A 72,089-nucleotide genomic window follows, 5' to 3' on the forward strand; every position below is an offset into this window, starting at 1 on the left:
ATGGAAATAAAAGAGGAAACTAAAGCTAAGGCTATGTGAAAGTGCAGAATCGTTCTCCACAGTCCAAAATTGAGACACCTCCACTCTCAACTGTAAACTCATTAGGGTCCTACATTTTAAAGTAAAATTTGCTTCTAGTTGGTAGGTCTTCTGATTTTCAATAAATTACTAGCATTATTAAAGTGTGTTATTTTTTTTCTCTTTTCCCATCTCTTGGTACTAATCTACTTCCACACATTCAGCCATGCTTCTTGCAAATACTACTGTTATAGTTACTTTTCTAAAATAATCAAATGCAATAGATCATGCGAAAATGCAGAGCTAGTCGGAAGTCATTTCTACCATATGTTGTACAACTTTGAGTAAGGCCATTCTTTTCTTTGAACATTGTTTCAGTTGTAAAGCAGAAATTAATAACATCAGTCCTTTGTGGATAACCATCATATTCAATTCAGTGTGTGTATATGGGTGGATGGTATGAACATGAGAGTGCAGGTGTCTTTCTTGTGAATATGTGTTGAGGTTAATCTCAATGTCACCTCCACTCCTCTCCATATTTTATTTTTTTAAAAAAGTTTCCTTATAAATCCTGATCTCACTGTTTTAGATAAGTTGCCTTATCACTGATCTTCCAGACTGTAATCCCTTCAGTTCAGAGGCTACCTGTGTGATCCCCCTTTTCTCTCTTTTAGTATATACTGGGAATCAAATCTCAGGTGCTCATTTTTGCATAGTAAACACTTTTACAGTGAGGTCCATTCCCAGCCGACCAGTTTATTTTTGTGTTTTCATTTTGATTTATTTTCACAAATATTATATATCTATGAATATTCAGCCATTTATGGATTCTATAATATTTTGTTCTTACTATCTTAAATAACTGATCATTTTTTTAAAATGTGAGCCTATTATTATCTAAAAAAACTGTGAAATACTATTAACATACCTCACACTATGGTTTTGACATTGAAAAGAGGGAGGCTTCTTATTTCTTCTCATTATTGATATTTTCACTCTCACAAATCACACAGTAGACAAAAGGAAAAAGTTCAAAAAATAATAAAAAGGCAGTGCATCTGATTTTAGGAATGATCACTGAGGTTTAATTTTGAAATAGGAAGATGCACAAATTTCAAACTTTCAGGTCAAGGGGAACAGTAACTCTCAGTGTACTGCCACCATCACAACCACACTCTAGAACATGCCCTTCTCTGAAAATTTTCATATCCTAGCTAATCCACTTATCTCCCAACAATACAATTTTTCTTTGTAATGTTTGCATGTTTTATTTTACTTTCTCCAGTATTTCTCTCAAAAGCATACTTCATTTAGCATAATATTTTCCGGTCCCAGGTCTTTTCCCATTCATTTCATCATTTCATCAATATCTGGCAATATATAATCACTGATGAGTTCATTCAACCATTCTAGCATTGTGGTTATTTCTTTTATCATTTAGTTATATTTTGTCTGTCTTCTTCAAGTCTCTTAATTGTCAGTTTAAGGCAAGCATGATACTGGGTACCAAAGTTAAGTCAGGATCATATTAATGATCTAAACAGTCCCATATCCTTTAAAGAAATAGAAACAGTCATTAATAGTCTCCCAACCAAAAATAACCCAGGACCTGTAGGGTTTAGTGCAGAGTTTTATCTGACCTTCAAAGAGGATCTAATTCCAATACTCCTCAAACTATTCCACAAAGTAGATACAGAAGGGACTCTACCCAGTTAATTCTATGAATCCACAATTACTCTGATACCTAAACCACACAAAGACCCAAAAAAGAAAGAGAATATCAGACCAATTTTCCTTATGAATATCGATGCAAAAATACTCAATATAATTCTCACAAACCAAATCTAAGAACACATCAAAACAATCATCTATCATGATCAAGTCGGCTTCATGCCAGGGATGCAGGGATGGTTCAATATACAGAAATCCATTAACCATAATCCACCATATAAACAAACTCAAAAACAAAACCACATGATCATCTCATTAGATGCTGAGAAAGCATTTGATAAAAATCCAAACCCATTCATGATAAAAGTCTTGGAAAGATCAGGAATTCAAGGCCCATATTTAAACATAATAAAGACAATATACAGCAAACCAGTACAGCCAACACCAAACTAAATGGAGACAAACTTCAATCAATCCCACTAAAGTTAGGGACTAGACAAGGCTTCCCACTCTCTCCCTACCTATTCAATATAGTACTTGAAGTCCTAGCCAGAGCAATTGGACAAGAAAAGGAGATCAAAGGAATACAAATTGGAACGGAAGAAGTCAAAATATCACTCTTTGCAGATGATATGATCACATACTTAAATGACCCCAAAAATTCCACCAGAGTACTCCTAAACCTAATAAACAACTTCAGTGAAGTAGCTGGATATAAAATTAACTCAAACAAATCAATGGCCTTTTTCTACACTAAGGATAAATGGAATGAGAAAGAAATTGGGGAAACAACACCCTTCAAAATAACCACAAATAATATAAAATACCTTGGTCTGACTCTAACTAAGGAAGTGAAAGATCTGTATGACAAGAACTTCAAGTTTCTGAAGAAAGAAATCCAAGAAGATCTCAGAACATGGAAAGATCTCCCGTGCTCATGGATTCCCAGGATTAATACAGTCAAAATTGCTTCCTTGCCGAAAGCAATATACAGATTCAATGCAATCCCCATCACCAATCCAATTCAATTCTTTACTGAGTTAGAAAGGGATATTTGCAAATTCATCTGGAATAACAAAAAATCTAGGATAGCAAAAACTATTCTCAATAATAAAAGACCCTTTTGGAATCACTATTCCCGACCTCAAGCTGTACTACAGAGCAATTGTGATAAAAGCTGCATTGTACTGGTACAGTGACAGGCAAGTAGATCAATGGAATAGCATTGAATAGATGTGGAGAAAGACAAACAATCCTCCATTGCTGGTGGTACTTCAATCTGATACAACCACTCTGAAAATCAGCTTGGTGGTTCCTCTGAAAGTTTGACATAGTACTTCCCAAAAATCCAGCAATACCACTCCTGGGCATATACCCAGAAGATTCTCCAAATTGTAATAAGGATCCATGCTTCACTATGTTCATAGCAGCCTTATTTATAATAGCCAGAAGCTGGAAAGCACCCAGATGTCCCTCAACTGAGAAATGGATACAAAACATGTGGTACATTTACACAATGGAGTACTTCTCAGTTTTTAAAAACAATGAATTCATGAAATTCTTAGACAAATGAATGGATCTGGAGGATACCATCCTGTATGAGGTAGCCCAATCACAGAACACACATGATATGCACTGATAAGAGGATATTAGCCCAGAAGCTCAGAATATCTAAGATAAAATTTGCAAAACACATGAAACTCAAGTAGAAGGAAAACCAAAGTATGGACACATTGATCCTTCTTAGAAGGGGCAACAAAATACCCAAGGAAGGAAGTACAAAGTTCGTAGCAGAGACTGAAGGCATGACCATCTAGAAACTGCCCCAGCTGGGTATTCACCCCATGAATAACCACGAAACCCAGACATTATTGCAGATGCCAACAAGAGCTTGCTGACAAGAGACTGATATAGCTGTCTCTTGAGAGGCTCTGACAGTGCCTAATACATAAGTGGATGATCACATTCGTCCATTAGAGGGAGCACAGAGTCCCCAATGAAGGAGTTAGAGAAATTACCCAAGGAGCTGAAGGGGTTTGCAGTCTTCTGGGAGGAACAATAATATAAACTAAACGGTAACCCTAGACCTCCCTGGGACTAAACCACCAATCAAAGAAAACACAGGGAGAGACTCATGGTTCTAGCTGCATATGTAGCTGAGGATGGCCTAGTTGGTCATCAATGGGAGGAGAGGCCCTTGGTCCTGTGAAGGTTCTATGCCCCAGTATAGGGGAATGCCTGGGCCAGGAAGTAGGAATTGGTGGGTTGGGGGACAGGGGGGAGGGGGAGAGGATAGGGGGTTTTTGGAGGGGAAACTAGGAAAGGGGATAACATTTGAAATGTAAACAAAGAACATATCAAATTAAAACAATAAATAAAAAAGAATAATAAATAAATAAAGTATTATATTAATTAAATAAAAGAGTAGATATTTAGAATGGGAAAATTTGAACATAGGAAGGAGGTAGATGCATGAGCCCTAAATATTGTCACCCATGAAAACAACTGGATCCTCAAATTTCAAGTCCAGCTGCATGAGAAAGTACCCATTTGTGGTTTAGCTGCCTTCTATCTGTTCCTTTTTATTGTTGATCTAGCAAGATGTTATAATGACTTCCTTTATGGATTTTCTAAGAAATCTTTCTCAAAGACTTAAAGGTGTTATCTAATGTCTTTTCCCTTTCAATTTAAAGGTCATTTTTACTGTTTGGATGTATAGGGATCTACTTTTCTGTATTTAAAAATATTTCAATTTCATTTGTAATTATGTGTCTCTTTCCCTTCCTTTTTTCAGTGCCCCACTGTTTGTGCATGTGTGCATGCTTCTGTGTGTGCATGTGTGTGTGTGTTCAGACATGTAAGAAAACCAGAAGAGGGCATCTATTCTGCTAGAACTGAAATTACAGGTGGTTGATACCTGCTTCACTTTAGTATTGGTAATTAAATTAGATGATCTACAAGAGTGGTATTCATTTTTCAACTATGTCCTTTTTAATAACAAAAGAAAACAAAGCTAAAAATTTGAATAACAAAAAAAAAAACCAGAAGGAAGCAGTCCAAGAAAAGACATAATGAAAACTTATGTTTGCTTACTAAGGTAACACTCCCCGCCAACCCTCAATCCCCCCGCCCAAAAAAAAAAAAACCCAAAAAACAAAAACAAACACCCACTAACTGAAATCCATAACATATACACAGAAGAGTAAAAAACAGAAAAGAAAAATATATAAATAAAATAAAAATAATTAGACAACTTAAAAAGAGAAAAGAACTAATCTGCCATACTGAAACAAAGAACGCAAAAACAAAACTTAGCATATCCTTGGGCATCTAATGCTAAGAATGAAATATTCCCCTAAGAGTAGTTTGCTTCTCCAATGAGACTATCTTAGGGAAAATTAAAATTTCATTTGCAAAAGTTTATCAATGAGAGTTTGTTTCCGACGTAGGGATGGGAGTATATGTTCACCTCTCTGTTCAGCTCTAAGAACTTATTAGGTGCAGACCCATGCAAGCTTTATGCATGCTTATTCTGTCCTGTGAGTTCATAGGTGTTTTTGATCATGGATTTTTAAAAATTTCTTCATCCCCTTAGGCTCTTACAGTCTTTCTGTCTCTTCTTCCATGGAGTTCCCTGAGCCCCGAGGATAGGAATTTAATGGAGATTTCTGGTTTAGTGATTGGAGTTCCAAGGTCTCTCATCCTATGCATGATATTTGTTTGTTGGTCTCTGTATTTGTTCTTACCTGTTGAAGGAGGAAGCTTCTCTACTGAAGGCTGAGCAAGACATGAATGTATGAGTATTTAAAATGTTACCACATAAGCAATATTGCATCTCACTATATTTTTGTTTGTATTGTTGTATTTTTTAGAAAAGTATTATTTAGTTTTGCCATAGGTCCCAGTGTTATCCTGTTTCAGTTTCTTGGTCACCAAACAGTGTTGGGTGTTCTACTGGCTAGTTTTGTGTCAACTTGACACAGCTGGAGTTATCACAGAGAAAGGAGCTTCATGTGAGGAAATGCCTCCATGAGATCCAGCTGTGGGGCATTTTCTCAATTAGTGATCAAGGGGGAAAGGCCCCTTGTGGGTGGGACCATCCCTGGGCTGGTAGACTTGATTCTATAAGAGAGCAGGCTGAGCAAGCCAGGGGAAGCAAGCCAGTAAAGAACATCTCTCCATGGCTTCTGCATCACTCCTGCTTTCTGACCTGCTTGAGTTCCAGTCCTGACTTTCTTGGTGATGAACAGCAACATGGAAGTGTAAGCCAAATAAACCCTTTCCTCCCCAACTCGCTTCTTGGTCATGATGTTTGTGCAGGAATAGAAACCCTGACTAATACAGGTATGTACTCCAGCTTGGGTCAAGTCAAGTCAAAGATTGGTTGGTTACATCCACAAGCTTTCTGCTACCATTGTCCAAGCATATCTTGCTGGCAGGACATTAACCTTGATCAAAGTGTTGATGATCATCTTAGTGCTTACTAATCTTTTTTGGTAGAATGTAGAGTATCGTCTTGCACCAAAGGCAGTTGATGAAGGGCAAAGGCTCTCTTTAGATAGACATTCCATTTTCATCCTCAATGAGGTGTGTAGGTGCTATCTTCAGCAATAGGGCAGTGCTATCAGTTTTTGGAGAGCGACCCATAATCTTCTCAATGGCCTGAGTTCCTTGGGAATACACATAGGATCCTTTGTCTCACAACGCAATTACATACAACCCCATTTTGGTACAGAAAATTTCATTTGGGGTCAAGAAATGGCAAGCTGTGACCGTGTCTCTTCCATATTTTGTGAATTCATTTACAATGCCTTCATATATGTATCTATTTTTAGGAATCATCTACTCTATTAGCTTTCCATATACACCTTACATGTTTCTTAATTTTAGCTGTGTCTCCAGTATTCATTCCTTCATCTACTTTTCACTTCTTTTCTTTCCTTAATCCTCACATTCCAGTCTCTCCCCACACCCTTTTCTTTCCATAACTATTTATTATATTTCTATTTCTTAGGGAGATTTTTCTGTCCCATCCAGTTCCGTACTCTATATCTAATCTCTTTGTTTCCATGTATTGTAGTTTGGTTACCATTGACTTAACAACTAATATCCACATATAAATAAGAATATACCATACTTGTCTTTCTTGGCCAGTCATACCTCACTTGAGATATTTTTTTCTTGTTCATTTTATCTGCAAATTTCATGATTTCATTTTCTTCTGTCACATTGTGTGAATATATTATGTTTCTTATCATTCTGTTAAGAGGCACCTAGGTTGTTTCTGATTACTGACTGTTGTGAATAGAGCATTAGTTGAGCAAGTGTCTCTGTGGGTAAGATTAAGTGCCCTTAGGGTATGTGCCCAAAGTGGTAGAGTAACAGAATGGATAACACATGAGACTGCAGAGCACTATGCATTCTAAACCAGTGAACTATCTCTTCAGCCCATAATACATTTTTGTATTATTAGGTTCAAAATGTATATATAATTTTGTGACTTTATGTTCCCCATTTTGGCATCAAATATTCCAACATCATTGCTGAAACCCCTTCTTAATTCTCATTGGATTATTTTTCCTTTTTAGGAAATGCTTTCAAAGTACTTTTATACTCTTCATTCACATTCATCAGATTACTTATGCTTCCTCAAATACCACTCATGTTTGTTTCCAGACATTCAAGGCATTGATATAAGAAATTACAAGTCTTCTACTTTTTATTGTGTTTCAACATTGATTTTGGCTATTCCAGAATTTACATTTTCCAAGTAAACTTTAAGACAATCTTGCTATTAATTTTCTTATTCATGCTAACATTTGAATTAGAGTCATTGAGTGTTTAAAAAATTGTGAGAGACTCCATGACTATATTTTGGATCAATGAATCAATAAGTTGCTTTTACTGAGGCTTCCTTAATATTCTCTATGATATTTTATGGATTAAGTGTAGAATAATCCTGCATATTTATTATGTTTTATTTTTATTTTTGTTTTTTTTATATGTATGAGTATTTTCTCTGCATGTATGCCTGTTGAGCACTGGACTTCAGTGTCACTGGGGGTCATAAGAAAGTAACAGATCTCCTTGAACTGGTATTACAGTTATAGATGGCAGTGAGGTGATCAAAAGGGTGCTCTTACTGGAACCACAATACAATACTCTGGAAGAATAATAAATAATACTAAAAGCTGAGCTATCTCTCAAGTCCCAATTCTTATATCATATATATATATATATATATATATATATATATAATATATACATATATACATATATAAGTATACACGTGTGTAATTATAATTATAAATAATATGAGATGTGTGAATGCACTTTTCACTTTATTTTCTAATTTGAATTTGTCAGTGTACATGGATGTATCTACAGTGTTCAAGCCTCAGGATGGCTACAGTAAATGATTAATTAATTATACATTTGGTAGAATTTTCTTAATAAACTAACATATAATGTACAGATGTATTTCCTATGTAATCTGTGTGCCATCATTTGGTTTGTTTTTCTTATTGTATGAGCTAAAAATGAAGTATAGTCTGATATGGTAACACACTAATCCTGGGCACTCAGTGGGCAAAAGCAGGTAGAACGCTATGAGTCTGAGGTGATCCTTTTCTTCATGGTGAGTTCCAGGCCACCTAAGGGTGCATAATAATATCACACCTCATTTCTTTTTAAAAATGTTAAATGTATGGAAGAAAAATGCTTAGAACTGACATTCTCAGTTCAGATGTCAGAAAAAGGAGCTTCAATAATTTATTAAACTCAGGAATAAGCTCTAGACCTCACACTGTGCATCTTTTATTGAACAATAAAAAATATATTTCAGATATTTTCATGTGTTTTGTATGCTGCTTTTTAAAAATCTTAAAAAAACAACTTTATTTAAATATTACTGTTTCAATTTAATTAGATTTAATCATACAATATTGGAATAAAAACTTCTTAAAGATGGTACATTATTTCTTTAATTTAGCTAGATTTTTGTATTAATATTTTATCACAACTCTTTGCTCTTATGCTTATGAATACTACATGTGTCTGTCACAATCTTATGATGCCCTAGTAAGATTTTTTTGCTAAATGATTATTATGATCTCAAAAATATTTAAAATTGTTTGTTGTTAAGTATGTATATTTTCTGTGAGAGCTAACATTTTGGTTCTGTCTAAGTAGGAATGAAATATAAGAGAAGAATAAAAAAGCTGTCAACATTAAGCTAAAATAAAAATTTTTCTTGATTCAGTTCAATGACTTGTCAACATGTTTCTGTGTGAGATTTCTTGTTTCTTTCCTTTGACTGCAATTGAAGTACCTGCTTTTGAGATGTTCATGAATGTTTAAGTCTTCTACTTTATGTCTATAAAAGCCTACATTACTTGGAACAGTTTTGAATGCATTTTCTTCTCATTAGATATAGCAGTATACAAAGACTTCATTCAGTCAAATATTATTAATAACTTTAAAAAAATCAATTGTACTTACTTTCCTATATCTATGTCTTCCTTAACAAACCCATATTGTAGAATCTCTTAGTGAGCATTAACAAGAAACTCAAGAATATACAGTTCCTCCTCAAGTGCTGTCTCTAAGTTTCTATTGGGAATGTGTGTCTGTGTGTGCGTGTGTGTGTGTGTGTGTGTGTGTGTGTGTGTGTGTGTGTGTGTGTGTGTGTGTGTGTCTGTGTGTGTCTGTGTGTGTGTGTGTGTGTGTGTGTGTCTGTGTCTGTGTGTGTTAGATTACTGGTGAATTCATAGCTGAATTGGTCACTGGAAACTGAAGCCTAATTGAAATATTAGGTTACTGAATGACTGATTTTAATGAGTATATCTTTGTTCTAAACTCTTTATTTTGGATGTCTGTTTATTGTGCATTTCTTGCCATAATAATGTGAGAATCTTTGTACAAATACAGCCCACTCATCACTAACGGGTTTTGCTTCACACATACAGTCACAACCAAGTCAGTGGGTAACCAATTAAAAATACTGAGTCTAATGAAATAAAATAAAATTTTCTTACTTTTTATTTATTTTACCAAATAACTCCTTATGGTAATAAATTATATTGATTGAGTCAGTATGTAGGTACTAATATAAATATGAGAATATTATGAAAAATAGATTTATGCTATGTGAGATAAACTCTTGAGAAATCATGGCTCTAGATAGACTTTTTTACTAAATTTTAAGAGGAGATTTTTGAATTGTATTTTCTAAAATTTATATTCACAGTAGCATCTTTCATTTAAGTAAATGACCACAATAGTTTCATCTAGTCACTGAGTTAAAAACATACAAAAAAACAAAAACTAAAAACAAAACTCCACACCTACAATTTTCCTCTAAATGTACATAAAGAAACTTTTATCTTTCATGAGCATCTCATTGCTTCCTGTTGCTGACTGCTGTTGGACTGCATGAGTGCCAGAGAGCTGTGCAAATCTGTTGCCAGCCAAATCCCTGTCTTCAGAGACTTGAGATAGTCTGTGTATTCACCCACAGCAGCTGCTTCTGAGGATTAAACACTATACCTAAAGGAGCCTGATCATCACATCTTTCCCTCATATTCCTTCTCCTTAAACAAATTATGCTGAACATTATAAGTCTTAATGATCCTGTTTTCAGGTTTACATCTTTAGGACAAATCTTTAACGCTGTGTATTACCTTTAAAAAAAAACAGCAATGATATATTAATACTATTGTCACCCAACTTATAGTTAGCATTAAGATTCTCACAAATCTATGCTGAGTTTGCAACAATCTGCATACACATGTTCTTAAATTCTGTAAGGATTCTACCAAATTTAGATCATGTATTATTCTGGATTTTTAAGACAGACAATTCATTTAGTCTCTCTCTCTCTCTCTCTTTTTTTTTTGAAAAACAAAAAAAATAATATGTATATGAGGATTTGCCTGAATGTTTATCTGTGTTCCACTTGATTGCTAGTGCCCTCAGAGGCCAGAAGAGAGAATCAAAACTGCCAAGACTAGAATTACAGATGGTTGTGAGCCAACCTGTGTATGTTGGCAATTGAACTCTGGTCCTCTTGAAGCAGCTGATGCTCTTAACTAATGAGCTATCTCTTTAGCCCTTGGTACATAGTTTGAAAATCTTCCAATGTCCCATGTAGGAAGAGACAAAAAAAAATCAAGACAAAACTATAATGAAAGCTTGGAGAAAACATTTTTCCTTCTAGAGAAGTAGGGAAATGTTCTGAAGTTTTGTCCCAGGCCTTTAAATAGCAGGTTCCATATTTAGTCCGTGAATATTACAACGATGTAAAGAGAGAAAGGCTGACATTTCTAAGGAACAATTCTGATGGCAGGAATGGCATTAATAAAGAAAGAGACATAAGGTGCCAGGCAGGATCAAGAGACTTCATTTGATCCTTGCAGTACAGGACACGGGAGTCTAAACCAGTGGAGAACTTTAAATGCCAGGATATAGAATTTTTAGCATTGTGCTATGGGATTTTGTAATTAAAGTTTTCTATGACTAAGTAGGTAGCACATATTCAGTCTATAAATTTGTTCATTATAAACTATTTATCATTGTTATTATTTTTAGATAGTTATATATCACATAGCAAATAATTATATAGCATTTCATGCATATGTATTATACAAAACATGCATATGGCATTATTGTTATATCTAATCTACATTAAATAAGAAATATGTAACTATTATATCTTATAAAATTAAACACTGACACTCAGAACCATCCAATTACTGTAAATTTACAGAACTATAATGCTCCATTTTCTTTTTACTTATTTTTTTCTTATATAATACATCCTTACCATAGTCTTTGTCTCTCACTCCTCCCAACCCATCCCCAGCCAGGGTCCACTATTCTTCTGTTTCCTTTTAGAAAAGAGCAGTACTCCTATGGGTATCATCCAAACAGGCCATAACAAGATGTAATAAAACTAGGCACAAACAATCATATCAAGGCTAGAAAAGACAACCTCATATGAGAAAAACAGTCTCAAGATCAAACAAAAGAGTCAGAGATACCTCTGTTCCCACTGTTAGGAGTCCCACAAAAATCCCAAGCTAAACAACCACAAGATATCTGTAGAGGACATCGTTTGGACCCCTGTAAGCTCCAGGATGGTCTTAGTAGCACTAAAATCCTTATCTCTGTCCTTTGGAATTCAACCCAAATGACTGAACAGTGAAATATTCAGCTGATGTATGGACTACAATAAACAGATTCTGCTTATTTCAGAAATTAAAATGAATTTATTGGTTCTCTTTTCATGTGTCACAATGACAATGGTCAAATTTTGATTAATCACAATCTCTCTCATTCCAGATTTGCAACATTGCACTTGGCAAAAAGAATGTGAACCTGAACTCTTGATCTCAGAGAGACTTAGAGCATGAATGGATGACATAGAGCTCTCAAAGTCTATTCCTGAAGCCACAACTTTGTGGAACCTCAGTATCTTCATTTACAAAATCACTGTCTTTTTACTCACTTCCCTTGAAAATTATTGCCGAGCATTCAAAGTTAGATGATGCTTTCCCCACTACTATGAAATGCAAGCTTTATCTATTTTACCTCATATTTTTAAGCATGAAGTTCAGTAAGGTTAGCATTTTTTAGAGAACATAAAAAAATTGAAAGCGATTCTGATTTCAGAGAGATCATTTTTATTATTTTAAGTTGCTGCATAGGAAAAGATGTTTTAAAAAAGAACAAGGAGCACTAGAAGAAAGAGAAACACTGAAACCATGCGTCTGCCATTATATTCACTTGTGTCGCGTAGCTCCAGATGGCAAAACTCTGCTTTGAAATAGCACCCTGTTTTATCCCATCTGTACCGCAGTGTATCTAATATATCATGTTTCTTCCCTGCTAAGATGCATTCGCAGATAATTGTAGAATTGAGACATCAGGTACTTTGCAGCTTTTCTGACTGGAGGGTATATTATTATTTAACCTCTTACAATTATTTATGTACAGGGGAAGTAATAATGCCCACATTATCATTTCATGAAAGAATAGATAAAATACTGTCTAAGCTCTGCTTGGCACACAATATTTGTATATGATAGGTATTCATAAACTACTGACATGTTACTATTTAAGTAACTATTAATACAAGTGTTAATTCAACTAATGAATGACAAATGCTAATCCTGTTACCGTTATTTTATAAGAAAGTAATGATGAGTTGGGTGTGGTGGCTTATATAAACTTGTTATCCTGTATTTGAAGGAGAGGGTGGGGCACCATGATTTTACTGGTTGAAGCAAGATTTATTAACATAGTAACTTATAGACCAGTCAGGACTAGAGTCTCACACAATACACAGATTGACACATTGTCACAGGGGTATTTAGTCTCATCCTAATATGTCACTGTTCACAGGCAACTGTTTATAAGCTTTCCCTAAGAAGTAATAAGCCATTTGTATTTTTTAATTTTGAAAAAAATATCAATTTAATTTATAAAATATATGTAAGAGAAAATCAATAAAATATCTTAGTCTTTTATATCAGAAATGAATTAGAAAGAATAAATAGTCCAATACAATACTTAAGTCACTCCATAAAATGTTAAAAAATATGTCTCATAAAGTTGCAATGATTAAACACAGAGTCAGAAATATTAGAATTGTTTTATAATAATTTGGATTTTTAGAAAGTTCACAATTTCTTCTCTGTGAAATACTACTTTATTGATTGTTTATTCATAACCACCAACTCTTTTACTTTCAGGATAAAATAGTCACCTAAAGCTTAATCATTATTATTTTCCTCTGAACATGACTACTCCCAAGATTATTTATTTTGTCCTAGAGTTTGTCTTACTAAATAACTTGTCTGTTCTTTCTTAATCCTGCTTCTCAGAAATAGGGAGGGACATCCGGCTTGTCTACCTATTGACCTTAATCGTAAATACACTGCAGCATTCCTGAAAGTCAAACCAGCATGGCTTTCAGTTCTCCATTTCTGAAACCCCATATTTAATCTCAAATTTAAACAAAAATTGTATTTGTCTGTTTTATTGGCCTCGGGCTAGAAATTCTTCGCTTGTGAGTGATCAACTGTTTCCAAACACTACCTCACTCTGAAGAAAATGAAATAAAGACAAAGGAAACTTTTCATGATTTTATAAATGGAGGTAAAACTGGATACAAAGAAATAATCACACACAAAGTTTTTAAACTGTCTGCAATCATATTCACATTCTTATTTCTCAATTTTTATTTAAATATGAACACATGTATAAATATTAATATTTCTCATTAATTAGTAATATAGAATCTGATCTTTTCTAAAAAAAATTGTACTTTCTACTGAAACCTAAATTAAATCAAATTAAGACTCAGTGCTATCACATACTCGTAATGTCAAGTCCATGAACATCATAGGAACCAGGACCAGAGCTGAGTATGTAGATTATGATCTCATTGTATACCAGATCATCATACCCATTAATAACTGACAGACTATGACCCTCAGCAGGAGTTGAGAGGGTATTTATAGATATTGATACTTAGACATCTGTCTGTTTACTGTGCCAAGACATGACATTTCACTATTATGATAACCTTTTATGTGTATTAATTTCCATGAAATGTGATTCAACGCATTCCATTTAGAGACTAAATCCTAATAATTCTTATTCACAGAAATCTAGACTTCTCCCATTCGAGCCTCTCTTAAAGATGCTGAAATGTATATATTGTGGAAAATAGCAACAATGAGAAGATGGGAGGCTGGTTTTTAGCACAAACTATTAAAACACCCCATGTATGGTTGGGACCATTTCCATTTGCATAAGGATTCTTTGCTAGATTTCAGAGAAACAGAGTGATTAAAAGTGAACCCTTCCAGGATCTTACGATCAGTGTGAGGGGAATGGCAAAAGCATTTGGATATGAGTTATTGTAATATATTAGTCATTTTTAAAAAAGCATATTTCATAAGGAGATATGTGTTTTTAATGAAGAATTGCCCTAAAATAAGCACTGCAAATATATAGCTAGCAAACAGTTAAAAAAGTTCTAAACTCTGAAATATCCACATTTAATAAGTCTCAGTAAGCTTAGCGGGAAAGGTTGAAGTGCCTTTTCCAATCCTGTATGTCTCTTATTGCTATGCTATATATGTATAGCAAATATTTCAATTGTTTTAATTGCTCAATTTTACTTTATTTGTAATAGCCCTAAAATTTTCTAAATATATATTAACCTATCTATCTATCTATCTATCTATCTATCTATCTATCTATCTATCTAGAGATATATAGATATTCATGTGTGTGTGTGTGTGTGTGTGTGTGTGTGTGTGTGTGTCTGTGTGTGTGCTTTCTCTGTGTCCCCACCAAAGGTGTTAGAGAAAGAAATTCTAAGATCAAAATAATAGATTCAAGGAAGATAATCCTTGTCTATTGCCTTGTTCATGAAGGAAATAACAACTGGAAGGAGTACATTTCAGGAGTGTTGTGAAAAGTTTGTCTTAAAGGTACTACAAGCATGAATGTCCCAGTATTTAGATCAATTCTTCAAAATCAGGAGTATATAAATATATAAGCAGAGGGAATAATCATTCTCATGTAATTTACACACACATACACGTATAATTCATTAAGACCGCAAAATCCCAGTGCATGTAACATGAAGCTAAGAACGTTAGATCCTCAACTTTGGCATAGATGTTATGTGTACTAGGGTAGCTCCTTAGTGGGGATTCAGAAAGTACCCGATCAAAATATATGTGTCTTGGCTGAGTATAGAGGACACACCTTTAATCCCAGCACTTGGAAAAGAGAGACAGGCAGATGTCTGTGAGTTGTAAGCCAGCCAGGTCTACAGACATACAGAGTGACTTCCAGAAGAGCCTGTATTCAAACGAACAAACAAAAACATTATGTGTGTCTTTTTTTAAATAGTAAAATATAAAGAAAACCAACAAGAAAGACCTATGGCTTCAGCTGCATATGTAACAGAGGATGGCCTTGTCAGTCATCGATGGGAGGAGAGACCCTTGGTCCTGTGAAGGCTCCATGCCCTAGTGTAGGGCAATGCCAGGCCAGGGAAGAAGGAGTGGATGGGTGGGTGAGTGGGTGGGTGGGTGGGGAACACCCTCACAGGAGCAGGGGGAGGGAGAATGGATATTGGGTTGTCAGAGGGGATACCAGGAAAGGAGATAACATGTGAAATGTAAATAAAGAAAATATATAATAAAAATAATTCAAAAAAGAAAAAGGAAAAAGCATGGGGATCCCATTAAGGCAGCAATAATAGGCACTTAGCAAGTGTTTAACAGGGGCAATTATTTCTGCATTTAATAAAGCAATTAAAAAAGAAAGCATGTGGTGTATGGACAGTATAAAACAAATAAAGTAACAACCAAAAAAGTACATTCAAGAAGAAAAGTTTTACAAATACTTCAGTTTCCTGCAAGATTTTCAAGGATGGGTAGCCAGTATCTGACAATTTCTGAAAATGTTGTCAAAGTATGGTTTTTCTTATGGAACTAATTGGTTAATGGAAAGCAAGACATTACGCCTAAAAAGAATATGTTTAAATTACTTTTTCTAAAATAATGTAATATTAACTACAGTGGTGCCTTTAGAACAAGCATCTTCTAAGCATATTGGCTAAAATTTTTATTATAGAGCTAACAGTCATCTTAAACCCCTTGGCTGATCATCTTTCCAAACTGTCTTTTCTGAGCTATGCCACATTAACACAATATGCATGGGCTAGAAGCTTATCCTTAAAACGTGTGAGTGAACTACCTTTCTTTGGGTATTTTAAACATTCTGTTTACTTAAAAAAAAGAATGGTCATCCAGCCACGCTTGGTTGATAACCCTGGGAAGCCTGCAGTTTCTGAAGGGACACCCAGGAGGAATAAATATGGAGGTGGGAGTGGGTAAAGGACTCTGAAGAGGGGAGAGACTGGAAACTGCTCACAATATAATATATGAGAAAACACATTAATAAAAAACAATGGTCAGCACCTCACACACACACAGTGCATGTGCATGTTTGAATGTGTGTGTGTGTGTGTGTGTGTGTGTGTGTGTGTGCGCGCGCACGCAAGCATGATGCATAGTGACTTAAAGGGAAGAGCTTAATTATTTTACATATTATCATAAGATATTAGCACAAAATATTTTTTAAAAATGTTGACAAATGAATTGGTTCTGTGGTTCAGTTGGGACATTGTCGAGCACGTACACCTCCCTGGCTTTAAACCTCAACCTTGTATAAACCTGGCCTGGTGAGTTACACCTGCAATGACAGCACTCATGAGTTAGAAGCACAAAGAAGAAAAATTCAAAGTCATAGTTTGCTACTAGGTTTGTTCTAGGTGAAATCTGAATAGGAAAAAGAAAAAGAGGATGAAGAATATCAAAGTAAATTTGAAGGAAATAACATGTAAGGTAATTTTAATACTGTTTGTGAAGTGTTGGATGGGCCCATTAGAATAAATGTGTCGAGGAAGCCATGAACCACTGTCTCATTAGACATTAGCATTCTTCTTCCAGAGGAAGAGAATAGAGAAGCCCTGCCTGGTGGTTGTGCAGTTTTGGTAAAAGAAGAAACTTTTCCTGAGGTACATGTTCCACTTTCATCTGACTCTAGGGTTTCTCTTCTCATTTATCTGTTATTCGTTTTTAATTATTTGGTGATTAGGAAACCATAGCGTCTGAGAAAAATGGAAAATGGAGATCTTATATGAGAGAAGGCTCAAGAGGCTCTGGTTCATGTGACCAAAGTCATGACAATGGTCACCTAAGGAGCTTTGCATATCTGGTCACCTGTGAGTTCCAGAAGGTCAGGCTATAGAGGAAACAAATTAAATTACGTAAGTGTGAAGGTCTACTGGCTGTTTTTTTTAATTAATTAATTTATTTATTTTTATTAGATGTTTTCTTTCTATACATTTCAAATGCTATTCCAAAAGTTCCCTATACCCTCCACCTTCCCTGTTCCCCTACCCACTCACTCCCACTTCTTGGCCCTGGTGTTCCCCTGTACTGAGGCCCCTTGGTATTGTAAATTTGTTAGTTTTTGCTAACAAACGCAAGGTAGGTTCATCTGGGAAATAGTTTCAGTTTAGGGTAAGCATCCATCAGACTGGTCTGTAGGTAAAACTATGGAGGCTTTTCTGATGAACAATTCATGCCAGAGAGCCCAACCAGTGTTGCCATCCTGGATAGATGGTCCTGGGTTCTATACTAAATAAGGCAGAAGGCCAGTAAGAAAAATTCCTTTCTGATCTCTGCTTCAGTTCCTATCATGGTCTCCTGCAGCAACTACCCTCAGTCCAGCTCTGAGAGTTGTAAGATTAAAAAAAAAAGAAGAAGAACAAAAACAGAAATCATTTTTTCCCTAATTGCTTCTGGCCATGTTGTTTATCACAGCAAAAGAAAAATCCAATGACTAAATTGGCCTGACATAGAATAATAGTGATGAATAGACATTTGTACTGAGAGTGAGTGATATCTTTAATACAATGTGATGCCCTAGTTTTCCCAGAAAATTAACTTCTTTATTCATGGGATATATTTTGCTATTTTCTCTCTATCTGTGTGTGTGTGTCCGTCTCTCTGTTGCTTTTCTTTTCTCTTTGTCTCTCTGTCTCTGTTTGTCTCTCTCTTTGTGTCTATCTCCATCTATCTCTCTCTTTTGGTATGTCTTTGTCTTCCTTTGTCTCTTTCAGTATGTGTGAGTATGTGTGTATGTGTGTGTTTCCATGAAATGCAGGCTTGCATTTACATGAGCTTACCTGCCTGTGGCCATGAGAAATAAACTTTAGGCAAACTTCAGCACTGCACATTCATTTTCCTTGTAGGATTTTTTGTTTGTTTGTTTGTTTGTTTGTTTGCATGTTTTTAATGCAACAGCTTTATTTTTAATAGGTTAAAACTCTAAATAACCACTGTTCTTCAAAACAATAGATGGTAAGATGGTAATTTAACCATGCTGGTAGAATACTACACTACAAAAAAGTAAAAAAAAAAAAAAAAAAAAAAAAAAAAACTATTCATACAGAAAACAACATGACTTAACTTCAGGATAATGACAGTTTTACATTGTCATTTTTTTAATGGTTAAATGTGCTTTGTATGTGTGTGTGTGTGTGTGTGTGTGTGTAGATTGATTTTATGGTAACAAAGCAACTTATACACTTCAACATTTAAAATGAGTATTTTTTTTCCTTCCAGTGAAAGCCAAAAAAGAAAAAAAAAAGAAAAAAAAAAGAAAAAGAAAAAAGAAAATCATTAAAATATTTACAACAGAGAATGTAACTCCAATTAAAAACCTGCAGGTTCTGCTGATCCTCCCATTGAGTGGCAAGGCTCAAGTCATCATCAGAAGAGAATTTTATTTTAAAAGTGTCACCTTAAACTACAAGGATGTCTGTTAAAATTCACAATTAAACATTGCCAAAGAACAAGCCATGTTGTCAGATGCCCACTTACCTCCACCCTGTAAACCTCAAACCCTGTTGTTTATACCCTGTTTTTTTCCTTTTTATTAAACAAGAGAAAGTAAACAGATACAGGTTGGTAAATGCTGACTGTCTGTATTTACATAGAGACACAGTATAATCTCTGAGCCCTATATACATAAAAGAGAGAAAGAGAAAAAAAAGCTAGAATCCCATGCACTATTACAGAGGGGGCTAGCACCCTACAGTCTTCAGCAGAGCCAGGGATATTGGAGGGCTTTTCTTTTTTTTTCCCACAGAGCATGGTGGTGCTGTTGAATCCACAGTTTTTGAGACAAGAAAGGATAAAAACGAATTTAGAACAGAAATGTGAAGGGTTTTTTTTTTTCCTGTTGTATTTTGGTCAAGATACTTCCCCCCAAATTAGTTGAGACTTCAAATGATGTTGAGACCTCAAAAACATGGCACAGGGAGACAGGGGAGAAAAGGACTGCAAACTTGCTCCCAGGAACTGGAGAAAAATTTAAAAAATAAAACAAAAATAAAGAAGGTTGGAATCCATCAATCTTCTGTGTTCACCATCCTCGACTTCTTCTGCCTTGCCTTCCTCCCCTCCATCATCATCTTCATCTTCTTCACCTTCATCCTTATCTCCTTCTTCATCAATATCTTCCAATACTACTTCCTCCTCATCATTATCATTATCTTCTGCCTCTCTTTGTTTATCAACCATATCTGGAACCAAATAGTATTGCAAGGAATTTGGTCAAGCATCATCTTTGATGACTTCTCCTAACATGTGAGGATCTGCATCAGAATGTCAGTTAACCAGGTATAGAAGCTCTCTGGGTTCTTCAGGTTGCTTCCTCCTGCTGGCCTTATTCTGCATTTGAGTTGAGCATTTTGTCAAATACAGATTTCTATTTGATTTCGGTGGACTTTGACGACTTTGAAGATGGGTCGCCACCACTCTCATCCAGTTTAAAGTCTTTGGAGAAAACGTTTATTTTCAAAGTAAGGATTTTCTTCAAACTAAAAATCTATTCTGTAACCTGATTTAATGTCTTCAAAATTCTGTCACTTCAACTCTGGTCAGATAATCCAGAGCCTCCTTGTCTTCCTCCCCAAGTGGTACAGACACTTGTGGGTGGTTGACAAATGTTAACCAAATATTTGGGGTTTTGCCAATCAATTCTGACCGCTTCTGAAGAATATGGTTGGCAGACTTTTTATATTTTTGTTCTACTTTCAACATTTCCTCGCTGGCTTCTTCGTTGTCTGTCTTTTAATTTTTATAAATTATTCATATTTCATTTGTTGTCAGGCCTCCCTGGCCCTCCTTCCACAGTTCCTCATCCCATTCTTCCCACTTTGCTTCCAAGAAGGTGCTCCACCTCTACCATACCTCTCCCTTCCCTGGGGCCTCAAGACTCTCAGGGATGAAGCCCATCCTCTCCCACTGAGGCCAAGCCAGGCAGACCTGTGCTATATATGTGCCAGGGACCTCAGACCAGCCTGTGTAAGCTCCTGGTTGGTGACTCAGCCTGTACAAATTCCGTGAGGTTAATTAAGACTGCTGGTCCTATGGGGTTGCCCTCCCTTTAAGCTTCTTCAATCCTTCCCCTAATTCAATCATAGGGGTTCCTGCTTCTGTCTCAGTCAGTTGCTGGTAGGGTCTTTCAGGAGACAGCCATGCCAGGATCCCGTCTATAAGCACATCATAGCATCATTAATAATTTCCAGCCTTGGTACCCACCCACGAGATGGTTCCCAGGTTGCACCATTCATTGGACCACCTTTCTTTCAGTCTCTTCTCTATTTGTGTCCCTGCGGTATTTTTAAGACAGGAGCAACTCTGGGTCAGAAGTTTTGACCATGGCTTAGTAACCCTGTTCCTCCACTCGAGGCCCAGGGTCCCCCCACCTCCCACCCTTGAGGCTGCTCATTTCCATTTATTTTCCTGGTCCTCTGGGCTTCTTCCCTGTTCCCTCCTGTAACTTATCCTGTTCCCCCTTTGGTCTCCCCCTCCTCTTTCCCACTAAGGTCCCTACCCTCCTCTACCTCCCATGATTATTCCCTTCCCCCTTCTAAGTGGGATTGAAGCATCCTCACTTGGGCCTTTCTGCTTGTTATGCTTCTTAAGGACTGTAGGTAGTATCCTAGGTATTAGAAACTTTTTGGCTAATAACCTCTTACCATGCCTGTCTTTTTGGGTCTGAATTACTTCACTAAGGATGATATTTCTACTTCCATCCATTTGCATGCAAAAGTCATGATGCCCTCTTTTTTTAATAGCTGCATAGTATTCCCTTGTGTATGAACGACATTTTCTGTTTCTATTCTTCCGTTGAGAGACATCTGGGTTGTTTCTAGCTTCTGGCTACTACAAATAACAGATTTTTATTTGTTTGTTTTAATTTGTTTGTTTGGTTTTCGTGACAGGGATTTTCATTGTTAGGGCTCTTCTTATTAGATTAGGGTCGGAAGAAAAAAGTCCCCAAAATTCACTTCTGATCATCTTCTCAGCAGCTTAACTAAAAGTGTGCTCTACTGGGTCCTATTAATTTATAAGTGTTCTGAGAATCAAATTTCGATGCTCATTCCGGGGCTTGCAGGCACTTTCCTGACAGAACTAGCTCCCAAGCCAGACCTTTTGTTATTGGAAATGGAAAGGAAAAGATGGATAAATTCTGGGATGATCAATTTATGATTATTTTCATATACCAGGCTCTAACAAAGCAGACATAATACAAGAAAAAAAAACACACTTCATGATATGAAGGAACTCTAAAGCAGCAAGCATTTGGTGAAGTTTATTAATAATGTTACTGTTTTTAATTAAAATAAATCATATTCATTCACCTTGAAAGTTTCTTGCAAAATAAAAGTCATTCTACATTCCTCACCCAGAAAAGTTTTACCATTATCTCACTTTCTTTAATGCAGTTGTTATTGAAATTTCAAAGTAATACATGTACGTGAATGCTGCCTTTTGTGTGATTCATAATTTAATCACTTCTGGTTTCACTACTCTTTGAACAAATACAGTGCCTATTCCACACAGGAACATATTAATATACTTCAGGTACTTAGCTTATATTTTTCATTTCTAGCTATGGATTTTATGTATTGCACGCAATAATTGCTTCTAGCAATGTAATGCCTTACCACCTATAACATAATTGTAGCTCAGTTACTTAATATTTTTACATGACAGTGCCTGTCCTAGGATGTCTATTGTGCTGCATATTATTATAATTCTCTCTATTCATGCCATTATGCTTTGAAGATGTGTACAATAGAACTGGCTTCTATCTGCTAAGCAATTAAATGGCGTATTATAAACAGGATGGAGTGTTAGAAGAGCGTGCCAATTTACTTACAGAATTTGTGCTTAGCTGAGATGTAGTCAGGGCCCGAAGCTCTCTAGGAAAACACACACACACACACACACACACACACACACACACACATCATTTTATATAAAATAACGTGAGGCAGCATGCTTCCTTTATGAGGTCTGAGATTTATTCTCTGCTCGTTAGAGGATTATAATAATGTGGGCCATCCAACAACTTTTGACAGTGTAAAAAGACATGGAAACAGGAAACATCAAAACATCCCACCACCATTAGGTCCCTTTCAGAAATTCTGTTTCCGCTGTGTGCTGATCAAGTTCAAATAGAAAGATAATACAAACTGGCATTCGGATTAGGAGTTTCAGTCAAAGATCAACAAAAATTCTCTCTGCTCTTTTTCTCTATTCCTATACCTCTATATCCATTCCTCACCCTTCCTCTGTTAAAAAAGAAAGAAAGAAAGAAACTTCTCTGAATCTGTATATAACTTTTATCCATTTAATACAACTTGTATGCATTTATTGTTTCTTCACATGTCTTGAATAGTATTTATGGGGGGGTGAGTATTTTACCATCAATATAGAAGTAGTTTGACATATATAAGATGGCATTTCTTTTGCACTCTGTAGAATATAATGTCTAATAGGCATTCCAATGATAATCAACCTCAGTGTTAGCCTGAGGAAGAGTTCTATCCTGATTGAGCTTCCTGGTTCTTCTGAAACATGAGACTAGGTTCATTCAGTTCTGGACACTGTAAGTGTAGACTAATGAAAACAACAACAACATGTTTTTCTCTGGAAGTGACAAACATAACCTCAAACCATGATTGAGATTCTTGGATTTAATGATAATGATGGCCATACCTTATTTCATACTACGGCACCTTCAAGACTAATTACTCAGATTAAATTTAAGAAACCACTAGTTCAAGTTCCTTTATTTTAAGAAGGGAACCTGTATTAATTGACTTTTAATCAGCATAGCAAAATATCTGATACTAGTTAATTGCAAGCACTATTTTATTTGGAGTTTTGCCAGCTGTAAGTCCTGGTGACACAGAGTAGGAGGATTCATGTGAGCCTGTGAGAGGAAGACTAACACCCCAAGTCAAGAAATAAGGTCAGAAGGATGGGGTCAAGCATATTCTCTGATTAACTATTATTTGTAAACCCTACCAAGCACTTGCAGACAAGTCACCTATCTGTTTGAAGAACACATATTTGATGACCTCATTGTCTTCTCATGGTGTTTACCTTTTTGATATCACTACCTTCCAATAGCACCACCATGGAGACAAAATACTCAAGACATGTACTCTGGGGGGAGAGGGGAGGGCATCAAAACAAAAGGCAAACAACAATGGTAAAACCTTAGTATAAAATTGACAGTATTTTAACACAGTTTTGTATTCCCAATTACTAGACCTGATTTTTTATGAGCTATTCAATGTATACTGCTTTATGATAAAAGCCATAATGGGATAATGTGATACTAAGTTTCGATTTTATTTATCTTTATTTTTTTTTAATTTAATTCATTTAATGTGTGAATGTTCTGCTGCATATACACCTGAAGGCCTGAAGAGGACATCAGATCCTCTTATAGATGGTTTTGAGCCACCACATGGTTACTGGGAATTGAACTCAGGACCTCTAGAAGAGCAGCCAATGCTCTTAACTGCTGTGACATCTCACCAGCCCTCAATTTTATTTCTTATGAAATTGCATAGGGACAGAAGCTTGCAGAAGAGAGTTTTATAGTATTGCAATCATCATGAGAAACACTTCATCTACTTCATTTCAGACCCTTCTTTTCTAGTATGCCCAGGGTTTAATTTTTTTTTGCATATTTGTGAAAATAATTTTTAATTTTACTTTACAAAACATATCTATTTGTTTTATTATTTCAAAATGATAATGACTGTCTTGTATATGCCAAGTATCTCTAAACTATCTACTGTGGACAGGGAGATCATACTTAGAAGTTAATGTGAATCTTTAGCAGATGAACAACACTTATCAGACACAGACAGACATGGGCTCCTCGTTTGCTGTCATATATTTTGCCCCTTTCTTTCTTTGGCTAGTCACCCCTCCCACTTCTTACCCAAGTGTACAATACTGTCTCATCCAAGTCATCACTCATAGGCCCTCATTCCTTTCATCTCCCAAATATAAATCCAACTTGGGTTTCTTGTTGTTGTTTTGTTTAGTTGTTTTTGTTTTGTTTTGTTTTGTTTTGTTTTTTTCCCTATTGGGCTAAGACAAGATCACATACGTTTCTGATGACACCAGAGTACATAATTGTGTTATGTCTGTCCCGTTAAATAATACATTTGAGAGAAAGAAAGGCTATGCTTTGTCTTTCTGCTGCTAATGTCTGCTGCATTGTCTGGCGATAAATCAGCATCCTACAGCCAGAAAAAAAATCTTCACTAACCCTGCATCTGATAGTGGGCTCATATCCAATATGTATAATGAACTCAAGAAGTTAATCTTTAAAAAACAAAACAAAACAAAACAAAATAACTAAATTATAAATGGGATACAGAGCTAAACAGTGAATTCTCAATAGAGGAATCTTGAATGGTTCAGAAGCACTTAAAGAAATGTTCAGCATCCTTACTCATCATGGAAATGCAAATCAAAACGACCCTGAGATTCCACCTTACACCAATCAGAATAGCTAAGATAAAAAACTCAACCAACAGCACATGGTGGTGAGAATGTGGAGAAAGAGGAACACTTGTCCATTGCTGTTGGGATTATAAACTAGTACAGTGACTCTGGAAATCAATCTAGCGGTTCCTCAGAAAAATGGGAATAGTTCTATCTGATGACTCAGCTATACCACTCCTGGGCATATACCCAAAAGATGCTCCAGCATACTGCAGGGACATGTGCTTCACTTTGTTCATAGCAGTCTTATTTATAATAGCCAAAGCTGGAAACAACCAGGGTGTCTCCCTACAGAAGAATGGATACAGAAAACGTGATTAATTTACAAAATGGAATACTATTCAGCTATTAAAAACAAGGACATCATGAATTTTGTAGGCAAATGGATGGAACTAGAAAATATCATCTTGAGTGAGGTAACCCATACCCAAAAATCATGCATAGTATGTACTCATGGATAAGTAGATATTAGCAAAAAAGTACAGAATACCAAGGATACAACTCACAGACCATAAGAGGTTTAAGAAGTAAGGCCCAAGTGAGGATACTTCAATCCCACTTAGAAAATGGGAGGTGGGGAAGGGGGCAACAAAATAATCAAGGGAGGCAGAGGGAGGGAAGGACCTGGGTGGGAGAGGGAAGAGGGGGTGTAAAAGGAGAACAGGATCAGGTATGGGGGATGGGACAAGAGAGAAGCTCAGAGGGCAAGGAGAATAAATGGAAATATGAAACTGCTAGACGTGGGAGGTAGGGAAGGGGCTTCTAGAAAGACCTAGAGACCTGTGATGTGAGAGACTCTCAGGATTCAATGAGGGAACTTGAGCCAAAATGCCTAACAGTGGGGAGCGGGAACTCAAAGAGTCTATGTCCAGTAGATAGACAGAGCCTACAAGCACAGGAACCAACCCACAGTCAAAGATTCTCACCCAGAAATGTTCCTGTCTAAAAGAACTGCTAGGAAAAAAAAAGTGGAGAAGAGACTAGGGGGAAGTTTGTTACGTGACTAGCCCAAGTTGGGAGCCATTTAGTGGGGAGGCTACACAGCTTGACATGATTACTAATGCTATGATTTGCTTACAGACTGGAGCCTGGCATGACTGTCTTCTGGGAGCCCCTATCAGCAGCTGACATAGACAGATGCAGATACTTGTATTCAACCACTGAAGTCGGGGACCCCTATGAAGGAATATAGAGAAATTAGGGGAAGACTGAAGAAGTTGAATGGGAGGCCAACTCCATAGGAACACCAGCAGTCTTTTTTTTTTTTTCCATTTTTAGATATTTTATTTATTTACACTTCAAATGGTTTCCCATTTCCTGGTTTCCCCTCTAGAAACCCTCTATCCCACCCCTCCTCCCCCTGCTATTATAAATGTGTTCCCCTACCCACCTACCTACTCCTACCTCAGTGCTCTGTCATTCCCCTACACTGGAACTTTGAGCCTTCACAGGACTAAGGGCCTCTCTTCCCATTAATACCAGGTTGCCATCCTCTGGTACATATGCAGCTGGAGCCATGGGTCCCTCCATGTATATTCTTTAGTTGGTGCTTTAGTCCCTAGAAGCTCTGGGGGCTCTGTTTCATTGATATTGCTGTTCTTCTTATGGGGTTGCAAACTCCTTCAGCTCCTTTAGTCCTTTCTCTAACTTCTCCATTGTGGTCTCTGTGTGCAGTCCAATGGTTGGCTGTAAGCAACTGCCTCTGTATTTGTCAGGCTCTGGCAGAGCATCTCAGAAGACAACTATTTCAGGCTTGTGTAGCAAGCACCTCTTGGCATCTGCAATCTTAACTAACCAGGACACCTAGGAGCTCCCAGGGGCTGAGCCACCAACCAGGCACCATACACAGGCTGGGCTGAAGTCCCTAGAACATATATAACAAAGGACGGATTGGTCTAGTTTCAGTGGGAGATGATGTGACTAATCCTGAGAGACTTGATGCCCCAGGGAAGGGGCAACCTGGGCAGGAAGGGTAAAGTGAGAGCCTCATCTCAGAGGCAAGGGGAAGGGGGAATGGGATAAGGAACTGTGGGTTGGGGGACAGGAGGGAGACAATGGATGGAATGTAAATAAATTAAAAAAATTACTTGAATTTAAAAAAACAGAAAAGCAAAAAAGTTATTAAATTTTAGAGCAAGAAAGTTTATGATGAAAATTTTAAAAAGGAAGTATTAAATTTACTAATTTCCAAAAATACATAAAAAGAATTTTCATACAATTTTGTAAATAATAACTTCTAGGTATAGTATAAAATTTTGTTTTCCATGTAAGTACAAGGTATTTTGCATTTGTTGTTAAGAAACACATTTTTCAAACCTCATGAAACTATTTTCTACATAAAACTAAACTAGATATTTTAAAACAAAAAAGTCAATTAAAACAGGTGCTGATTCCACAGCCAATGTTCTCTGAACAACTGCTCTATAGAAAACGATAGCTTGAACTTTATATCAGGAAGTCTAGGTGGCTAATGAGCTTCCACACAAAAGTGCAGTTCATAGGAAATGAACCAAAGTATCATGACAACCTACAGTTCCAGATGAAGTTTCATATATGCATTTAGGCAAGTCTAATCTTGATTTCCAGATTCTAGTTTTTCTCTTCTCCTAGGTGAGTGTGCCTCACCTTTTTTGTGCAGCCTTAAAACAATGTTATAACCTCACTATTGCTAGTCTCAAAGTCAGAAAACTATTTCCTATTGTTTTATTATAGTTTTATTTAATTTTTGCCTTTAATCTATGAAAAGAGATTAGGTTAGATCTTCAAAGACACAGATAATTTTGGTGACCTTGATTCACATTGGGTGTATGGTTTGTCTTGTGGAGAAATTTAACCTGATAAACATATGCGATCATAAAAATCAATGGTTGACATATCACATCTTATAGGCAACTGACAAAAGGAAAAGCTACCATAAATTGCAACATCTGTAAAATGTAAATTCATAGAGCATAAAAAGACTTTGAAATAATACAAAGCAAAGTCTAGTCAGAGGCATACAAGGAAGACTGGCAGAATTTATGCCCTAACTATAAACTTAAATATACTAAGGGTGAAGTACCTGATTAAAGTATCTCTCCCTCTCCCCTCTGTATATTCTCTAATATCTTTTTTGAAGTGAATCAAGTAAGGATGCATCATGCAAGACTAAAATCTGCAAAGTACCTTCAAATATTGACTTTGGGAAAATACAAGAAATGCTTTTACTCTTCTGTAAATGCAGAAAAACATCAAGTGTTTTCTGCTTGTCGAGAATGAATACCTCACTCTTGATTTTAACTTTATAAAATAAAACTCTAAAATGATGTACATTTTTGGGTAAGAGAGTTACCTCATTTGATAACTTGCAGAAACATGAGGAGTGGAGCTGTCTGAACACATGAAAAAATGTGTTGTACTGGACAGGTGACAATATCTGGGGCTTACTGTGTAGCACCCACCCCTCCTAGAAGAATCAACAAGCACCAGGTTCACTTATGGATTCTGTCTCAAAAGGTAAGGTAAGGATCTAAAGAGATAATTCAGTGGTTAAGAGCACTGGCTGATTCTGTGCAGGACCTTGGTTTGATTTCTAGTATTCACAAGAAGTCTCATAACTGTCTGAAACTCAGTACCAGCAGATCTGATGCCCTCTTCTGGCATGGATATAAGACATTTAAATGTATCATAGATATGTGCAAGAAAAACTAAAATATTAATAATATACTAAAACACATAGTATACTAAAATAGCTTTCCTACATAGATTAACCATCACTCCTGCAATCATCTTCAGGATATATAATAATATAACATTACTGTATTCATATGTTTATTAAAAATACAAAGTTTAAGACATAGTGAATAGTTGTGTGTATGTTTTATAAAAAATATCTTAGGGTTTTACTTTTTGTGTTTATCCTCATTTTTTATTATTATTGTGTTTCCTTCCTATACTCATGCCTCAAAAGACAAACTTGCTCAGTCTTTATAATCTTTTCATACTCTTTCAGACTTTCATGGATGACATCACACCAAGCTACATCTTCTACTTCCATCTGTGCCGCAGACTTGAAAAATACAAATGCTAGCTCAGCCTTTTCCTCTGAGCCGCAGATGAACACCTCTGTCAATCATGAACCACTGTATATGAGATTATTAATTTAGAAATTTTCAAATGTAACAGATGATGGTCTTATCTGACATGTGGGAGGGGGACATTGATCATGTGGAGGCTTGATGCCCCAGCATAGGGGGATGCTAGAGTGGTGAGGCAGAAATGGATTAGTGGGTGGAAAAGCATACTCATAAAGGCAAAGAGGAGGAGGAAGGGAGTATGAGATGGGGTGTCTGTGGAGGGGTAACCAGGAAGTGGGATATAATTTGAAATGTAAACCGATAAAGTGATTAATAAAAAAAATTTTCAAATGAAGATCAACAACCAGATTTAAGGTATTCACACACATGATTCTATATCCCTTTCAAATTTCTGTTGAGACCTCGTTCTCTCCTGGTTTTCCAAGACAGCCGTTCTATGAAGTATATATTACAGTTGAAGCTCCCAAGTTGTGTGCTCACTCAGAGAAATAGAATCTAGCTATGCTTTGGTTAACACTGTAGAGTCATGCCATAGGTGGGATGCAGGAGGGGATAATCAATGTTATCTGATGAAAAAGGCCACTGCTGAAAGATTCCTTCAATCTGACCTTTGGATGGAGACTGACAAACTTTGCTAGACAGTCCTTTCTGAGTGCATGACCACAGGGGAGGAATAAGAGGATCTTCTAACAAAAAAAAAATTTTGGAGTGTCAAGAAATATTTACTTTGCAAGGAAAGTAGAAAGACATCTTTTCAGGTTCAAAGATGCACATCAATGAAAGGTTCTCAGGACATTCAACTGAAGCTCTGCAGGTTGCCTGAATACCACAGTGACAGGAAAACTGACAAAAAGAGAAAAGAAGATCCACTTGCCATTTCCTGAGAAAGCTGTTTACCCAGATGGCATAATGGGGATTTCATGTCTTCACTTTTGAATGTATTCTGAGGCTTAGAAATGGGATTTCCTGAATCTAAAATGCCTGCTGCCAATAAAACATTATGTTTGTCAGAGTTTAACAGCCCCCCTCTGTGTGAAGGTAAGGTAAAGGGAGAGCTTACCTCTGAACTTGATAGCTCCTTTCAAGTTTGCTTCCTTTATGATGGCCTTGCCCTTTTGGAAACACCTTTCCTGACAGCTCTGCAGGTCATCACATTCAAAAGTAATGCTGGGGATTTACAGTGTACTTCATTCTGCAGAGCTCCAGGGATAGGAAGGCAAGGAGCAGGTAAATAGAATAGAAGAGATTTGGTAAGATCCTCTCAGACTTGGATGCTTGCTTTTAACATTAGAAGGAAGTTATAGAAAAATGAGTATTTCCTTTCGTAAAATCGTCCTAGTTCCTTCACTGATGAGTTTCTAGTCATGTAATTTTGTTTCAAAAGCCACACTCATTTGAAATGGTGTATCTCATTGAAAGTTTTTTTTATTGCTTTAAATTAAAATTCAGATCTATACCTTATTAAATGAACAATAATGATATTTACAAAGTTTAATGAGAAATTTTGATCTTCAAATAATAGCCTCATATTTAGATTCATTACCTAATATTGAAAGGATTCCAGTATTAATTATTACCAGCCTTACATCATATTCCTTTAGTCATAATGTGAGAGTTACCAGTGACAATAGTTTACAAAGTATTTTAACAATTGTTGTACAGAGAAATGGGCAGAATTCTTCAGATGCAGTTAAGCTATCCAAGAACCAGGTCACAGCAAGAAGAATTGTAGGTTTTTTTTTTTTTTTTTTTTTTTTTTTTTTTTAATGCAGATATCTGGTCTACCTTCTTATATGCTACTGATAATGTGAGGGCCAATCATTACATTCATTCCAGCATGTCATTTGACCTTTTTATTTTAATTAAACTATAATTCTCCAAATAACTGATTTCCAGCTTTTTGTTTTGTTGTTTTGTTTTTTGTGGAACCTGGAGTTTGAATTTGATTTCCAATGTCACAGTCCTGGTTGTCACTGGTGGTTGTCATTGTCTTCTTCTTCTTCTTCTTCTTCTTCTTCTTCTTCTTCTTCTTCTTCTTCTTCTTCTTCTTCTTCTTCTTCTTCCTCTTCCTCTTCCTCTTCCTCTTCCTCTTCTTCCACTTCTTCTTTCTTCTTTCATTTCCTCTCCTTCTCCTCCTTTTCCCTCACCTCCTCTTCCTTCTTTTGGTTTTTGTTTTTAAGGAGTTTTTTATTGGAGAATTTTCCCTTATTCCCACTTCTTTTTTTTTAATTAGGTATTTTCCTCATTTACATTTCCAATGCTATTCCAAAAGTCCCCCATACACTCTCCCCCACTCCCCTACCCACCCACTCCCACTTTTTGGCTCTGCTGTTCCCCTGTCCTGGGGCATATAAAGTTTGCAAGTCCAATGGGCCTCTCTTTCCAGTGATGGTCAACTAGGCCATCTTTTGATACATATGCAGCTAGAGTCAAGAGCTCCGGGTACTGGTTAGTTCATAATTTTGTTCCACCTATAGGGTTGCAGATCCCTTTAGCTCCTTGGGTACTTTCTCTAGCTCCTCCATTGGGAGCCCTGTGATCCATCCAATATCTGACTGAGCATCCACTTCTGTGTTTGCTAGGCCCCAGCATAGTCTAACAAGAGACAGCTATTATTCCCACTTCTAAAAATGTGTCCATATTTATTTGATCTACCCATTCAACTATACTCCTCCTAACAAAATGGAAAAGAAAAACCCCAAAATGTGATACTTAATTAGTTCTGCATTCCTTTCAATGTTATTTCTAACTCAAAGTACCATAAAAAGTAATTTCTTGTCAGAATGCATTTTTATTGAATTTCCTCTGTGCTTAACTTCAGTTGCACTGCCGGTTCTCATAGTCTTGTTTCCATGTCTACTCACTGGCACAAATTATTTGTATCACGTTTCAGGAAACCATCAGTGGAGCCTTCTTATTTCCGTTGATTAGAGAGTCAAATCTTTGGATCCCATCTTAAGTGCAAGGGCTGTACAAATAGACGTGTGCTTTCTTGGTAAATGAAACTTATATTTTTTTGTATGCTGTCCTCATTTCATTCTTTTCCTTCAGTTTTTAAGAAGTGCAAGGAATTATATTTCTAGAGGATAACCTTCCTAAGGCCCTCATGACATGAAACTTTGAAATAAAGACCTCTATAGACTGCAAAGCATCTGATTCTCCATAATTACTACCAGAGAACAAAAAAACAAAGTTTTGTTTATGTAGAAGATTAAACAAATATCAAAACCTCCCAAGGCTAATAGCTAGTTGTTTACCATTCATCAACCATAGCATTCAGATCTATATCAATAGATCATTTCTACTAAATAGTATATCACATCAAACTTGAGAGCCTGCATTTTCAAAATACCTCAGAATCATCCTTCAAAAATTAGATAAAGAATAATAGCATTAACTAATTGTGACTTAATAGGAGGAGAGGTTTCTCTGAGCCTGAGTTATTCTGATATTCCAATCAACAATTACCTGTTTGTAAAACTCTCTGCAGAGAATGCAAAGTGACTATGTATATGTATATATGAGTGTGATTTTGATTACCCTTTCCACTCTGATCATTTCGAATGAACACATAGTATACAAAAATTTCGCTTTTAGTTTTATCACTACCAATGTTTAAATTAATTAACTTGTGGAGTATTTTAATAAATTCTCTTGTGCTTCAGGAATGTGAGGAAATTCAACAATTCTCTATTGTTAGTGCAAAGTAGGAGTCGGAAAGCCATTAAAAGCATAATATGATATAATATAATATGATATGCCTAAAACAACTGTTAGCAATGTCCACTTTTTAAAAGACAGGGTGTGTCTATACTGTAGATGCTGAAATGATTCTAAAACTAAGATATATGTATGAAATATCCATATAATGCAAGGTACAAAGCACACGGGCAAGTAAAATCTCCAAGCTGCAGACAAACACAATTGTGTGCAGTCGTTGGGGAAACTTTGTCTCTAATGGCAAGGCTGTGAAGCAAACTTGAATTTGGACAGGAAAATAAAGTAGGAAAGACTCTCCTCCTTGGAAGGTGTTCATAGAAAATACATGAAGGCATAAATGAGCATGGATAGCAAAAAGCTATACTACCCTAGAAGATTCATGTGCATAATAACAGGAACTATCTTACACGTCAGGATAAGGGAGAATTTTCATACCATATCATCAACATTATTACAAAAATATCATTTACAGCAAAGTCCAAAACTCAAATCTGCTGATGAGTGCTTTTGATTCTCTGACTTTTCTTCTGTCTATATTAATTCTATATAAAACTCTTTGAATCTTTGGTACAACATATCATGCAGGACTTCAGTGATTCCCTTAGATATCCAAGGCTGCCATTACCATAAATTACTTTGTGGAAATGTAAGAGCTAAGACAGTTTCATTATTCTCTTGGCTCAGCTTCACTAGGTTACTCTATAGAATGGTGTTTTCAGGTATGTTTCAAGAGATTATAGTTCAGTAAGACCACTTTGGAATTTGGCAAAGTGCCTAACAAATAACAAGCAAACAAATAACAAGCAGATGTTTGTTTAATGTTAAGATGTTCTTCTTAATGAAATATATTTTCTGTCATGTTATTATTGGAACATTGAGCTTACTCACCAAGATACAACTTTACAATAATGCAGACATAGATTATTTGAGATGTACCATTGAAATACAGGACATTTTTAAAAAGCATTACTACTAACTTTTATCAAACTTTCTGGAATAATAACAGTATCTTCTGTATTCACACACTCTGGCACATTTTGACCAATACATGTAAATGCATGGCAAGTATTACTATGTAATTCTACTTATTGATATTAATGACAAAAAATTCATGAAAATTTTGATATAAGACAACACCAAATATCTCTAGTAGGTAAAATATTAGTCCCATCGTCAACTTTCCATAATTTAGTTTCTTTCTTTATAAAATATTTAACACATCAAAAATCCTCATCAACCTCAAATATATAATTCAAATGGTACATACAAAAACAATTTCAAAAATACGTATGATAATTCTGTAAAACTTAATCTAGCATATGGTATGTCTCCCCATGTTTAGTAAAAGAATATTTTTCACTGCCTTTGTACATCTTTTGCATTCATAGGACTTATCTCTAAGCCAAACACCATCATTTAATACTGTCTACTTTCCTTTATTTTAGTTCTCATTGATTTTCACTGCATCCACTGCATTTATCACCATTTTTAAGGCTCTGATGTTGCAAGTGTTGACTTCTTGATGAGAAAATTCTCACATTCATTATTTTCAAAGCACTTTGGCTGCATTGATGCTCTGATGTTCAGTTTGACATGAAATGTGTTTAATATGCTTTTCCATGTGTCTCACATATGTGGTGCTTCTTGTAGCAACTGTCTGCTTTGCAACAGGAATTGATATCAATTCTGAAACTGGTCCTGTCATTCCCCAGAGGTCTTTGTACTGGAGAATTGCAATTTGCTTCAACTTTATGAGTAATAAACAGGCATCTACTGTTTCCATCCTGTAGAATGAAATTTGTGAGTATTTCACTAATATTCATTTCCCAGAAATGACTCAGTTTAATGATGGTTTCTTGCTTACAGATAATACGGTATTAGTTCCAGCTGAGGCTCCAAGGTGCAAAAAATGTGACTATCTAAATTAGCAAGACAAAATGCAAAAGTTCACAGAAAATCATTAAAATGTGTTAATAACATCAACTACAGAAGAAATGTTTGAACGTACCTTTAAAGACACACATTTTGCCAATTAAAAAGAAAACTATTTTATGAACTTCTTTCTTTCCCCTCAAAAGAAATTTGTTATAGGTAGTATTGGGATTATAGAAATAAACCATGAATTTGAGTTGTAGAATGTATTGGGATATCAGTTATAATTTAATATCCACTAATAATAAATTTTGAAAAAGAAATGAGATAATTAGAGAATACAATTTTCATTCATGACATGAATGAAAATACCAACTTTTGCCAGAGGAAAATTTCATGAAGAGAATAGAGAAAGAAATAAAGTTACCTGTTAATTATCTCTAATGCAGGTTTTCTGATTCATAAAAGTCTCTTTCATTATTTTTCAGAATATGGGAAGGTTTGAAGGGAAGATGTCATAACTAAATTATAACCTCCCAAAATAAAATACAAATTATACAAACTAGAAAATAAAAACATATTTTGCCATGCTTGGATTTCTACATAATTACCGGGAATCTAAAGTAAAATTTTGATGCTTGGGATGCCAACATCTTACCAATTGTAAAGGACAGAAGTACAATTTTTTTAAAGCATTTACTATGATTTTCTAATTTAATTATTGCTAAATTATTGAAAATGCATTTCAATAAAGCTGTTAGTTCTTGATTTCATCAATATAGTAAAACAAAAGCAATGTTTAAAACAATCAGCCAATATCTAGAATTCTTGGATGATTAAAATAGCTGATATCTGTGGCTGAAGTGCCAAACTGAATACATTACTTCTCATCCATCTAAAAAGGAATCAAACAATGAAGGCATTTTGCTGTCAAAGGGTCTTTGTAAGTGAACATATTTTCAGGGCTAACTTTATTTGTATGAAAAACAAAGTCCTCTTTCCTGTGTGCATGGATTTCACTCTTAGACATGTTGGGCAAAATCTGTGTTCTGGATAACCATATTCTGCACGTTTTCATGTTTTGGCTTCACCTAAGGCTAGATACTTCTGGTGTGAATAGAGAAAACCTATGATATAGCATAAATCTAGATAACATTTCTTAAATTTGCTAAGAATGAGTTTCAAATAACCAGGTGTATGTTTCTTGCCATTAAATGGAGTTTGTAAAAAAAAATTTTCTCAGTACATGTAGAATATCATGAATATTGTATAGGATCACTGAAAACAAAATTATTAACAGGACTTACTTCATAACAGCAAGAAACTTCCTGGAAGTGAAGAGTTGCCAACATTTAGTGATAGATGTCTGTGTGTTGACTAAAGAGAGAAAGTAATGGTGTGGCTATGGATGGGAGTGGAGGAAGGGAGGTACTGGTAGCTGTAGGATGACTCATAATCATAATCAGTATATATTATATGAAAAAGAATCTAGTTTCAACATAATAGGAACATTTAATGATTAAGTTAAAATAAAAACAGAATAAAACCGCAAATGATCATTTTCACATAGTTAACATCCATTCATTTAGAAACTAGTAATTTGAATTTTAAGTTGTATCAAAGTATTTCTTACTTTCTATTTTCATTCATCCTTCTCAGGTTCAGTACATCCTGACTGCAGCCACCCCTCCTTCCTTCCTCCCAGTTACTGTTGCACAGCCTCTCTTTCCCCTGAATCCACTTCTCCTCCATTTGCCTTCAAAAAGTATTTCTTGCTTTTTCTCTTTATTGTGTTTTTAAGAATTGGCATTTAGTTACTCTGAAAAAAAATTTATATTGGCTGTGACAATTATAAGTATGTTAATTTTTCATAATTATAACTATCAATTCATTATATTAGCTATAGAGAGTAAGAAACCTGTCAATATTAGCAACTAAGTAAAAATAAAATAGGCTAATGTGATCTAGATATTCAACTATGTTAGAGTTTTTTATTTATTTATTTATTTATTTATTTTTATCATTTCCAAATTTTTGTAAATTAGGTATTTTTTTTTCTTTTTTTCTTTTTTTCTTTTTTTTTTTTTTAGGGGAGCAAAGATTTTATTTCATTTTATGCTTTCAGATCACAGGCCATCATTGAAGGAAGACAAGCAGGAATCCTAAGCAAGAAACAATGAAGGAATGCGACTCATTAGCTTGCTTGCTGGCTCACATTCAGCCAGATTTCTTATACAGCACAGGCCCCCAACTGCCCAGGAATTGCGCCTCCCACAAGGGGTTTGTGCTTTGCCACATCAATCAAGACAGTCTATGACAGGCAGGTCTCATCAAGATGATCTTCAGTTGAGGTTCCCACTTCCCAAGTAACTCTAGGTTGTGTCAAGTTGACAACAAAACCAACCAAGGCAGCATCTCATGTGTTGAATATCTTCCTTACTTAGAACCTACTGAAATGAGAGCCACTATGTCACAGGTATAAAGAGGAGTTCAAAAGTTCTCAGTAACTACTATGCTCAGTTAAAATCAATGGGGCTTCCTTTCCATGTATGCCAAACAGTGAACTGAACAAGATGCAAGTGTCTATACTGACTCCCCTTCTGCTTGCTAATATTGATAGTGGCACCTAGAACTGATACAAGAACTGTGAAGTAGCTTTCTTCCTACAAAGAACCTTTTAAGGAGTGGATAATCGTAGTAAGATTCGAAAGGTTAGCAGATATTTTGGAATTCGTCTAAAAGTCAGTGTCTATGGTCTCTAGGCTTACAAACTGACTTAAAGTAGTAATTTTCATCTAGCTTAGACCCTCCAGTGTTCCCTTAGTTATCAAGGTTGACCATGTTGAAGGTTGTGCTGCAGCTGAAAGAGTGGTTATTGGGGAAATCTTAATGACTACAAAAATGTCCCTGATGTATCAAAACTGTGGTTCCAGGTCAACAATTTTCTGAAGAGAGGCTACACAACCCTAGGAAGATGGAGTTGGAACAATCATTTGAAAGAAAGAAAGTGACAAAAATCTGTGGAAAAGATCTGGCTTGGGCAGTTGTTCAATGATTCTTTTTTTTTTTTTTTTGCCTTTTTTTTAATTAGGTATTTTCCTCAATTACATGTCCAATGCTATCCCAAAAGTCCCCCATACCCTCCACCCAACTCCCCTACCCACCCATTCCCACTTTTTGGCCATGGCGTTCCCCTGTACTGGGGCATATAAAGTTTGCATGTCCAATGAGCCTCTCTTTCCAGTGATGGCCTACTAGGCCATCTTTTGATACATATGCAGCTAGAGTCAAGAGCTCCGGGGTACTGGTTAGTTCATAATGTTGTTCCACCTATAGGGTTGCAGATCTCTTTAGCTCCTTTGATACTTTCTGTAGCTCCTCCATTGGGGGCCCTGTGATCCATCCAATAGCTGACTGTGAGCATCCACTTCTGTGTTTGCTAGGCCCCTACATAGTCTCACAAGAGACAGCTATATCAGGGTCCTTTCAGCAAAATCTTGCTAGTGTATGCAATGGTGTCATCTTTTGGAGGCTGACTATGGAATGGATCCCTGGATATGGCAGTCTCTAGATGGTCCATCCTTTTGTCTCAGCTCCAAACTTTGTCTCTGTAACTCCTTCCATGGGTGTTTTGTTCCCAATTCTAAGAAGGGGCAAAGTGTCCAAACTTTGGTCTTCGTTCTTCTTCAGTTTCATGTGTTTTGCAAATTGGAACTTATATCTTGAGTATCCTAAGAACTTATATCTTGAGTATCCTAAGTAACTTAGGATACTCAAGATATAAATGGCTAATATCCACTTATCAGTGAATATATATGATTTGATTACTTTTGTGATTGTGTTACCTCACTCAGGATGATGCCCTCCAGGTCCATCCATTTGCCTAGGAATTTCATAAATTCATTCTTTTTAATAACTGAGTAGTACTCCATTGTGTAAATGTACCACCTTTTCTGTATCCATTCCTCTGTTGAGGGGCATCTGGGTTCTTTCCAGCTTCTGGCTATTATAAATAAGGCTGCTATGAACATAGTGGAGCATGTGTACTTCTTACCAGTTGGAACATCTTCTGGATATATGCCCAGAAGAGGTATTGCGGGATCCTCTGGTAGTACTATGTCCAATTTTCTGAGGAACCGCCAGACTGATTTCCAGAGTGGTTGTACAAGCCTGCAATCCCACCAACAATGGAGGAGTGTTCCTCTTTCTCCACATACTCGCCAGCATCTGCTGTCACTTGAATTTTTGTACTTACCCATTCTGACTGGTGTGAGATGGTATCTGGGGGTTGTTTAAATTTGTGTTTCTCTGATGATTAAGTATGCGGAACATATTTTTCAGGTCCTTCTCAGCCATTAGGTATTCCTCAGATGAGAATTCTTTGTGAAGCTCTGAGCCCCATTTTTTAATGGGGTTATTTGTTTTTCTGGAGTCCACCTTCTTGAGTTCTTTATATATATTGGATATTAGTCCCCTATCTGACTGAGGATAGGTAAAAATCCTTTCCCAATCTGTTGGTGGCCTTTTTGTCTTATTGATGGTGTCTTTTGCCTTAAAGAAGCTTTGCAGTTTCATGAGGTCTCATTTGTCAATTCTCGATCTTACATCACAAGCCATTGCTATTATATTCAGGAATTTTTCCCCTGTGCATATATCTTCAAGGCTTTTCCCCACTTTCTCCTCTATAAGTTTCAGTGTCTCTGGTTTTATGCAGAATTCCTTGATCCACTTACATTTGACCTTACTACAACTAGATAGAAATGGATCAATTCGTATTTTTCTACCTGATAACCACCAGTTGTGCCAGCAACATTTGTTGAAAATGCTGTCTTTTTTCCACTGGAGGGTTTTAGCTCCCTTGTTGAAGATCAAGTGACCATAGGCGTGTGGGTTCATTTCTGGGTCTTCAATTTTATTCCATTGGACTATTTGTCTGTCACTATACCAGTACCATGCAGTTTTTATCACAATTGCTCTGTAGTAAAGCTTTAGATCAGGCATGGTGATTCCACCAGAGGTTCTTTTATCCTTGAGAAGAGTTTTTGCTATCCTAGGTTTTTTTGTTATTCCAGATGAATTTGGAGATTGCACTTTCTAATTCGTTGAAGAATTGAGTTGGAATTTTGATGGAGATTGCATTGAATCTGTAGATTGCTTTTGGCAAGATAGCCATTTTTACAATGTTGATCCTGCCAATCCATGAGCATGGGAGATCTTTCCATCTTCTGAGATCTTCTTTAATTTCTTTCTTCAGAGACTTGAAGTTCTTATCATACAGATCTTTTACTTCCTTACTTAGCGTCACGCCAAGGTATTTTATATTATTTGTGACTATTGAGAAGGGTGTTGTTTCCCTAATTTCCTTCTCAGCCTGTTTATTCTTTGTGTAGAGAAAGGCCATTGACTTGTTTGAGTTAATTTTATATCCAGCTACTTCGCCGAAGCTGTTTATCAGGTTTAGGAGTTCTCTGATGGAATTTTTAGGGTCACTTATATATACTATCATATCATCTGCAAAAAGTGATATTTTGACTTCTTCTTTTCCAATTTGTATCCCCTTGATCTCCTTTTGTTGTTGAATTGCTCTGGCTAGGACTTCAAGTACAATGTTGAATAGGAAGGGAGAAAGTGGGCAGCCTTGTCTAGTCCCTGATTTTAGTGGGATTGCTTCCAGCTTCTCACCTTTACTTTGATGTTGGCTACTGGTTTGCTGTAGATTGCTTTTATCTGGTTAGGTATGGGCCTTGAATTCCTGATCTTTCCAAGACTTTGATCATGAATGTGTGTTGGCTCTTGCCGAATGATTTTTCCGTGTCTAAGGAGATGATCATGTATTTTTTGTCTTTGAGTTTGTTTATATAATGGATTATGTTGATGGATTTCCATATATTAAACCATCCCTGCATCCCTGGAATAAAACCTACTTGGTCAGGATGAATGATTGTTTTAATGTGTTCTTGGATTCGGTTAGTGAGAATTTTATTGAGGATTTTTGCATCGATATTCATAAGGGAAATTGGTCTGAAGTTCTCTATCTTTGTTGGATCTTTCTGTGGTTTAGGTATCAGAGTAATTGTGGCTTCATAGAATGAGTTGGGTAGAGTACCTTCTACTTCTATTTTGTGGAATAGTTTGTGTAGAACTGGAATTAGATCTTCTTTGAAGGTCTGATAGAACTCTGCACTAAACCCATCTGTTCCTGGGCTTTTTTTTTTTTTTGGCTGGGAGACTATTAATGACTGCTTATATTTCTTTAGTGGATATGGGACTGTTTAGATTGTTAACTTGATCCCGATTTAACTTTGGTACCTGCTATCTGTCTAGAAATATTTTAAGATCCTGTGGAGGGTCCTGTGGGGACCTTGCGGTTGTCCTGAGACTCCACGCTCAAGGAGCCTAGGTGCTGGCGTGGACTGGAAGGGACTTGTGACCCTGATCAGGCCGGGTTTTCTGCTTCCCTAATTAATGCAGTCTTAGGTCCCGCAAGATTGAATTGGAACAGAGGCTGTGTTCCACTCACCAGATGTCTTAAGATCCCGTGGAGGGTCCTGTGGAGGTCCTTGTGGGTGTTCGGGGACTCTGTGCACAAGGAACCCCCGTGCTGGCATGGACTGGAAGTGCAGGTAATTTCTTCATTTAAATTTCAAATGCTATCCTAAAAATCCCCCATACCCTCCCCCCCACTCCCCTACCCACCCACTCCCACATCTTGGCCGTGGCGTTCCCTGTACTGAGGCATATAAAGTTTGCAAGACCCAGGAGCCTCTCTTTCCACTGATGGCCGCCTAGGCCATCTTTTGATACATATGCAGCTAGAGTCAAGAGCTCCAGGGTACTGGTTAGTTCATAGTGTTGTTCCACCTATAGGGTTGCAGACCCCTTTAGCTCCTTGGGTACTTTCTCTAGCTCCTCCATTGGGGGCCCTGTGTTCCATCCAATAGCTGACTGTGAGCATCCACTTCTGTGTTTGCCAGACTCCAGTATAGCCTCACAAGAGACAGCTATATGAGGGTCCTTTCAGCAAAATCTTGCTGGTGTATGCAATGGTGTTGTGTTTGGAGGCTGATTAGGGAATGGATCCATGGATATGGCAGTCTCTAGATGGTCCATCCTTTTGTCTCAGCTCCAAACTTTGTCTCTGTAACTTCTTCCATGGGTGTTTTGTTCCCAATTCTAAGAAGTGAACACACTGATAGAACTCTGCACTAAACCCATCTGTTCCTGGGCTTTTCTTTTTTGGCTGGGAGACTATTAATGACTGCTTATATTTCTTTAGTGGATATGGGACTGTTTAGATTGTTAACTTGATCCCGATTTAACTTTGGTACCTGCTATCTGTCTAGAAATATTTTAAGATCCTGTGGAGGGTCCTGTGGGGACCTTGTGGTTGTCCTGAGACTCCACGCTCAAGGAGCCTAGGTGCTGGCGTGGACTGGAAGGGACCATTGCATACACCAGCAAGATTTTGCTGAAAGGACCCTCATATAGCTGTCTCTTGTGAAGCTATACTGGAGTCTGGCAAACACAGAAGTGGATGCTCACAGTCAGCTATTGGATGGAACACAGGGCCCCCAATGGAGGAGCTAGAGAAAGTACCCAAGGAGCTAAAGGGGTCTGCAACCCTATAGGTGGAACAACACTATGAACTAACCAGTACAAAGTGTGAACACTTTGCCCCTTCTTAGAGTTTTATTTTTATGATGGTTGAATATTTGGGAAAGCAAAAACTCCACCAAAATATTTCTAGCAATATTCTTTCATTCTTTCTTGTTCAGTATAAAATATTTTACAAAGCTTATTGGTATTTCATTGAATATTCTGAACAATAAGAGCATATTGTGATGAATGCCTAAGTGCTCAAATTGAAATAATAGATAATAAAACTGAATGAGCCCATAAATCATTTTTTCACTCAATTTCTTGGATGCTGTACTGAACAAACTTTACACTCTCTGAGACTTTTAATTTGCTATCCTATAAAGGCTAAAACTACAAGAAAAAATTCTCATTAATTATAATATCCTCACTTAATTAGATCAAATTAAACAACCTACATATCAGTAGAATAAAGTTAGATTTTATTTCCTTAATATATTCATTAAAACACTAACAACAAAACCAACAAAACAGCACTTCTCTAGAAACTTTGGTACTTAAAATAGCATAAGCCTAAGGCTAGATTATATATGATTCTTAATATAATATATTGGGGATTTTAGTATAGCTTTTAGATAATACCCATCTAGTCACAAAATATTTAAAGGACGAGAAACATAATTCATAACATCATTAAAATAGAGCACTCTATGAATATTTAGAAATTCAAGTTCAAATGTATATGCTTTTACATATTCTTAAATTTACTTCATTAAAAGATGAACATAAAGTGCACTGAAGATTTTAGGAAACTCTCAGTAATGGATAAAATAGATAAACCAATTAATTTTTTGTTAATTTATTTGAAAGTGATGGGGTGTGTTTAGCACTTTCAAACACCTTGACTTGGTTCACCTTTTATGCACACAGCAATACAGCTTTTATATCATATCCAGTTGTAAATAGAGATTTTTATGAACATAGAACATGATATGGGCCACAGAATATTACTAAAGATACTTTTAATAATAGTACCAAGTTAATATTGGGGGAAAAAGGCATCATCAATTCCAAGATGAAATAACTGGGTGCTGAAGAATATCACATGGGGGAATTTTAGACATAATTGTGAACTAATTTAAAATAGACCGTTCTTAGATGAAAATAAGTTTGAACTGGCAGACATGATAATAGCTTTAAAAAATACCTGTATTAAAAAGTTCACTCATGCATGCACAACTGCACAAGCACATGCCTGCACACACACACACACACACACACACACACACACACACACACACACACACACTCACTCACTCCCAAAGAGAAAAAGAGAGATTTGCAATAAGATTAAACTTGTATCCTTCAAAGCTGAGATAAAACAAGCTTAACATTAAGCCATAGTGAGGAAAAGAAACTCCTTCCCTGAGAGTGAAGGAAGGTGATATGCAACCTGCTGAGCAAGAAAAGCGATCCATAATCTCAGCCAGCTCTAGGCCATGACCACATAATGACTCGATGGCAAGAACCATGCAGCAGTGGCACGTATACTCTAGTCATGACCAACAGCCACTGGACTGGACTGAGGGCCCATTCTAAAGGGCAGGGTTCATGTTTGATGCACTGTAAACCTAGCCTACAACCTATGACTGGTGTGGCCCAATGACAACGGAGCACAACTCACCACTGACAAGTTTCTAAACAAGTATATTGTAGAAGTTCATTCTACAGACTTATCCTTATACTCACCCATTAGTGTAATCTGAACCCCTTATTGGAGATGCTTCTCTTTGCAGCAGATAGACAATTGTACAAGCTACAACTGTTCAAAATGCAGAGAAAACAACTGGTTGTGGGGTATATAGCTCTAAGTAATACTTCTGAAACTACTATATCTAAGGCAACAGAACTGTTCAGAAGTGGGGCCAGAATAATAGCAATAGTTAGAAGATGAGAATTCTGCCACTGTTCTCTTCTTGCCTATTTCCCAAAATCCCTGCCGTATTAAATTAATTTCAATAAATTCCAGCAGCAGGTGTCTGCTATCTGCCCCAATGTTCTGGGTTCCCTAATGAAAGGCTCATACATAGCATTTATATTTTGATATACCATATTAAACAAAAATACAGCAAACGAGAAAGACAAAAAAAGGAAAGTGCAAATCTAAAAACAAATAAATATCTGTCTGGTGATAGTCAATATGGCACATACCTTTAATGCCAGCACTCTCAAGTTTGCAGACTGATCAACTAAACTTGATGTTAGCCTGGTCTACATAGCAAGTTCTGTGCCAGCCATGAGTACACAATTTGACTTGAGAAAGCAAATAGGATTTGAAAACTGACCCAAAAAATCACAGAGAATTTCATGGTTCATTTAAAAAAAATATTCTGAAGAGATTTTGAAGTTGAGTGTTTGATTAGTTGTCTACATATTGGATGCAAATACACTAAAATAATTTTGCAAAAAATGAAGTTTTGCAGACTAATAAAAGATAGTATAAATAGAAAGGAAGGAAAATTACTGTTGATTTACATGAAATTAATAGGTATTAACTTCTAACCTTTAATCGGAACATATTTCTTTGAAAATTCTATTTTGTGTGTGTGTGTGTGTGTGTGTGTGTGTGTGTGTGTGTGTGTTGTGTGTGTGAAGCAAACAAACCTTCCGTGCTGCAATAGCTTGATGAACATGACTTGTAATTTTCCAGCTTTTCAGATCCTAGAAAGACAGAAAATGTTACTTCTTTTAACCAACTCTACATTTAGCTGTAACCATTCTTTTCTTGTCTCTGTAGAATTTAAAGCAAGACTGTGTAAGAATCATTAATAATATTGACTAAGGAAAGGTATAATTCATTGGTTAGGCCCTTCAGTAAGTAATTGTTTAGAAAGCGTCCAACTGTACAGTTGCCCTAAAAATCATGTTTGTTATAAGATAGAATAAACTATGAGGGGGCAGGTAGTGTAGAACAATGGTAAAGGGTAGTGAGCATGTGTGTCAATTAACTAAAAGTATGACAGCACTATAAATAAAGTAAAATTTTAAGAAGAAACAAAATGGTAAAATAGATGACTTTATTTTTTACTTTATTGAAAATAATTTTTCTTCCCATAATATATTTTGATTAAATTTCCCCTCAATCTATTCCTCTCAGTTATTTCCCAAATTCTCTCAGTATCAGTTCTACCCTCTTTTTGTCTCTCATTAGAAAACAAACATGCTTCTATGGGATGATAATATAATTAATATAATTTAATTAATATAATAAACAAAAACTAACACATCAGAAAAGTTATCAACATAAAAGGTATACCTTCGAAGACAGAGAATGAGGCAGTGAATTTTGCTGTGAATTATTTCTGGTTGTATTAGGAAATCAGAGATGTTTAATAGAGAACAAAATGCTTAAATAATATACGTTAACAATTCCTCATGATAAGAATCTGTGGAATGAAAAACCATGGGGGATTTGAAGAATGTCACAACTTCTCCTGTGGCAAAAAGTGGACACAGCTGAAAGTAACAGCACAGAAATTAGCTCAGGCCCTCTGTGGAAGAACACAGGACCTCATAGGAAGTGTTGACCAAGGTCTTCCTGAATTAGTTTGCATGTTTCTGGAATATTCCTTGCAATAGCTATATACCTTTTCAAAATGAAAATTGTAAATATTGAGGGATTTTTTTTCAAGAGATGCTATGGTTCGTTATGGCAAAGCCATATCTTCATTTTGACTATGAATCAGAGGGAGACCAAGTCCATGCAAGTGACACTTTGACAGTAGACTTATTCTAATCACTACCCAGATTTGAGACCAGGTAAAGTGATTCAAACTTGTCTCCTATTTCCAAAATAAGACAAGTTTCACAAAGCTGTCCTAATAAACACATGATAAGTCCTCTCCTCAGATGTATTTAATGAATCTCTAACTGTGAGGGCACATTGAGTCCTTCTGTAAACATTGGCCAGAACCCCCAGATTACAGAGCTTTTGCATCCACTGTCATATATCAGAAGAACCTCCTGCTTTCCAGAGCTCAGCTTCACGGTCAATATTCCCTGAAGAACTTAACCAGATGATATGTATTAAACAAAATATATATGAAGCTATATATACAGTTTAATTGGTAATGTATTAGTGCACGTGTGTGTGTGTGTGTGTGTGTGTGTGTGTGTGTGTGTGTGTGTGTTTGTGTGTGTGTTATTTGAGCACTATAGTTATAGATACAAATTGAGTAATTTGCAATTCAGTTACATGGGCATGGACAGAATTTTGATTTCACCAGCATTAATTTATGCACAAGTTTTCTGGCTCTTACAATTTTCCACCTCTCTCCTACAGAGTTTCATGACCTGTGGATGAAGAAGCTATGGTATAGATTAATCCATTGTGACTCCGCTCCCTATGACCCATTGATTTCTGATTGTGTCCAGTTGTGGTTTTCTTTAATGCCCTCAACTGGGTATAAAGAGGGGCTTCCTTGATAAGAGAAATCAACTGTTTTTATCTATGGATATATGGTTAAGACATAAAATATAGCAAGGGAATATGCTGTCTAGCTAAGTGGTGGTAGAAGATTCTTTTGATAGGTCCATGACCTCACTAGTCCTAGGAACCTGCGTGGATTTCCAGTACTGAGTTTGTTTTGCCTCCTACTGAGTTCAGTTAGACAGTGGTTTGTTGCTGCTGACACAGGAGTAACATTTATTGTACCTTTTTTAATATCTTGCTGTTCCGATAATTTTCCTGTCTTATGCCTGCTGCAGCTGGGTAGCACTGCTTAACTGCCTTCTCTCCTTAGCAGATTTCATAGTGTTTTTGGAGCCAGAGAAGCCAACAAAAAGTCAAGAAAAAGGCCAGGAAACAATATCTTCTTTGTCAAAAATGAGGTACAATTCTAAGCTTGGTCTTAGTGATGAAAGAGAAAAGCCCAAGAGATGAAGCTAAATATTTACTGTTGTGCGTAAAATCCAGGATTGTGTACACACTTTATTTACCAGCCAATCATACCTTCATCTCTCCAGAAGACCTTATATGAAATAAATATTACAAAATTGGAAGCAAGATCTTCTTAGTTACAAGCTGCTGTGTTTAATGCTAGTAACAAGATTAAGGCCATAGTAAATTTCTTACTTAGCTTGAGGAGTTCTGTTCATCCACAATCTATATATCTACAAATCCTTACAGTAGGCGCAGTATCACAATGTTATTCTAATGAACTATATTGCTCTTGAAAATCACAGAGCAAATGAATGGAGAAGGCCCAAGAAACATGATTCATCTGATCTATCAATTCTTGAGCTGGGAAAAATAAATTTAAAAAGTGGGACAGAAGGAAGCGTATCTCTTCAATATAGTCATTTTCCTAAAGCTGTTGAGATATGTCTACTCATAGCAGGAACAATCCTATATAACATGTGATTGAGGGAAAATAAAGAGAACTCAAGAAGAGGTATGATCTCCTTAGCAAAAGGCGGATTGAAAATGTCCTCGCAACCCACCCTGCCATTCCACCACTCACACATTCTACAAATACGGATCTTACAAACACAGTTTCAAGACCTAGGAATACGTCAGTGGAAAGACAAGTGTGTTATATCTCAGTGCAGATGTAGAAAAAACAGACCTTATTATGTAGATATTGAGTAACTTCAGAGAGTTGCTTTTCAAATAAAAAGGAAATGATATAATTTAATATAATTTTATACAGCAAGAGAACAAAGGATTTAAAGTTAAATAAAAGCTCAATTTCTTCAGCAATATGATTCCACTAGGTGTGCTTTTACATAATTAATCTTCAAGCCCTTCCAGTATACTCACCTATAAAACAGAGTGATAAAGATTATATAGATGTGTAATTCTTGTAGAAGATGCACGAAATATAAATGACAATGAATACATTCATGCTTCGTGCAAGCATTGTACTAAATATCTTACCTGGCACTCTGATTTTAACAGTCAGACATTCCTAGGACATACACACTACTGCAGTACCTGTCTTAACACAAAATGCAAGGAAGAGACTGTGATGAAGAGATGGCTCAGCAGCTGAGATTGACACCTGTTTCTTCATGTGATGAAGAGATGGCTCAGCAGCTGAGATTGACACCTGTTTCTTCACATTACCTAAGTTCTGATCTGAGCACATTTGATGGGGATCTTAGAACAACTTGAAACTCTTAGCACCACAGGAGTACATACAGAAACACATACTCAGACACAGAAATTTCATATACAAATTTTTTTAAAAAATGGTTTATTTTAATTTACAGAATAGAAGAGATAGAAAACATGCTTTAAATCATTCATTTCACAAGTGTCAGAAATTACTTCAAGATTCCCAGAACCCACATAGAGCAGATTACAAACACTTGCAATTTCAGTTCTAGTTGATCAATTGTTCTAGTCTGACCTTGAAGGGCACTTGGAAACACATGTACAAATAAAACACAGAGACAAATAAAATGCATTTTTAAAAAGGTACAGCAGCTGGTCATGTGGCAATTATGTTTATGTAATGTTAGAGATATCCTGGTGGCGATTCACAAGCCCAGGGTTAAAATTATGATCTCTTGTTTCTCTTAACTAAGATTTTCTTACCTAACAGAGTTGAGTTTGAGTCTTTAAATATGTAAAGACATTTTTCTTTGTACATAAATCATTCTAAGAGAAGAAATATGTTAAATAAAATCAATAAAATTCAAGATTGATTGCTCTTGTTGTTATTGCTTTAGAGCCTTTATTTGTACACCTGGGAGAGGTAAGATAGAGAGAGAGAGAGAAGGTATTTTGGAGTTAGAAAAATCAATGTTTCATAAAACTGGCATAAGATTTGTGCAGATCCCAGGAGTATGGAACATGCTGTGGGAATACAGAAGTAAGTCATATAAGGGGCTCACATATTATCAAGGGGATTTATCTCTACTTTCTGGGACCAGAATGTCTGTAAAGTCAATAGTCCTGTTATAAACAGCATTATGAAACTAAATACACAAAGAGTACAGAAAAAGTTGAGACTACAAGTGTGATGTTGCCCTTTTTTATATAAATACTTAGTTTCCTCATGTTGCTCCCAGGTAAATTCTTTCATGGGAATGGTAGATTTGGACAACTGTGAGTAAATTAAGGAAATATATATCAAAATAATGGAAGGCATAGCTTTTGATATGACATAAATGACTCACTAACTACAAAAGCATGGATTTTGAATCAACTTGAATGAAACAATATTTAGAGAGTCAGGGGGAAGGTAAGAAGGAGAACATTATAGAGAGCAGAGTTATTGAGAATAACACAATATGAACTTAAATAGATCACGATAGGCTATTTCTGGCAAGTGGACTCAAAGTTAGTTGCATTATCTGCAGCGAATGCCTCATATATAGACATAATCTCCAGAGAAAGATGATACTAACAGCAGATACAGTAATACAGCTACGACTGTGTCCTCCAGTCTTCAGGCAGTTCAGCTCAGTTAGAAGAGCACAGAACCCGCTTCTATAGGCAGCACCATCATTAAAGCACAAAGCACCATAGAGATTTGGAACAGATTAAGCATGCCTGTCACTCAGGCTGGCTGTGTGCAGTGGCTAATGCAGGCAGCTCTGCTCTATTTGAGCCAAGTCTCTTGGGGACAATTTTAAAAGTGTGACTTAAATGGAGTCACTGAAAATGAGTCTGCACAGGGCAGGCACTGAATATGTCATGTGAGAATAAGGCTGTTGGTTTCAGAAAATAGATGACAATCGGAAGCCACAGGAAGCATTGCTTTCTTAAGAAGAAAACTGCTCAGGAATCAAAGCAGTTAATATTATTATAAAAATTAATTAGGAATGATGGCAACCCACCCCTAAACTTCATAAATATTAGTATATTGAAGCAAAGCCTTAACAAATATTTAATGTGCCTGTAAGAAACACACACACACATACACAGACATACAGACACACATACACACCCATACATATATGAAAGCTAATAGAGATGTTTGATATGAAGTCGATCAGTAAATCATTGAGTGCTGGGTTTTCAAGTAATCTTTTTGTCTGTGAATATATATATATATATATATATATATATATATATATATATATATATATATATATATATATGTGCTCTACTTATCTCCTTAAGTGCAATTATGGCAAAATAAAACATCAGAATTCCTAACCGGATAGGTCTAATTTGACAGGCATCATTGGCTTGAACTCTGCAAACTTTTATATGCCATTCTTGCTTTGTAACACCTTACTATACATTCCAATCGTTGTAGCAATGTGTAGTTTCCATGTTAATTACAGGATTCAAAGAGATATCAAGTACTGGAATAGATTGTAATCATCAGATCACAGTAAGCACATGTTAAAAATCACATCATATCCATTTAGCCTTACCTATTGTCATTGTTTGAAATATTTTTTTTAAATTGTAATGTAGACCTCTGTCAAGGAGAAACACTTCTAAGGTATGAGGATGATTAAATGATTTATACAGGTTATTGAATAAAAATATTATTCTTAATATCAAATTATTTTTAATGTCAAATATATTGGAAAATGATTTAACATTCTATCACTAAATACATCACCTAATAATTCCAACACATTTAACCTAAGACCCTAAAGGAAGGAAAATATTTTTAAATATATTGCATACCATATTCCACAGTCTCAATTGCCAATGAGTTTTGACTACTTCCCAAATTCAAGTCTTCTACACAAATCATAGTGAAGTAGGTTGTGAAATCTGTCACCCTTTTTATTGCTAGGCTTGACTCAAATGATCTGTCCACTGAGCGGATATTACCCTCCTATAGTTCCCCAAAACAGGCATCTCTTCTAAAGATGCAGGATCAAAACATATGATCTTTATGATTGGATCAGAAAAAGGAAGTGATGTTTTTTCATCAATAGCTAGCGGGACGACAATGACCTATGCCAGAATCTCCGAATACTTATGAAGGACATTTGTGGGAGAAAATGAAATTTAACATTAAAGGGCAGAGATCAGACATGATGGCAGATATCCACATAATTGCACCCCTATGACTTGAATGGAAATATAAAAAACAGTCCTTGATATATTCCATGAAATATAATTGCTCATTCACGACTCATATATTGCTTGGTTAGTTTTTTATTAATACCAAACTTTGAAAAAAAAAACCCTGTTACATTGCTGGTAACATTTCAAAAAGTTGCCAAAAATAGAAAAGTAATAATTTGAATATGATGCTTTGGGAAAAGATTAATGTCATGTCTTGAAACTATAATTTTCAGTATACTTTTGAAAAGTGGCATATTTCACAAAATGGTAGAGCTTATTCAAAAATTACTATTATGAATTTTAGTCAGCATTCAAATTGATCAGCCCTGACATGTTACCTCAGATATCTCTAATTTATTGATATATCATGTATATGTTCAACATCTTTTGAGTTTGAAATTGTCAAAAAACCCATGACTAGGTATGTAGTTATGATATGGTGCTTTTCTAGCTTTTGTGACTGTCTCGGCTCAATCCCTACTATAGAAAACATACAGGAAAGGAAAAAAGTATGCAGCATAAAACTACTTCTTACCAAGATACCTCTGTCAGCAAATTCAAAAGCATCTAGCTCAAAGTAAACTAAAATGATTCAGCTGTCATAAGTGTCCATTAATATTACATAGATGAGTTTGAAGTTGGTAGCAAAAGCAAGACTCCACAGTAGGAATCATGATGTCATCAATATACCTGATTGGTCCAGCATCTCTTTCATGATATATCACATTTGTTTGAATCAATTTCCTTAGAAAAAAATACTTTCTACCATTTATAAGCACCCTGATTCAGTTTTCAGCACTCAAAGGGTGACATAAGAACCATCTCTAACTCCCGTTTCAAGGAATTTGAGGTTTTATTCTGACCTCAGGTACCATACATTCACTTGATACACACACATTCAAGAAAGAAAGCACTAAGACAGACAAAATAAAAGTAATTTTAATATCATAGACATTATTTAAATCCTTTTAATATTCTTGTAACTATTATAAACAGCACTACAAATCATATTATGTCACACAGTAGGTACTCAAGTCATGGTGCATTAAGACCAAGAATTAGTAAAAGTGTATGCCAGCCTACAATGCATGTGTGTTATGTGCCATGTGGAGAACTCCAAAGTTCTGACTGAATGATAGATGTGTTATGTATGCATTATTATCTAAGTATACATTTGAAATATTAGAGTACATTAACCTAGCTGTACATCTATATAGAGGCAAACATTCTGAGAAGAACAGACACCATTTCATACCCGGCAGCAAATATGTATGCAGATGTTTTGACTCACTGTGCCCTTGTCAAGAGGTTAACACAGCTCTAGATCATTTGGGGTTTTGAGTGTTTATAATGATTTGGATATTTTAGTAAAGCAACACACTTTCATGATAAAAGATTTTCATTGAAAAATTGATCTTTTTTTCCCCTAGAACTTCACAGAATATAAGTTTGAAAATGATGAATATCTTCTTGGAAAGGCTCTTAGGGCTAAATGTGTGGATTTCTCAATGAAGTTATCCCTAGTTTCATCATGTACTCAAGAGGTGAGTTCAGTATCAAGCTTTGTGTGATGAGAATCAAGGTGGTCCACAACGACTCAGAAAGCATACTACTTAAAGAAAAGCAACACAAATCCCAGCTGTCTGTCAGTCCTTCATCCACACACTGGAGCGAGGAACACTGAGGCAGGACAAGTAAACTTGGTGTTCGATATTAAAGATCCCACATGACATTATTGGGAAGCAAGGTCTAAACTCTAGCTAAGTGGTTCCATATTATGAAGATCTATTGTAAAGAGATATATCTATAGGCTCAGAGGACTAACATCTAAATGTTTCAAAGGCCTATGGAGTTGTAATACTTATTAAACAAAATGGAGAGTCAACAAATGGATAATGAAATGAATACATGTTTCTTAAAAGAAGAAACAAAAATGGTATACAATTATTTTGAAGACATCAATATTTTAAAGACATAAAGTCACCAGGGACAGGCAAGTTAAAAAAAAAAGACATATTATCTCACTGCCACTCTTAATATCCATCATAAAGAAATCTAGCAACATAGGTTGGAGAGATGGGTAAGGGTGAAAATAGCTGCTGTTCTTAGGAAAGAAATGTGTTTGTTTCCCAGTGCCCATGTCAGGTGGCTCATAAGCACTTTGTAACTCCAGCTCCAAGAAAACCAATTCCCTATTCTTGCCTTCATGGGCACCTACACACATTTAGCATATACCTATAAAGATGCATACAAATATAAATAAAAATTAAGATAAAAAATTGACAATAAATTCTTTTTTTTTTTTTGATGTTTTTTCAAGACAGGGATTCTCTGTATAGCCCTGGCTGTCCTGGAACTCACTTTGTAGACCAGGCTGTCCTTGAACTCAGAAACCCGCCTGCCTCTGCTTCCCAAATGCTAGGATTAAAGGCATGCTCCACCACCACCCGGCGACGATAAATTCTTACGAAATATGTGTGGTAGGGTGTTGGTGGATAAGACTAATATAGGAATTTTGGAAATCACTATGAATGTGTGTGTGTGTTTGTGTGTGTGGGTGGCGGGGAAGGTCTGTATGTCCCTGTGTAGTATGTGATTCAACTTTGTATCTTCTGAGCACACACACACACACACACACACACACACACACACATATATATATATATACAAAGGATTCCTTGTTCTACCAAAGAGATATTATTAAGGCTATATTTATTGTTGATCTATTCATGAACCAAGAAAATAAAACCAACCATGATGCCAAGTAAGTGATTAGATAGTAAAAATGTAGAACATACACAATATGAAGTGTTATTCATTTGTAAAACAAAATTAAGCTATGAAATTTGTAGGAAATATATGTATCTGGATAGCATAACATTAAGCAAGGTGATTTCCCTCACAAAAATGAAAGTATAACTTTCCATATGCAGAGACTACCGTATAATATCTAACAAACTCATATACACAAGCAAGCACACATGTTCACAAATGCATGTATGTAGCATGTATGTTTGTATGTATGTATAGGTAATGTCTACAAAACTAGAAGACAGACTAAAAGGGGTGATAATAAATAATAGGGGTGCAGATGATAGGAAATATGTAATATGATTGAAGTAAAGAGACCAGAGGGGATGCAGGGTACAAAAGAAGATCTCGAGACCAAAGACATAGGGAAGATGACAAGCAAGGAGAACCTACTAAAATACATTTTTATACCATAATGATTTTGATATCTTTTGTGATTGTTTAAAAATATTCAAAACTAAAAACATGTGAAGTCACAATGAGTTTCTCTGAGACTTATCCCAGCTGTGCTTCATGTCTGCAAAATGTGGCATAGGTAAAGGTTTGAATTGGCAGAGCTCACCTGTTATTAGACGCGTTCTCACGACCGGCCAGGAAGAACACCACAGACCAGAATCTTCTGCGGCAAAGCTTTATTCTTACATCTTCAGGAGCCAGAGTGTAAGCAGCAAGAGAGCAAGAAGCAAGAGAGAGCGAAGCAAGAGAGAGAAGCAAGAGAGAGCGAAAAGCAAGAGAGCGAAAAAGCAAGAGAGAGAGCGAGAGACAAGAGAGAGAGAGAACGAAACCCCGTCCCTCTTAAGGAGCATTCTCCTTCGCCTCGGACGTGTCACTCCCTGATTGGCTGCAGCCCATCGGCCGAGTTGACGTCACGGGGAAGGCAGAGCACAAGTAGTCATAAGATACCCTTGGCACATGCGCAGATTATTTGTTTACCACTTAGAACACAGCTGTCAGCGCCATCTTGTAACGGCGAATGTGGGCGCGGCTCCCAACATCTCCCCCTATCCTTTTAATAAGAGCAAATAGGCCACCCATATTAATGAGAGTGGAGATAGAGGTCAAATCCCCAGTGTGTAGGTAAAGGAGCCATGTACAGGATTAGCTCTTAGGCTTACAGGCTTTTACCCAGAGCAACCCTGACCTGCTCCCGTGTCGTTTTGCCTGGGGGAAGGGAGCTAGGACACTGAACCTTCATGAAAGATGACATGTCTCCCTAGAATAGGCTCATATATGCCGCAGAGCCTTTCCATTGCAGTGCTTAGCCTTGCAACTCTCTCGGGCTGCTGAAGCACACTCACTCCATCCCGTGCAATGAGACTAGCCTCGTGGGATATAAGAGCTGAGTGGCCAGCGACCTATTGCCTAAGCATAGATAACCATATATCAGGGGGAGCTCCATGTTCTAGAGCTGCAAGCGCCTGGGCAATAACCACCTTGTCTCTCCTAGTTTAGGCCTTAAGCTTACAGACCAATCAAAGAAGCAACACTAATCCACAGCAAAGTGTATCTCCAAATAATATTAATCCCACCCATTTTTTAAAGAAAGAAAATGCTGAGGAGATCCAATTGGGTAATCCTTTGGTCAGCGACAGGTCCAAGCGCGTGGAGTTGACCTGAAGTCTCAATTCCCGAAGGATCTGTTCAAATTCAGCCATCCAATTCTGTAACATATACTGAAAAAGACTTTTTGACAAATTAGCTGTCCTAGTAAATTTAACATACTGAATGGAAATAACACACAATCCCGGAAACTTTTGTTCACATCCCAGCTGAGTTATTTGTCATAATACATCTAGTTGTATCTGGACAAGATCTATGAGTTGATTAACCAGCATGAGACCTCTCTGTATCTTGACATTAGTTGAGGCCTGTTTATCTATGACTGTAGTCACTGAGGCTGACAAAGTGTTAATGGTGTCAATCATCTGGACCTGTCCAGACAGAGCCAAGGCTGTCTGAATTAAGGCCAAACCCAGTTCCTAGTTAGTGGTAAAAAAGCAGGAGAATACTTGAGCATTATACATCACCGTCATTGGGAGTGGAAATGTCGACATTATCCCCCAACGCTGCTCTCTCTTTATTATTGACGCCCTGGACATCACCAAGACGAGGGACATTAGTATTCCCTTGGTCAGTCTGGATTTTTCGGGTGAGTCTTTCTGGTACCCAAAATGGGTTGTCTTCATTCTGTGGGAAAACACAGACAGCTCCCCTGGATCTTATCAAGATAGGATCCGGGCCATACCATTTATTATCAAGGACATTTTTCCATTTAACCATCTCATTGGGCCTATCTGGCTCTGAACAATGACGTTCAGCCGCAGTATGGCCATGAGCATCAATATTTAAAAAATTGAGTGTAAAGAGTGCCAAAGACACCGACACTCTTGGTGCTCGGGGTACAGTCTCCTCAAAAGTTCCCCTCTTCTGTTTTATAAGATAGGCTTTGAGGGTGCGATGCGCACGCTCAACAATACCCTGTCCTTGAGGGTTGTATGGAAGTCCAGTCAGGTGGGTCACGTCCATCTGACGGCAGAACTGTTGGAATTTTTGAGACGTATAAGCTGGTCCATTATCAGTCTTAAGGAGTCTGGGTTTCCCCCAAGCACTCCATGCCTCAAGACAATGTTGAATCACATGTGAGGCTTTTTCTCCAGTTAACGGAGAAGCAAACATGATGCCAGAACATGTGTCAATGGACACATGGAGATATTGAAGTTTTCCAAAGGAAGAAACATGTGTAACATCCATTTGCCAGACCTGTAGAGGTCGAATACCGCGTGGATTAATTCCCACATGAGGAACTGGCAAGAACTCACAGCAGCTTTGACATTGAGTAACAATGTCACGGGCTTCTTTTCTTGTCAAGGAGAAACGACTGCGTAATGTTTCAGCCGTCACATGAAAATTGTCATGAAAATTTCTTGCAGCCTCTACCGGGGATGATAGGGCAGCAGCCACCACTTTAGTGGCCTTATCTGCCAAATCATTTCCCAGAGCCATGGGGCCAGGTAGGCCTGAATGGGCTCTAACATGAGTAATATAAACAGGAGATCTTCTAGATAACAAAACTAATTGTATCTGCTGAAAAATATTGGCAACTCTACTGGAAGGCTTAATCACTCCAGCCACTTCTAAAAGATTTACTGCATTAACCACATAATAGGAATCTGACACAATATTAAGGGGTTTTAAAAAGGTTTTTAAAACTTCTAAGACCACTAAACATTCTACCACTTGAGGTGAATTTTCATTATACTGTTTGGATACCACTTTACCATTAGCCACATAGGCACCTATGCCAGTTTTTGATCCATCAGTATATACCACAATCCCATTTTTAAGTGGGTTTCTTACTGTTATTTGTGGAAACACAACAGATTGATTTTGGGCAAACTGTAAGATTGGATGTTTTGGATAATGGTTATCTATTTTTCCTGAAAAGGAGGTAACTAAAACTGCCCAATCATTAGATGCGGCTGCCAAGGTTTGAACCTGTGCAGCGGTATAAGGTACAATTAAAAGATATGGACTTTGCCCAAAGTGGGTGATTGCTGCTTTTAGACCTTTAAGGGCAAGCTGTGCAATTGCATCAGGATACCAATCTATTATTTTAGCTGGGGATACGTTTGGATGGATCCACAACAATGGCCCATTCTGCCACAAAACTGCAGTTGGCAATTGTGCTGTCTTAAAGACACACAAACTGAAAGGCTGCGAATCCTCAATACGTTGTAATTGTGCATTCTGTAAGGCCTTTTCCACTTTTTGTAAGGCCTGGTTAGCAGCTAGAGTAAGAGTCCTAGGGGAGGAGATATGAGGATCTCCTTCTAAAATACCAAACAAAGGCCTTAACTCAGCGGAAGGAATCTTTAAAAAAGGTCTGAGCCAATTAATATCTCCCAACAGCTTTTGAAAATCATTTAAGGTATGGAGGTGATCTCTTCTTATCTCTACCTTTTGGGGCACAATCTTATCTGGGGACACCACAGAGCCCAAGAATTGTCCTGTATCAGAAATTTGGACCTTTTCTGTGGCTATCTGTAAACCCCACTGACTTAAAGTTTTAAGTAGAAAAGGATATGCCTTTTGTAGCATGGTAAGGTCTTTATGGCACAGGAGGATGTCATCCATGTAAAGGAGCAAAATTAAAGAGGGGAATTGTTCCCTCACTGGCAAAAGAGCTTCTTGCACATAAAGTTGACACATAGTAGGACTATTGGACATTCCCTGTGGTAAGACCTTCCATTGATACCTCTTATCAGGTTCCATGTGATTAATAGAGGGGATGGTAAAGGCAAATCTGGGCCTATCTCTTGGACACAAAGGTATAGAAAAGAAACAATCTTTAATATCTATAATAATTAAATTCCAGCCACGTGGTAAGGCGGAAAGTACAGGGAGACCCCTCTGTACTGGGCCAAATAAGTTCATTTGCTCATTAATGGCTCTGAGGTCATGGAGCAGTCTCCACTTTCCTGACTTTTTCTTAATTACAAAAATTGGAGTATTCCAAGGTGAGGTAGAGGGTTCAATATGGCCTAATTTTAATTGTTCCTCTACCAGTTGAATCACAGCTTCTAGTTTTTCAGAGGATAGGTGCCATTGAGGAACCCACACTGGGTCCCCTGTTTTCCATGGTATGGGTCGTGCTGCCCCAATGGCCGCTAAGGAAAACCCAGACCCTGTCTGTCTTGGTTTCCATTAGGTGAGATGGGCTCTATCCTTCCCTGTTCTTGATGTCCTAACCCTTTTCCTTCTTTATAACCCATCTTTGCCATGATATTTTTTGCTTTAGTTGAATACCCTCCCGATGGGGCGTTTTCATTGGACAAAATAAGGCCCAGATGCTGCATAATATCCCTTCCCCAGAGGTTAACCGGGAGTGGGAGCACATAAGGTATGAATTTCCCTTGCTGTCCTTCAGAGGATTCCCACGTCAAGGCAACGGAGCTTATAGTGGGACATGATTGATATCCTAGGCCCTGTAATGAATGAGATGACTCTGTGGTGGGCCATGCTTTGGGCCACCAATGTGTAGAAATTATACTTTTATCTGCTCCGGTATCAAGGATGCCTTCAAACTCTTTTCCGTTGATCTTAAGGCGGAGCTTAGGTCTATCATTTAAAGATACAACCAAATAGGCAGAATCATTTCCTGAGGAGCCCATTTTCTTTATCTCAGGTCCTGCAGATTTCTCCCTGGTATTATCAGGGAGGAGCAGCAGCTGAGCTATCCTATCTCCTTTACTAATAGAAAAAACGCCCTTAGGGCTTGAGCACAGGACCTGTATTTCAGGGGAATGTTGACAATCCATAACTCCAGGGTGGACTACTAAGCCCTGCAAGGTGAGTGAACCCCGGCTGAGAATAAGGCCCATGGTTCCCGGGGGCAAGGATGGTATAGGCTCCACCGGCACCGGCTGAATACTCATTTGAGGCATTAATAGGAAGTCGGAGGCGGCACGCAGGTCCACCCTTGTGGGTCTTCCTGGGTCGCCTCTCTGACTGCTTCCTGGGTCCTGACAAACCGGTTCCCATATCTTTGAGGGCCCTGGGACCGAGGGCCCGATGACCCGTTTTTTGGCACATCAGTTGATTGACTATCAGGTGGGGGAAGGACTCTGCCCTTTATATCCCTCACAGAGCGACACTGGTCAGCTCTATGATAACCCTTGCCACACTTAGAGCAAAGAGTGAGAGTCCCTCCCTGTTTATCTGGAGCTCTGCAATCTTTCTTAAAATGCCCAGGCTTTCCGCAGTTAAAACATGTCCTCTGATCATTTCTGCTCATGGAGCGGTTTTGGGATTGAAGGATGGCAGCCGCTAAACCTGCATTGCTGAGAGGTCCCCCAAGCTCTCGACAGACCCTGAGCCAGTCTTGTAAGCCTTTGTTCTTTCTTGGGGCTATGGCCGCTCGGCACTCCTTTGTGGCTTGCTCATAGATTAGCTGTTCTATTAGAGGCGCAGCTTGCTCTGACTCTCCAAAAATACGCTCTGCTGCCTCTGTCATTCTGGCCACAAAATCTGAGAAGGATTCCTGAGGTCCCTGGATTATCTTTGTTAACTGACCAGTGGTTTCACCTGCTCGAGAGAGCGCCTTCCAGGCCCTAATAGCCGTGGAAGAAATCTGGGCATAAGCTCCCCAATGGTAGTTTGTCTGATCAGCAGAATAAGCTCCCTGACCCGTTAACAAGTCAAAAGTCCAATCTCTCTGCTCTGGAGTCAAAGCAGCTGCGTTTGCTCGGGCCTGCGCTTGTGCAGCTTCGTGCCAAAGCGCTTTCCATTCCATGTATTTGCCCATACTAGGGAGAGCGGCTTTTACAACCGTTTGCCAGTCAGCAGGAGTTAGTGCCATGCCAGCGAGCCTGTCTAACTGCACCAAGGTAAAATTAGCATTGGTTCCGTATTTACGAACCGACTCGGCAATTTCTTTAATTTGTAAGTATTCTACCGGAGCGTGGACACGCCCACCCTCGGCTCCTTCAAAGACTGGAAATGCCTGTTCTATTTTCCTTTGTTCCTCTCGGGGAATGAATGAGTCTGCGCACTGCCTCTCTGCGCACTGCCTCTCTGCGCATTGCTGACGCACTACGGGCTGACGCACTACGCAGGGCGGGGACTCCGCATAGGGCGGGAGTGCACCTGGTAGCCGATTGCCCTGAGGCCAATCAGCAAACTGGCCTTCGCCAGCCGCTTTTGGCTTTTTTCTTGACCAATTAGCTGGCTGGTAATGGGCTGCTTCTTCCTCCCAGTCTGTTTCCTCAGAGGAGAATTCTTCATCTGCTTCAGAACTACTAAGAGCTGGCTTCCTGAGCTCATCCAGCGATGAGCACAGGCTCCTTTTCCTATAGACCTCCGCTAATTGATCTTTCTTCTTTTCCCTTTTTCCTCTTTTTCTTCTAATCTCTCTCCAGGTATTCTTACCTGACCTAAACTTTTCCTCGGGTTCAAGACCCTTGGAAAGGCCTGTATACTTACCGTTTCTCCTTGCTCCTACTCTCTCTCCCCGCTTTACTTCTGATAGACTGCCCTGAATTTCCTCTAGAATTTTCAGCCCTATCTTAATCACTTGATAACATGTGAAAAGGAACAAAAGGGCTCCTAACACCAGAAAAAATTCAAGGCCAAACATTTTCCACTTTACTTCTGATAGACTGTCTTGAATTTCGTTAGAAAGTTCAAGATCAGACTTATCTTGTAAAGCTATACTTACGGGTTACCGCCGTTCCCCAGCTGAAAAGTTCTGAATTCATACAGTTGAATCCTTCTTAACAGTCTGCTTTACGGGAACCTTTATCACCGTCGTTCCCCAGCTGATGAGTTCTGAATTCGGCAGTTGAATCCTTCTCAACAGTCTGTGTTACGGGAACCTTTATAAACGTGATCCGCAGTTCTGGTTCCGGAATGAGGGATCCTCCTTGCGCCAGTCCCGAGTTTTTTTCTCGTCCCGGAATTCGGCACCAATTGTTATTAGACGCGTTCTCACGACCGGCCAGGAAGAACACCACAGACCAGAATCTTCTGCGGCAAAGCTTTATTCTTACATCTTCAGGAGCCAGAGTGTAAGCAGCAAGAGAGCAAGAAGCAAGAGAGAGCGAAGCAAGAGAGAGAAGCAAGAGAGAGCGAAAAGCAAGAGAGCGAAAAAGCAAGAGAGAGAGCGAGAGACAAGAGAGAGAGAGAACGAAACCCCGTCCCTCTTAAGGAGCATTCTCCTTCGCCTCGGACGTGTCACTCCCTGATTGGCTGCAGCCCATCGGCCGAGTTGACGTCACGGGGAAGGCAGAGCACAAGTAGTCATAAGATACCCTTGGCACATGCGCAGATTATTTGTTTACCACTTAGAACACAGCTGTCAGCGCCATCTTGTAACGGCGAATGTGGGCGCGGCTCCCAACACTCACCAGCAGGGTCATGCCCATGGGATCCTGCTCAGACAGATCCTTTTCAGTAAGAAATGTATTATTTCTTACAAAGAATAATTTGTACTTAATATAAAGTTAAAGATAAAACTCACAATGTTGTTGTGGTTTCTAAGTCATATTTTGAGTATCTCTGGTCAAGAATGAAAGCTCAAAATTTCTAACAGAGTATAAATACACTGTTTTAATATTTGAAATTCATCAAATTTGGAGTAAATTAAAGTGCAAAATTCCTGACGACATTGACTTATTTGGTAAAATGCTTACTGTGTAATCAAGAGGTAATAAGTTCACTATTCTAGCACACCTATATGTAACTCAGCATTTTTTTGTGAGTGAGTGAGACACAGGTGGTGCCTAGCAACTATGGCTAACCACTGTATCCAAGTGGTGAGTACCTAGTTCAGTTTGGGTTGCCATGTTTAAAAAAAAAAAAGCTGGGCAATGATTGAGGAAGACACTTGACATTAGCTTTTGTCTAATATGCACACACATGTGCACACATGCACACACCTGCATACACAGCCTTCTCAGGGCATTATAATAGATTTAGTTTGTTAGTGAAACTGTTATTATATTCTTTTCAGATTATACTGCCAATCCCTTGTAAAAATAAATAACTTAAAAACTCAATGGAAAGAGTCTAGAGTTAAATATAACCAATTAAAAAGACTATCAGAAATGTCAGGCTACGACATCAAGATGCAAAGACAAGCAAGGCAAATGAGAGCCAAATAGACACGTGACTTTTAGGTTGAGATCCACTTTCTTCACCAATATTATGTTGTACAAATATATTCATGTAAATTTAATGTACCTCAAACACAACAGAATCCTTCTCAGCATTTATTCACATGCTTAATGTCAGATGAAAAATAACCCCATATAAAAAATCATGAGACTAGAATTGAATATCTTCAATATTTCCTAGCTCTGGAATAGCAAGTACATTAATGGGAGCACATCAACCTATGTTTTCTTATCCAGCAATCTACTATAATAAATTTGAATGAAATATTACAAGATAGCAGTCTTCAAGAATACTAACCTTTATCAATAGAAGAAATATTAAAATACTAGTTAGAGAGCAGGAGAAAGATAGTTAGAAACAAAGAGCAAGAGGAAGAGAGAGAGCGACAGAGAGACAGAGAGAGAACAATACATCAGCCATGGCACAGAGAACTTTAGTGAGATGCTGTCTAATAGAGCAAATGACAGACTGCCAGTTCTGTAGAGATAAACTTTGGATAACTTCTAGGATTTAAATAATAAGCCAGTCTCTGTAGCATAGTAGGTGTTATGGCTCTTTACACACATACACTCGTTCTCTAATGGTTCTAAACATCCTTGGGAGGAAGAAAATCTATTCATGCACAGTAATCAAATTCCGTAATCCATCCTTTAGTGGTCTTCATTATCGCTTCACACATCCCCATTTCTCCTGTACCAATGTTTCCTTAGATAAGCTCACAGAGATAATTGTCAATTTTTGTCTTAGTATGAACTTCTCAGAAAAAAATTTAATATGAGTTAATAAACTAAACTACTTACTATAAATTTTAAGGGGGGGCAAAGTTCAAATACAACCCCAGAAGAGAGGAAATTGTTTAGGATTTTTTTTTTCTCAGAAAACTTGAAGTCAGGATTTGTTTTTAGACAAGGTACACGTTTCTGATTAGATTAAAATAGGTCAATGAGAATCTCACCGAATATATGGCCTCTATTTGTGTTGCAAATTCCACCACAGAAGGTGACAGTTAGAAATAAATGAGATAGCAAATGGTTTTTCTGTTAGCAATTTTTACATTTACTCATTTTTTCACTTTACATCACAATATCAGCCTCCCCTCTCTTCCCAGTACTCCCCACACAGATCCCACCCAATTGCTCCATCCCCTTTCCCAGGCCGGGGAGGGGGGCGGTGGGGAATCCCCTTCTCAGAGATAAGACCTATTAAGTACCTTACAAACTGTGACATGCAAACAAATAATACCCTATCCTATTTTACTGACTTTAAAGGTTAAGTGACATTAATTTTGATCAGAAATGGTTTACATAGGTTTGAAGTGTTTTGCTAGTTTACTTGGTTGTACTTCAACTCTGCAAGTACGCATTGTTATTCCTTATAGCAGATCAAAGTTTGGTTTCTAAAATGAATACTAATGAATTTGAAGTAAATCATTGGAGAAACTCAAGTTATTTATTATGCTTTGAGAAGCTCTGCAAAATTAATATGGAAGACTGTTGCCCTTGACATTTAAGGCAACAAATTCCCTTTAAGTAAATACTTCAGATTTTCATTTTTCAGTAAATTAGAAATATTTTCCTATCCACAATTTATTCACTTATTTTTATACAAAACTCCAAAGAAGGAATTTTCGTATTAAAGTTGATTCATGAAACATTAAACTTCACATCCAGAAAAGTGGCACTAAATCAATGATGACTGTTTGCTTGACTAGTCAATAATTTTCAATAAATATAATTCAAATGGTTCCCCCAAAGGAGACTATTACTTTCATGCTGAGTCTCTCCTTAGGCACTGGTATTACTGAAAAAAATAGAGGTCTCGTTAATCAGGGAAAGCAAATGAACCAAGAATCAAGTGCTCATGAAAAAATGCTGTTCTGCACTGGTTTTACTATCTGTTTGTATTTATAGAGGCTGAATTCAAATGAGAGCATGTTAAGAATAGAAAAATATAGAATAATTGAGTTTAGGCATTGAATACATTGGTCTGCATATTAAAAGTTCCAAGCACATCAGAATAGCATTTCAACCCTATTATAAAACACCAAATAATTTTGTATTTGACCCTTGCATTTAGACATTCAGTCAACTTTGGCCAATTGTTAGTTCAAAGAATGAACAAAGAAGCCTCATACTACAGTTCTTACCTAATCAGAAATGACATGGTTTTATATTTTTTGGTAATTTTGAGAATTGATAATATATATCTTAAAATAATGTATGTGTGTGCATTTATATATGTATATATACATATGTGTGTATACATATATTTTAAAAATAAATACATATGAGGTCTACATCTTTAAATATTAGTTATTAAAACTCTATACCTTTTGCTACATTTCTATGGCCACTATAGATTTTTAGTTGAGGTATTCACTAAGATCACACTGTAGATATTTGCATTTAAAACCTGAGCATCAAGAGCAGAACATATTGGGGTAGAGAATAAGTGAAAAGGAAGAGGGCTTTTCTACTTAGTAACCATTACAAATATGCCACATACAATTCATCAGATGATATTCTTCTACTGATCCACAATTCTAAATAATGAATAATAGATATAAATATATCTTAGTAGTATTGGTTTCTTTCTGAGCGATAACTGAAAAATTATTCAATAGAGTGCTGAAGATGGCCCAGAGGATAAAACTGCTTGCTGCACAAGCCAAGAAAAGTGAGTTTGTATCTTGGGTCTTTTGGTGTAAGGGTCCCTGACCTTCATACTTGTGCTATTGTATCTCTTTGCTTGTGTCTTTGTTTCTCTGTCTCAGTCTCTGTATCTCTGCCTCTACTTCACACAAGTACAAACACAGAGACAAAATAATTGGGATTGTTAGTACTGTTAATTGTTGTACTCTTTGATTGTAGATTTGTTATAGTGTGTTCATATGGGCATGCTCATTTATGCATGTGAATGGTAAAGACAGCAAATGGCATCTGGTATCCCATCAAGCTCCACTTTGCTTACTATGGCAGCTCCTCATGTTCAAAGCAGGGCTTGCAGATTTAGGTAGTCAAGCTAGCTATATTGCCCCGCAAACACTTATCACTCATTAGAGCGCTGGGATTGCAGAAAGACCCCATGTCTACCTGGACTTTTACATGTGTGCTGAACATCACACTGACCTTCCATGATTTCATTTGACCTACATTATTCACAGAGACAACACATGAGCCTTAATTTTTGTTCTTTTATAGTCCACAGTTTAGTACCTACACAAAGTACAGTGGAAATCATTCCAGCCATCACAATCATAAACCCACAAGATACTCTAGCAGACTGCAGGCAGTTTGTTCCCCGTTTAAATTTAAGTATTTGGCAGAAGGAATATTATTTAGACTTCACATCCCCTCTCCATGCTACTTTAAAAAAACAAAAATGTGTCACATGATTCCATCTCATATGCTTTCATTGCCCTCTCAGCTAGTCTAAAGAATTGGTATCCATATGTATAATAGTCTGTTCCTTTTACTATTGAAGTAGGCTACATGGAGTTTACATAGCGGTTAGGGGGTGGTGGAAAGAGTGGATTATTTCAAATGTTCCTACAGCAAAACAAACCAACAGTCTGTCCCTCTGAGAATGAAACTACCAAATGTTTGCTGCTGGTAAATGGATGCACTCAGAAGCCTTCCCATGAGTTTGCTTTGACAGATGTCTGCTGATGGACATTTGCACAAAAGTCTCTGGAATGCCTTATTTTATACCCAGTGTCAGTTGGCACATTGCTTTCTTATACCTTCTGTGTTTCCATTAAATTAGGCTGGAAACAAAGACTCCTATTTACTGAGCAAATTCTTTTCTATGTGAAACGGTGAACAATTACAGCCATTACCCTGTCAGCCATTTCTATCAGCTCAATTAACAGTAGCAGCAGCAGCAGCAGCAGCAACAACAACAACAACAACAACAACAACAACAACAACAACAAGCCTCCACACTGCTCTCTGAATCTCAGTTACTCCAAGTGGAGTCTGCCTTTGGCATAGAAGAGCGGGAAAGTGTCTAATCAACATGGGGAGAAGGTAGAAAGGCCATTCGTTTGTAACTTTCATTAGGATTCCAAGAAAAATCAACTGTGCTCTGTTGGTTGTTGGAAAAATGTCATGTCCACATCCCAAGGAAGAATGTCCCAAGACTTACAAAAATATCACCATGAATATCAAAGAGGTAGTCGGAAAGCATGTTTGGATAAATTAGCATCAAATAAGGAAAATATACAAGTTGTACAAGGAACAGTATTTATTTTAGCTAATACTTTAAGGACAATGTGTTCCATATATTTTCAATTCCAAAAACATGATAAAAAGTTAATACTAAAGAAAAAAAAGTCATAGTCTCTAACATTTTAGAGGTATTCTTTTGAAAAAAATATTAAGTAGTTGCTTGCAAATTTTAGACAATGTATTTGACCATATTCGTTCTCTACCCTTACTCATAACTCCTGCCAGATCCAGTCCACCAGTCTGTCCTCCTCAGGTTCATTCACCCTTTTATTTATTTAATTTTAATAAGCCATCAGCTTCAGTTTCTGTTGTCCATGTATTCCTGGTTATGAGACCATCTATGGGACCATGGTCAACCTATCAGTAGTCACAGCTTTAAAATAAATCTATTTTCAATAAGAGAAAAAGTAGACAACTTTAATGTTCAGAAAATATTTTTAAATATATAATGTGTAATTTGGTAATTATTGTTATGATACTTCTTTCAGATTTGCTCTATTTGACTAGAAACTTAACATTTGTCTAATTTCTAGATGTTATGAAGTTTTATTGCATGAGTTTCTAATTAATATTGATAAATTAATAAACATCAATAGCATTTCAGACTTGTAAATAAAACAAAATCCCTTCCCAAGATGCTGTTGAGTGTTTTATATCTACTCAGTTAGGATGGAGGCCTGTGAACCTCTTCCATTCCATACTGGAATGTTGACTGGCTAGCTTGATCTTTTACGTCTTATACAAGTAATAATATGTACTGTGATTTTATGGGTACAATGGGTCTTCCTTATCCAAAAGACATGCTTCATTCCAGGCCTTTCTGACATCTGGCTCTTATTATCTTCTTCCCCGTAATCATAATCATTAATGGTCCCTCAATTTTGAAGAGTGGGGATGAGATAGATAGATAACACATTTGTGGTTGGGCATGTCACTGTTTTGTATACTCTGTATTTCAGCCTGTTGTGAGTTAGTGTTTTGCCACTCTACAGAGAAACTTCTCTGATGAAATCTGAGTGACACACTAATTCTGGCATAGGGCTGCTTCATTCTTTGAAGTATCAGCAAGCACTCTAGAGATGCATTTTAAAATACTAGATACCAAACATTACAGCAATCTGTTCAAATGGAATCTTACTAAGTATTACTTAATTAACTCATATATCATTCATAGAAAAGTTTCTTTGCAAATTTTAAGCATGATAACTTATTATTCATTATCACATAATATATGTTTTTAAATCTATTTTACTTGGGCAGCGTGATGCACACAGCATGCTGAGAAAACATAATAGGCATTAATTTGAGAACTATAGTAATCTAGATAATATGTTTTATAATGTAAGCAAAACATTTATTCAAAAATATTTATTAATACAAGTAAACACATGATTCTAATTAAGATAACATTATCTTAAGATGACTTAATTGACTTTTAAGGGCATAATGACAATGGAAATTTGGAGATGAATACTAAATGCATAAATAAAATGACTGTTCAAATCTGCACTTGACCAAAAGGATTGAGAAAACAATAGAACTATTTAAGATATAATACTTTCAGCTTAAATTATAGTGGAGTCCATATGCAATTATATTGGGTCAAAAGGAAGTAGGAATGTTTGCTAAACTGGATGAACATTAAAACATAAGACAAACACCTTAAGCTCTGTTTTCTGTAGTATATTTGTTACTTTAGAAACATATGTTGATCCTAATGGCGTCTTGTTTCACAAATCAAAATAAGCTTTTTACAAAGCTAGAAAATAGTTTTCTGAATAATTAAGTTTACTGATAGCAAACCTCTAAAATATTTCTTTAGGATTCTTAATTTTGTTTTAATGATTATCAAAATACTTTTTTAGAAACCTACATTTACATATAAGTAACAAATTTTTGTTAAAGGTATAAAGTGAATAATTATTCATTGTTCTCATTGAATTTACTTGATTTGACCTGGTATGTATTTCTGAGAAAGAAAACAAACCAAAATTTACTTCTCACAGAATTCTGGGGGAAAGGGGCCCAGGATTTCTCTTTGTAGCCTTGGGTTTCTGGAACTATCTCTGTAGACCACGCTGACTTTGAACTCACAATTGGCCTTCCATTGTCTTCTAAGTGCTGGGATTAAAGGTATGATCCACCACAGCCCAGCTCTCATAGATGATAAAACACATTAAAGGCATTTTATTGATTTGTTTGTATGTTACTTATTTGGTTAACTGATTTGCTGTTTTCTGTAATTTCTAATATTCAATTAATTCCATAGAGGATAAAATATAAATATAGAAATACCATGCATTGTCAGATCAACATTTAAATGAAAATGTGATAATGCTACATAGAAAAATTGCATTCAAAAATTAAAATTTAACAATTGTCAGTTAGAAAATCATAGACAGTTCTTAGAAAAATTATGAATGGAAAAATGTTTAACAGGGAGTGTCTCAATTATCAACAAAAGAAAATGTATATAAGTTTATATTCAGAGGGGATCCTGAATCAAGGCACATGAATATGGAGATAGGCTATGCCGCACACTGCTTACAAATGTGGGAAATGATGCAGAGCAGTTCTCATATGATGAAATAGAGAATTAAGTACTTTAAAGGAGAGTGAAACGAAATTTAATCAACATGGTAAAAACAAGTGTATATTAATATTAATTAAAAGATGTCAGGGTTAATTATAATTATAGCCAAGTTCGCAGTTGAATGTATTTTGTCATCATGCCATAAGATATAAATGCACTATAAGAATTCTGGGAAGAAATAGACATGAGAAATGGTTCAAAAATTAAGAGCACTGGCTGGCTGGTGGTGGTGGTACATATCTTAAATCAGCACTGAGGAGGCAGAGCCTGGAGAATCTCTGAGTTCAAGACCAGCCTGGCCTACAGTGGGAGTTCCAGGACAGCCAGAGTTACACAGAGAAACTATGTTACCAAGTACTTAAAAGAAAAAAAAAAAAAGCACTCCATAATCTACACAGTCCTCCAATTCCAAAACGTGTACCCCAACTCTGGCCTCTACACGGGAGGCACAGCTGTAAATGCTGGCAAGTCATCCATACAAATAAAGCAAGTTCGAAGAAAAACTTTTTTTTTTCTTTTTTTCAGAAAAGAAAGGTGTAGCAGCTGATGTACACAATCTTCATGCTAGGCATTCTAAGGTAGAAAGATTGGCAAGACTCTAACATTGCTCTCAGTCCCTTGAAAGCCCCGGACAATGAGCAGACCCCGTTTCCAGAAATCTGTCTACATAAATAAAAGAACATTCATTCATACATACATACATGTGTACATACATACACCATAAATAAATTTCAGATGGAAAGAGAATTGCAGACAAGACTCAGCCTGCAATTTATTTGAAGTGCGAAGCAGGAAGACATGTGCCCCGCATCGCAGTAAGATCAAATTCTTCAAATACATTTTTTCCTTTTGAAAAAGAAGATAAATCATAGTCAGTGTAGCAGAAAATGCCAAGAGCTCTTAAGATTAGGTATATCTGTCTTCTGCACAACTCAACATGATCTGAGTGCATGAGACAGTGCGAAGCTGCTCTCTTTCCTGGAGGGTACACAAACTCTGAGCATAAGTTTCACTCCAGACATTTGTAAGGGCACAGTGAGGTCAGAACTTGACCTAGGATACATTTATTTTTCTTAGCCTTTGGCCTATTTCTTAGCCTGCTCCACAATCTATTGGGTTCTTCTTTTTTTTCCTTAATATTTGCCCTTTTCATATACCCAAGAGACACTTCGTGCCACAAAAACAGTTATCTATGTTTAGAAAAGATTTACTTGTAATAGCCAGAAACTAGAAACAAACTAGATGTCCATAAACTGAAGAATGGATAAAGAAACCGGTGCATATACACAATGGAATACTATTCAGCTATTAAAAACAGACATGAAATTTGCAGGCAAATGTAGGGAACTTGAGAGCATATTCCTTAGTGAGGTAACCAGTGCCAAAAGGATGCACACTGTATGTACTCACTTAGAGGTGGATATTGTCCATAAAATACAAGATACCCATGCTACACTCCACAGATCCAAAGAAGTTAAACAAGAAGGAAGGCACAAAAGAGGATGCTTGAATCTCACTTGGAGGAATAAAAGAGTCATAAGCGGTAGATGGAGGGTGGGAGCTGGGTAGGAGGGAGGGGAAGGGGATATGTTCAGTGTCTGGTGTGGGGAGGGACAGAAGGGATCACCAGATAGCCATGAGATAAATTGAAATTTGCAACTGACAGGACTAGGGAGGTAGGGAGCACATTCAGGAAGAGACAGAGACCTGGGATAAGGGCTGTGCCCCAAAATTAATGGAGGTGTCCTTGGTTGTGACCCACAGCACTGGGGATTTGGAACCTGAAGATTCTAAATTCTGTAGCCAGGCAGCAATCCCAGTGGAGCAATAAGGACACAAATCCACCCACCATACTTTCTACCCAAAATTTATTATGTCCACAAGAAATTCAGGAAGAGGGGACGGAGTACAGACTAAGGGAAAAGCCAGCCAATAACTGGCTCAACCTGAGACCCATCCTATGTGTTGTGTTTTATAAAAAAGAGAGAGCAGGATATGCTTTGAAGAGCCAGGTATGGTGAGGTGGGAGGAGTGCCTCAACAGGCCCATGCTGAGGCATCCCTTCCCCCTGAGGTACCAACCATGTCACCACTGGTGCAGTATAGGATAGAGTTTACTTATGGCATGGGATGGAGAGTTGAGAAGGAAGTAGATACAGAAAAAAAAAACAGAGAAGGAGGAGGGGGAGGAGGAGGGAAGAGTGGGGAGAGAGGGAGAAAGGGGCCGGGGAGAGAAGAAAGTCAGAGAGAATAAGACAATAAGAGAGCTAGGAGGGGGCAAACAGCCTCTTTTATA

General features: G+C 37.0%; 1 pseudogene; it reads right to left on the reverse strand.

Annotated features, from left to right (window-relative positions):
• Nucleotides 1-19,661: 19,661 nt before the first annotated feature.
• Gm7119 lies at nucleotides 19,662-34,998 on the reverse strand (annotated as a pseudogene).
• Between the last annotated feature and the right edge of the window lie 37,091 nt (nucleotides 34,999-72,089).

The sequence above is a fragment of the Mus musculus genome, chromosome 12 (genome assembly GCF_000001635.26).
Source record: "Mus musculus strain C57BL/6J chromosome 12, GRCm38.p6 C57BL/6J".
NCBI lineage: Eukaryota > Metazoa > Chordata > Mammalia > Rodentia > Muridae > Mus > Mus musculus.